Source organism: Vulpes vulpes, chromosome 5, assembly GCF_048418805.1.
Source record: "Vulpes vulpes isolate BD-2025 chromosome 5, VulVul3, whole genome shotgun sequence".
Classification (NCBI taxonomy): Eukaryota; Metazoa; Chordata; class Mammalia; order Carnivora; family Canidae; genus Vulpes; species Vulpes vulpes.
The window spans coordinates 126,428,035-126,500,123 of NC_132784.1; the positions used below are offsets into that span (position 1 = coordinate 126,428,035).

Below are 72,089 nucleotides of genomic sequence, written 5' to 3' on the forward strand. Positions count from 1 at the left end.
TAGATCACTTACTCATTCCTCTGCAGCTTGCACCCTTGTGATTACATCCAGTCGGAACTAGGTAAGCCAAAATTAAAAATGCTATAACCAAGATGTAATCCTGTCTGCAGCAAGGGTTTCTCTAGAGTCTTTTATTTTTTTCAAGCCCAGCTAGTATTCTAATGACTGTTGTTCTGAATTCTTATTCAGCTATATTACTATATCTGTTTTGAGCAAATCCCTGGCTGTGGGTTCTACTTGATCTTTCTTTTGGGGAGAATTCGTCTTCCACGCTGTGGCAGAGTTTCTTTTTTTCAGCTCTGGTTGTTCATTTTGATTTTCTCTATCCCTGCATTGATTTCTTGGGTATTCAAAATGATTTGATACTTATCTAGCTGTGTTCAAGGGAAGAGGCAAGGCTAAGGTCTCCCTACTCTACCATCTTAACTCCCAACTCCTTAATGCCTATCCTACTCACAGTTTCCTTTCTTTTTATTTATTTATTTATTATTTTATTATTTATTTATTATTATAATTAATATAATAATTATATATAATATAATTATTATTTATTTATTATTTATTTATTATTTATTTATTTTATTTATTTATTAGAGAGAGCGAGAGTAAAAAGAGCTGCAGGCAGAGGGAGAAGAAGAAGCAGACTCCCTGCTGAGCTGAGAGCCTGATGTGGGGCTCGAACCCAGAGCCCTGGGATCATGACCTGAGCTTAAAAGGCAGATACTTGGGGATCCCTGGGTGGCTCAGCGGTTGAGCTGAGGGATGTCTGCCTTCATCTCAGGGCGTGATCCTGGGATCTCGGATTGAGTCCCAAGTCGGGCTCCTTGCATGGAGCCCGCTTCTCCCTCTGCCTGTGTCTCTGCCACTCCTCTCTCTCTCTCTCTCTCTCTCTGAGTCTCTCATGAATAAATAAAAAAAAAATAAAGGGCGATACTTAACTGACTGATCCACTCAGGTGTCCTTACCTGCAGTTTTGACCTCCCAGGAATGAAACCTTTAACCACTCATTCTGAAATCACCTGGCCAGCACTAGTGAGGTATTCCACCTACTAGACCCTTCTCCTCCCGCTAGGAGGATGACTTTGCCTCAACATAGTGTATTCTTTGCTGATAATTTTTTTCTGCTCCATTTCTGCCTTTAAAAAATGTTGACTTTTCTAAAGCTCAGAGGAGCTCCTTTGTATTGGGATGCCGCCTGCTTTCCATGAACTGTTTGATCTTTAAATTTACTCATCTGATTTTTTTTTTTTGTTATTCAAAAACCCTTTGAGAGTTGAGTTAAAGTTATATTTATTTACTTTGCCTTTTACAAAAACAACTGAAGATGATTAAAATCTTAAAATTCCTAAGAGCACCACTAAAAGTTCAAAGAGAGCTAAGGACGTTTGTTAGAGCCTTGAATGCGAATCTCTGTTCTGTAACTAACCAGGGTTCTTAGTGTGAAGTCTGTGGAACAATGAGTTCTTCTAATGAGTTCTGTGCAAATTGTTTTATTTATTTGCAAATAAGAATTTTTCTGCCAAGAGCTTCCATGGCTTTAAGCAAATTCTCAGAAGTCTAAGACTCAAAGAAAATTAATAGCTAGTGAACTACATACAAAAAAATTGTCCTTTTGGTAACTGCATTTTTTAAAGTATATTTAATTTTTTTTAATTTTTGGCTTTAAATTTTTTTTAATCTTAATCCTAGTTAACATAGTGTTAAATTAATTTCAGGTGTACAATATAGTGATTTAACAATTCCATAGATCAATCGGTGCAAATCATGACAGGTGCACTGCTTTTTTCCCATCACTTTAACCCATTTCCCTCACCTCTCTTGTAACCATGTTTGTTCTCTATAGTAAAGAGTCTATTTCTTGAGTTATCTTTTTTCCCTTTGTTTTGTTTCTTAAATTCTACATGTTGAGTAAACTCATGGTTTACTCACCTGGTATCTTTCTCTGATTTATTTTGCTTAGTACTATACTATCTAGCTCCATTCATGTCATTGCAAATGGCAAGAATGCATTTTTGACTGCTGAGTAATAATATTCCATTATATGTATAACATACACACACACACACACACACACACACACACCACCACCACCACCACCACCACCACCACCATACTACCATTCTTTATTCATTCATCAATCAGTGGACACTTGAGCTGCTTCCAATATCTAGGCTATTATAAATAATGCCAGGAAAAATATAGGGGTGTATGTATCCCTTTAAATTAGTGTTCTTGTATTCTTTGGGTAAATACCCAGTAGTGTGATTACTGAATCATAGGGTAGCTGTATTTTTAACTTTTTGAGGGCTTTCCATACTGTTTTCCAGAGTGGCTGCACCAGTTTGCAGCCTGCTGTTCCCGTCAGCAGTGCATGAATATTCCTTTATCTCCACATCCTCACTAACACCTGTTAGTGTGTTTCTTGTGTTGCAGAGTTCAACAAGTCTGACAGGTGTGAGGTGATATCTCCTTGTGGTTTTGATTCCTGATGATCAGGAATCCTGATGATTCCTGATTTCCTGATGGTAAATGATGATGAACATCTTTTCATGTGTTTGTTGGCCATCTGTATATCTTCCTTGGAGAACTGTCTGTTCATGTCTTCTCATGTTTCAAATTGGATTATTTATTTTGTGGGTGTTGAGTTGTGTAAGTTCTTTATATGTCTTGGATACTAGGATATGTCATTTATGAATATCTTTTCCCATTCTTTTAGTTTTGTTGATTGTTACCCTCTGGTTACTGTGCTGTACAGAAGCTTTTTATTTATTGTAGTCCCCATAGTTTATTTTTGCTTTTGTTTCCTTTGCCTCAGACATATCTTAGAAAAAAGTTGCATTGGCTGATGTCAAAAAAGTTACTGCCTTTGTTCTGTTCTAGTATTTTTATGGTTTCAGGTCTCACGTTCAGGTCTTTAATCCATTTTGACTTTATTTTTGTGTATGGTTTAAGAGAGTGGTCCAACTTTTTCAGTATTATTGTTGAAGGACTGTTTTTCCCATTGGATATTCCTTCCTGCTTTGTCAAAGATTAATTGCCCATTATGTATATAGTGACTATATAGTTGTAGATCTATTCCGGGTTTTCTATTCTGTTCTATTGATCTATGTGTCTATTTTTGTGCCACTACCATACTGTTTTTTGACTGCTACAGCTTTGTAATATATCTTGAAGTCCAAAACTGTGATGCCTCCAAATCTGCTTTTTTCAAGATTGCTTTGGTTATTTGGGGTGGATTGTTCTAGTTCTGTGAAAAATGCAATGAGTATTTTGATAGGGATTTCATTAAATGTATAGATTGCCGTGGGTGGTATAGATATTTTAACTTATTTGTTCTTCTAATCCATTGGCATGGAATGTCTTTCCATTTCTTTGTATTGTCTTCAGTTTCTTTCACTAGTATTTTATAGTTTTCAGAGTACTGGTCTTTTATTACTTTGGTTAGGTTTATTCCTAGGTATCTTATTACTTTTGGTGCAATTGTAAATGGGATTGTTTTCTTAATTTCTCTTTCTGCTGCTTCATTATTGGTGTATAGAAATGCAACAGATTTCTGTACATTGGTTTTATATACTGTGACTTTACTGAATTTGCTTATAAGTTCTGGCAGTTTTTTGGTCTTCTGGGTTTTCTATATATAGTATCATGTCATCTGCAAGTAGCAAAAGTTTTACTTCTTCCTTATCACTTTGATGCCTTTTATTCCTTCTTCTTGTCTGATTGCTGTGCTTGTCTGATTGCTAGTACTTTGTTGAGTAAGAGTGGTGAGAGTGGACATCCTTGACTTGTTCCTGACCATAGGGAAAAAGCTCTCAGCTTTTCCCCACTGAGGATGTTTGCTTTGGATTTTCCATATTAGGCCTTTATTAAGTTGAGGCATGCTCCCTCTAAACCTACTTTATTGAAGGTTATTTTTTTTATCATGAATGGATATTGTTTTCTGTTAATATGCTTTTTCTGCATCTATTGATGATCATATGGTTCTTATCGTTTCTCTTCTTGATGTGATATAACATGTCGATTGATTTGTGAAGATGGAACCACCTCTGCAACTCAGGAATGAATCCCACTTGATGGTGAATCATTTGGTTAATGTACTGTTGGATTCAGTTTACTAGTATTTTATTGAGGATTTTGGCATCTATGTTTTTCAGGGATATTGGCCCGGAGTACTCTTTTTTAGTGGTATTTTTATCTGGTTTTGGTCTTAGAGTAATGCTGGCCTCATAGAATGAATATGAAAGTTTTGCTTCCTTTTCTATATTTTGGAATAATTTGAGAATAAATAATAACTCTTCTTTAAATGTTTGATAGAATTTGCCTCTAAAGCATCTGGTCCTAGACTTTTGTTAGGTTTTTGATTACTGACTCAATTTCTTTGCTGGTATTGGTCTATTCAACTTGTCTGTATCTTCCTGTTTCAGTTTTGTAGTTAATATGTTTCTAGGAAGTTGTATCTTCTAGGTTTTCCATTTTGTTGGCATATACTTTTTCATAATACTCTCATAATTGTATATCTGTGCTGTTGGTTGCCATTTGTACTCTCTCATTTGTGGCTTTATTTATTTAAATCACTTCTCTTTTTTCCTTGATGGGTCTGGCTGAAGGTTTACCAATTTTATTGATCTTTTCAAAGAACCAACTTTTGGTTTCATTGCTTTGTTCCATTGTTTTTTTTAGTTTCTGTATCATTTAATTCTGCTCTAACCTTTCTTTCCTTCTGCTGTTTTTGGATTTTGTTTGTTCTTTTTCTAGCTCCTTTCAGTTGTAAAATTAGATTGTTTGAGACTTTTCTTGCTTCTCAAATGAGGCCCATAGTTCTATAAACTTACCTCTTAGAACTGCTTTTGCTGCATCCCAAATGTTTTGGATCACTGTTTTCATTTTCATTTGTTTCCATGTATGTTTTAATTCTTTGATTTCCTCGTTGACCAATTCATTGTTTAGTAGCATGTTATTTAACTTCCATGTGTCATCTTTCTTGATTTTTTTTCTTGTGGTTGACTGCTAGCTTCATAGCACTATAGTCAGAAAAGATTCATGGTGTGACTTTGATCTTCTTGAATTTGTTGAGGCTTGTTTTGTGACCTAACATATGATCTATTCTAGAGAATGTTCTGTGTGCACTTGAAAAGGGTGTGTATTCTGCTGTCTTAGGATGAAACATTCTGAATATATCTATTAAATCCAGCTGTTCCACTGTGTCATTCAAAGCATTGTTTCTTTGTTGATTTTCTTTTAAAGATTTTATTTATTTATTCATGAGAGACAGAGAGAGACAGACAGACACAGGCAGAGGGAGAAGCAGGCTCCATGCAGGGAGCCTGATGTGGGACTGGAACCCGGGACCCTAGGATCACGCCCTAGCTGAAGGCAGGCTCTAAACCGCTGAGCCACCCAGGGATCCCTCTTTGTTAATCTTCTGTTTAGATGGTCTGTTCATTAATATAGGCGGATATTTATTACCTGTTTTATGCATTTGGGTGCTCCTATGTTGGGTGCATAAGTACTTAAAACTGTTTTATCTTCTTGTTGGATTGTCCCTTTTCTTATCATATAGTGTCTTTTCATTTCTCTTGTTATAGTTTTTGTTGTAAAGGCTATTTTTTCTGATAGAAGGATTGCTACTTCAGGTTTATTTTGCCATCCATTTAGAGAATGGATGTTTTTCCATCCCCTCCCTTTCAATGCCTTTAGATCTAGGAGTCTCTTGTAGGCAGGATATAGATGCATCTTGTTTTTTTATCCATCCCGTCACCATATGTCTTTTGATTGGGGTGTTCAGTCCATTTACTTTCAAAATAATTACTGATAGGTATTTATTGTTACTGTTTTTTTTTTTCCTGTGGTTGTTTCTGACGATTTTCTGTGATCTTTTGTCTTTCATGGTTTGCTGATTTTCTTAAATGATATGTTTGAATTTCTTTCTCTTCATTGCATATTAGTGATTTTTGATATATGGTTACCATTAGGTTTGCATATAACTTTTTTTGCATGTAGCAGTGGATATTACGTTGATGATTGTTTAAGTGAACCCCTTCTTTGTTCCTCCTGTGTTTTAGGTATATGTTGTCATGTTTTACATCCTTTTGTGAGTTCCTTTACTGATGCTTTATTTATTTATTTATTTATTTATTTATTTATTTATTTATTTTACTGATGTTTTAGAGATATATTCATTTTAACTCCTTTTGTGTTTCCTATCTTTATACTATTGTTTTTGGTCCTCCTTTTCACTCAGAATCCCCTTTAATAGTTCTTGGAGGGCTGGTTTAGTTGTCATGAACTCCTTTGTTTCTTTGTTGTCTAGAAAATTATCTCTTATTCTGAATGACGGCCTTGCTTGATAGAGTATTTTTGGCTGCAGATTTTTCTCATTCAGCACTTTGAATATATCATGTCACTTCTTTTTTGCTTGGTAAGTTTCTGCTGAAAAAGCCCCCTAGAGCCTTATGGGGTTTTCCTTGTAAGTTATTTTGTGTTGCTACTTTTAAAGCTTTTTATCACTAAATTTTGCTAATTTAATTACAATGTCTTTGTGTGGATATACTTTTGTTGATTTTTTTTGGGGGGCGGGTCCTCCGTGTCTCCCAGATCTGGATATGTTTCCTTCTGTAGATCAGGGAAGTTTTCAGCTATTATTTCTTCAAATAATTTTTTCCTCCTTTTCTTATTCTGGGACTCTTATGATATGAATGTTATTACATTTAATGGAGTCAGTGAGTTCCCTCTATTGTCATTCTGCCTAATTCTTTTTTCTCTTTTGTTCAGCTTGATTACTTCCCATTACTGTCTTCTAGCTTATGCATTTGTTCATCTTCTTCCAGTCTGCTGCTCATTCTATCAAGCCTTTTATCTCTGTTATTCCTCATGTGTGTTAGTGGTCTGATACTTTCCACTCTTTTCTCGAATCCAGTATGTTTATGAACAGTACTTTAAATTCTCTATCAGACATGTTACTCATATCTTTGCTTAGATCTCTGCCTGTGGCCTCATCCTTTTCTTTCACTGGGACAAGTTCCTCTGTCTTCTCATTTCTTCTAAGACTCTGTACCCATTTCTGTGTGTCAATAAAGTCAACAATGTCTCCTGTTCTTGAAGGCAATGACTTCATGAAGAAGAGGTCCTGTAGTGCCCTGCCATGTGGTATCCTGTTCCCCAGGGGCTGGCGCTTCTGGGAGTGTCTCCAATGTGTGCCTTGTGTGCTCTGCTGTGTCCTGGCTGCTTTATCCTTCAGGCCAGTCATGTGCAGGGTCTCCCCTTACCTGTTGTGGGCATTGCTTGGTTCTTGGCCTGAACGTGGCGTGTTTTAACTAGGTGTGCTCTGGTATGTTTGTGAAATGAGATCTGTCACCACCACTGCTGGGACTGAGGCTCTGCAAAATCCCCATATTGGCAGACACTGTGAGCAGGGATTTGGGCAAGTCTTCTGGTGGAGGAGGCCAACTGTCCTGGGACTGAAGGAAGCATGACTGGGAAGGGTGGTTCCACTGGAGCACTTGGTGGTAGGGCTGGGTGTAAGCAACCTAAGTAGGGAGAGTGGGGGCTGCATTGGTTTCCACCAGTGGCCCTGTGCTAATGCTGAGGGGTGGCAGAGGGAAATGGCCGTTCTTTTGTACCAGAAGATTCTCTCCACGAATTCTCTATGGCATGTGCTCCAAGATGAGCAGATAACGTCCCTACTGTGTGCCGCAGGTGCTCTTCAGATTAGTTTCCAAGCTTACATGCATGGGTTGTGTGCCTGCATTGTGTCTAGGAGCTGCACAGTGCCCTTGGGGTTCTGTATCAGCCAAGTCCACTGGCTTTTGAAACTCCAGGCTCTAAGTCCTGGCTATGGGGATTCACTTTTCTGTGCGCTCCCCCGTGTGTCCTGTCTCTAGCCTTTCTCCGCAACTGCAGCTCCCTCCCCCCCCTGGATGGGCCACAATCCATTTCTCTCCCAAACTACATCCCCCTACTTCCTACCTTCAGTGTGGCCTCTTCTCTGCCTTTAGTTGAGGAGTTTGTTCTGCCAGCCTTCAGGGCAGTTTCTGGGGTTTTTAGGATGATTTGATAGTTATCGCTTGTGTTCATGGGATGAGGCGAGCCCCCAGGGCCATCCTACTCCATGCCACTGCCAACCTCCAGGCTGTAATCCAGAGTTTGATGAAATACCTTATTTCATGAATGTACTGTAATGATTTTTTGCAAAGACAGTAATAGGTGGACATGCTGTGAAAGTTATCCATCTTTTTTTTTTTTTTTAAAGTAAGATGTTCTTTTTTTTTTTTTTAACACTTAGTAAAATGTTCAGGGTATTAGCATTACAGAGGTACCAAAACATTATAGAAGAGTGTTTATCATAATGACGTTTATTCAACAAACATTTGTAGGTCTACTACATGCTAAATGTAGCAAATAGGGATAAAACGCCACTGTACACAGCATGGGACATAGACCCATGGATGGCAAGTGCATTTTAGAAATACACTCAAGATTTGTGGAGCCCAGAGGAAGGGCCACTGGAATGAGGACGGCAGATGAGTGAGTTGTTGAATGTTCCCTTACCACCTAATCATCTAAAATGAGTTGGCCAAAGGAAGGCATTCCTGGCAGGAGCAAAGGCAGAGAAAACAGAAAAAAATAGTGTACTGTGAATATGTGTGCATGAGTCTGTGTAAGGTAGAGCAAGTCAGCGGTCCTGACACAGAACATGAAAAGCAAAATAAGGGGCTGTGTAGCATGGGCCAGATTAAGGGGGGAGGTTTGTGTCAGGCTGGATTCTGAGCATGAACCTGGAAGCTACAGGGAGCTTCAATTGTTTTAAGCAGGGGACTGGAACTGTTGGCTTTTGTTAATACTCTGGTGGTACAATGGGAGGGAGGGTGGCTGGGCTGGGCTGGGCAAACTAGTTAGCTACTTTTTGTATTGTTTCAGAAGAGATTTGCAAGTTTGAACTGAGGGGTGGAGGGATGACATCATAACAACAGGACTGTGTGGGTTCGATTACATGCGTGGGGTGGGAGATCTCACCCTCAAATGAGGTAGATCTTCAGGATGTTTGGACCTGCTGTATTGAGTAGGTATCTGGGTGGAAATGCATCATAGAAAAATTCAGAGGTCTGGGCTAGAAATATCAGTTCATGGAAGCTTTAGTAGATAGGTAATAGCTGAGACCATGACAATGGCTAAGATCAGCCAAGATGAATGTGGAGATAAATGGGACAGGACAGCATTTAAAAAGTTTAAGTGTGTGAAGAAGAGCCCAAGAGAGAAGGGACCCATCATATTACAAAATAGATAAAAAAGGAATAGTTTCAAGGAGTGAATTATTAGCAGTGGCAAAAGAAGAGAGATCTTCTGGTAAGATAAGAATTAAACACACTTGGCAATCAAGAGGTCACCATGTATGAGGGAGGAGAACCAGACAGGGATGAACACAGTGAGGCAGGAAATGTACACAGCCGGAGAACTCTGGATATGAATGGGAGAAGGGAGAGAAGAATTGGTGTTACCGAGTGATTTAGTTCTTTTTTAAAAGGATGAGAGAAATAGGAATATATTTGTTCCTGAAGAGGAAGGAATAGAAAGAAAGAAGTTGAAGATGAATTATATTTACCCCAAGCTCAGAAATCTGGTAGAAATCTTCAGGCTACTCAGAAAAACCTCATTAGAATTAAACTTGTACCCAATTAATTCATCAGGATTGCTCACAAGCACAAGAGCTAATCCATCTTAAGTTAAAACCATGTCTTTCCCAAGTTTAAGTCCAAGAAGTAAACAGCTCAGTAACAAGTTACAGAATAAAACAAGCAAAAAAAATAAAGTTGGTCAGGATAACTTTTTAAATTGAATTTTGCTGTCAACCAAAGAATGATGCTTCTTTTTTTCTGGGATGAATATAAATCATTGTAAACCAAAATTGTAATTTTCTGGAGGGACTATGCTATACATTGGTAGAAAGTCAATTGGCAGCTTCTACTGCTCACCAAGAGAGTGCCCTGAAAGGTGGTAAAAAGCCGCATGTCCCCTCTGAATACTAATTAGGTCACCCAGAGTCTTTTGTATCAATCAGGTGAAGGCTCAGTTGCCCGTGTGATAGTATACAGGCAAAAACCCGGATTATCAAGGATCCGCTTTGATGTTAGTTTAAAAATTTTTGGGGGGATCCCTGGGTGGCGCAGCGGTTTAGCGCCTGCCTTTGGCCCGGGGTGCAATCCTGGAGACCCGGGATCGAATCCCACGTCGGGCTCCTGGTGCATGGAGCCTGCTTCTCCCTCTGCCTGTGTCTCTGCCTCTCTCTCTCTCTCTCTCTCTCTCTCTCTCAATGTGTGACTATCATAAATAAATAAAAATTTAAAAAAAAAAAACTGTTACCTTTAAAAAATATATATATATATATTTTGGTTAAGTTGGTAATTTGATTCTAAAATTCCTTCCAAGAACATATTTCTCTTTGCTGGAATAACCTAAACAAGTATTTCATAGTCAGTTTTACCAGCACAAAGAACTGTGAACCAAATAAAGGTGGAGTTGTCTCTGGGGAACAGGTAACAAGTCGCGAAACCTCAAATAGAACAGAAATTTAAAACGGTGGGAAGAACCCGAATACACGAGAGGTGACCGGTTTTATCTGGCTGCTCTTTTTAGAACTACTAAACAAAATGTAAATCTTAAAACATTCAAAACAAACGAATTCAAAAATGTCTTTGAGGGCTTGAACCCTTGGGCCAGTGTCAGTGGAAGGGGTGTTTGTAGCACGCTAATAAAATCAAGAAATTTCTTATCTAGTGATTCCCTTCCCATTCAGGATGTCGACACAAACGTTGTGCTGGTAAAGGACATCAGGGCAAGACACAAGGTGCTGCGTATCGGCCTGTGCTTGGACGCTGCGACGAGGCGGCGCTTCTCCTCTTGCCGGCTGGCCTGGGTCAGGGGTCTCCACGGCCTGATCCCTTTGAGGCTCATCGTTGCGGCCTCCTGCTGACCTCCTGGTCCCTTGCCCGCCACAGCTTTCCTCTCCAACTCCAGCCTCTGCCATCTTCCTGGATGATTTTAATGTCCACCGCCCAACCCATCTGCCCTTTCAGGTTTCCTGATCTTGTTTTGTCTCATGATCTTCTTCACTTAGCCACTGCAAGGTCGACCTTGCAAGTGCTCCGTGGTCGTGCTCCTCCCCGCTCATGATCCACGCGTCCTTCCAGACCTGCCTGTTCCAGCGACTCCCGGGGGACAGAGCTGCTGTCACACTGTCCATCGGCTCCCAGCTACCTTCCCCGCGCTCTGCGTAGCCCTCATGTCCCTACCCATCCAGCTTAGATACGTAGGACCATTATTTCAGCAGTTATTCAATGAGTATCCCTTTGTTTTATCAAACTCATCTGGCAGAACACCAGGCATCTCCATCTTCTGCGTCTGGACCCAGGGGCGGGTGCTGAGGGGAACCCCACAATCCGGGTCGGCCAGCTCTCCCTGCACGTTCCCAGCCACCGTGTAGGTGGGGCCTCCACACGGTCTGTAGTCCTGCTAGGTCTCTTCATTCTCCACTCTTCTAAAACCTCCTGTTTCCAAAGCCCAATCCCCTCTGGCCGTGGCCTCACAGGAAGCCCAGGCCTGCACGTGCGCCTGCCAGCCTCTCCGCCGGGGCCCTGGACGCCACCGTCTGCCTCCCTCTTTACCCAACACCATCTCCGACTCCTTCTCTCTCAGCTTCAGCTTCTCCCTCTTTCCCGAGTCCTTTTTAGAAATAAAGCAGTAGCTAAAGCGGGGGTGGAAGACGTGCTGCTCCCTCATTTCTTGCCTCCTTTTCACACCCCAAATTCAGAGTTTCGTCGGGTAGCTGCCTTCGCCCGTGCTGCTCCAGTGCTGGGGGCGGGGGGTGCTGGTAGGCCACTGGTGGCTGTCCGGGGCTGTCCGGGTGACACCAGTGGTGGCTCGGAATCCGTTGCCCTGGTCTCAGCAGCCTTCTGCACCACGCACACCTCACTCCCTTCCCTCCTCTTCCCTTTCTCCTCCTGGTTTCCCTCGCATCTCTTCAGCTACCACTCCTCGGGCTTCTCTGCGGCTCAGCTTCTGCCGCTTGACTTTTCAGAGTTCCTCTGGGTTTGCCCTCACTCCTCTTTTCCCTGGAACTCTCCAGCAGAGATTGGCACATTTTGTCTTTAAAGGGCCATAAAGTAAATTATTTCAGGCTCTGCAGGCCTTAAGGTCTGTCGCAACTTCTCAGCTCTGCTGCTGTAGCAGGAAAGCAGCCACGGGCAATAATTAGACTAATGTGTGTGGCTTGTTCCAATCAGACTGTATTTACAAGAACAGATGGGCCTGTGGTTTGCCAAGGCCACAGCCTGTCTCCGCAGAGCAGAGCCCTTTCCTGTGTCTCTGATGACCAGCAAATTCATACCTGGAGCCCCTCCTGTCCCCAAGTCTGTACCTCCAACTACCAGTGTCTCTGTGGCAGTTCAGATCTTAAGCTAGGACCTTACCCTTTCCCATCAAATCTGTTCTCCCTCCAGTGTCCTTACCAAGAGGCCCTGCCATTCAGACGGCTGCACAAGGCAGAAAATGGAGGGGTCGTCCTGGATGCCTCCCTCTCGTTTTCTAATTCTTTGAATTGGTGGAACAGTTAAAAGAGGGTAAGTCTAGAAATGGCCAGTATTTGAAGCACACAAATTTAACATTTCTAGTAGAGCTAAACTTTATTTCCATGTTTATTACATGTTTATCTTTGATGTTGGATACATATTAGAATTAACATACAACTTGGGAGAAAAGCTGGACATCCTCCACTGAATGGGTTAAAAAGGAATGTAAAACTACAAAATACTTGTTTAAGTGTTGAATTTCTAAATTATGGCAAACAGAACAAGAATTACCTTGCCATGTTTCTCTTTCTAGTTTTCCAAGATGAATTTCATTAGAAAATATTTTCATAACAATTTATTTCAAGAAAGGAAATAAGGGATAATCATTAAAACCATTTGACTTTAATTATAGAGTACAAATAAAGAGTCTTAACACAGAACTCCTATCTTCTATTTAAAATACAAATACTTCATGATATTATGAATGGAGAAGGATTAACTGGTATCAACTGCAAATCTCTAATGACTTAAGCAGACCCATACATGCCATTTGCTTTTATTTGGAAGAGTTAGGTTGATTTAAAGGTGACAGCAGAATTCTATTTGATAACTATGTCAACTGTTTGCTACTGAGAATGGGGATGGCCAAATACTAAGTGCTTAGTCATAGAAATTCAGATTAATCAGTTCCAAGTGGCCGAGAGAATTAATCATTCCACCCCCTCTCCACTCTATGGCCACGTACAAATGTACAGATTTTAGCATTCACTGAAAGGTTTAAAATAAAACTCCTCTAGCTACTCTGAAACTGCTGAAATTCACAGTACACAAAGAATATTGTCTGTAGTGTGATTCCAATGTTTTAAACAAAATCAAAATTATGGGTGGTTATCAACGTTGTTATTTGGTAATAAATACGGTTTTAATTCTCTATAAGCCCCTTAGCACATTTTGTGAAGAAAGCGGTGTTTTTAATACTACTAATTTTTACTTAGATACGTTTAAAAGAATCAGCTTAGAATTATTTTCCAACAGGAATTACAGGATGAAAACTCATAATAAAAATGAATAATGCTTATTAGTCTCATTAAAGAAGTATTTAGAATTATCTGCAAAAACCATGTTCTTTTTAATGATGTTTATAAGACATTCTACTGATAAGTACGTTTCTCATGTAACTGTTTAGGACAGATGATTTATGGCTTTTCAATTTTTAAAATTTCACATTTAATGTCATGTTGTTAAAGCTTTCAAAATCAGTCTTCCAAGATCAGATTCTTAAATAAGAAAGGAAAAAAAGAGAGACAAACATAGCTTCCTCCCTTCCCTGGAAATCAACATTTCTCTTAAACTTCAAGGCACACTCCTTTTCTTAGACCCCGGGGGTCAACAGACTTTTTCTACAAAGGGCCAGATAATAAACATTTCAGGCTTTGTGGGTCATACGGTCACTACATAACTACTCGATTTCTGCACTGTCCTGAGAAAGCAGTCATAGACAATACGTATGTACAAAAAGGAGCGCAGTCTGAACTTGGCCTGTGGGCCAGAGTTGGCCAACTCCTGCCTTAGAATAGACCGTAAATAGAAAAGAAGCATTAAAACAAAACTGGTCTCTACTCAGATGTGATGACTGACTCAGTATCTACCATTTCATCACTCTAGAACATTTTGATGCTGAACACTTGGAATGAGGCCAACCTACTATTCTTGGTTAAGATTCTTCTATTCAGACTCATGTCATCATGCTTTTAATTTATCCTCATTTAAGAACTTGCTTGAGTATATATATTGAGGGATTCAGTTTAAAATTAATAAATGATGTCCATACAATTTAATATCCAATTTAATTTTTTAAAAACTTAATGAAAAATAGAACAGAATCAAAACATTTAAAATAAGTACACTCACTACCCATTCCAGTAATTCATTTAAGTCATATCAACTCTAGAATAGGAAAAATAAATTCAGAAGTGTAATTACTTTAAAATACACTACTTCCACTTTTGTTAATATTTTACATTTATGTATATATTCTATAGTGGAAGCAGAAATTCTCTCTAAAAACATCTCCTTAAAATCTTGAGGTGCATGTTAGAGCCACAGGCAATATCTGACATATAAAATTGCAGTACAGGCCTTCAGATTTGGCATTTCACCGGTACAATACAATGACCAACGTATATAATCACTGTACAGTGCCTCGACATTCCAGTAAGAACCATTATTTTCTTTAATGTAGAATGATTAATACATATTCTACAAGGGGCAGTGAGGTTAGTAATTCTATAGGGTATGTCCCGACATAATTTTCAAATTGTACAATAACACAAACAACTCTGTTAAGGCCATGTTTTATTTGCTGATTAATGGACAAAAGGCAATGTAATTTATTTTCAAGTATTTTCTTGAAAGTCTGTGCTCATAAAAATCATGAAAAGTTGGAAAGACTGTTAAATCACTGAAACTTTAAATATATCTTACACAATCTTGTTTGTACAAAAATACAAGTTAAATATAAACATAAAGCAATCAATGATAATTTTATGCAAATCTGTTTTATGTGATCTTCAGTTATATATAAAAGTTTCTGGGTTATTTGTGAAAAGATCAATACCAGATTGAATTACTACCTATTGGCAAAGGGCCCTAAAAAGCTTACTTTAGCATTAATCTTTTACATGGTTAAGTACATTTCCTAATTTGAGATCACCTAAACACTGGAAAAAAAAAAAGTGAAAGGGCAGTATGTCCATAAACCAACAAATAATTTGGCTGTAATGTATCATAAAACACAAAGAACCCCCCCCAACGTCTGTACAATAAACATTATTACATACTCACACGCAGGTGTGTACGTGCGTGCAGGCACATACACACACAACACACACGCAGGCGAGCACACACACCCAGTCATAAAGCCTAATGAGGTGCTACTTCCAGTTCAATATTCAGCTTTGCATTTTTTCTTATTTCATCAAATGAATAGCTTTTTGTCACCTTCCCATTCTTGAAGACGGTATGGAGAAGATCCTGTACAAACATAACAATACTAAAATGTAACGATTATATTAGACTATCAAGCAAAATAATTAATGCTTTGATGAATCAGATTGACTAGTCAAATACAGAGATGTTTGATGGTGTTCAAATTATGAAATAACTTTATCCACAATGCTGGCTGGTGGAACAGGTAGTGAGCATGGCAATATCTCAAATGGCTATGTAAAAATATTTAGCTTTAAAAGAAGCAATGATCTAAATATTCTTAGAAGTTTTCCTTGAAGGAAGAAAAAAAAAATCGCTGGCTGATCCATCTCTACTTTTTCAGGTGGAGGATGCTTGCTGCTTGGCTGCCCAGAAGAATTGTGGCTGTCGCTGATAATCATGACTGACCATGAGCAAGGAAAGCCTGCCAGACCTTCCCTGGTTCCTAGACAATGGACTTAACGCTGATTAAACTTGCCAAATTTCCTAGTCACTGAATTTTGGACTTGGAAAAAAAAAAAAACAAAACAACAACAACCCTATAAAAACAAGAAACCAAACCAGAAACAAAAATAAGTATTGATTTCTTGATGAATGCATAGTGAACTGATTTAAAAACTGTGTATATTCCAAAAGTTACTGATTCATGTAATACATTTGATCTATGCAAGGGTAACAACGATTGAGAATTAAAACTAAATCCCTTTTTGGGTCTGGTAAAGCCACTCGGTCTCCCTAAACTAAGGTCTGCCTGCCTTTAGTTTCTCTTTAAAAACACCCCAAGACATAATCTGTCATGTCTAAGTTTTCCATCAAGATTAAGGTTCATGACCTTTTCTTTCAAAAAGTTAAGTATCAAGAGTAGTGATTCCTACTCTTAAATCAAAATGCCATTTAGGATTACAACTGATTACTGCCTCAAACATTCCAGAGTATTATTTACATAAATCAGTGCCTTTTAAAAATCATAGTTAGGACCCTGTCTAAAGTGACTCTAGTCCATCTGGATACACTAATTCAGCCAACTTTTGGTAGCTACAAGAGTTAAGTGAAGGCTACTAAAAGCCCCGAACAACAGGCTAGCTCTAAAAGTTAGTTTAGAGACCAAATATTTTTCATTAAAGACAGAAAAAAATGGATTCTGGCTCAAAATCTTAAAAGAGTATCAGAGTAATATACTCTAAGCAGAATATCAGTATGGTATAAAGAATCCATAGTGATAAATTAATGTTTGGTATAAACTTTTTTCTGAGAATATGAATGTTTATGAGTAGTTTCCCTTTCCCTCTAAAAGGGAGTTTTCTCAATCTAGTGGCTTAAATAAATTTGTAACTTCTGAGTTCATTAATGTAAGTGTATTTTTGCATGTTGAAGACCATGAGATCATATGGACCATTTTAGCACACTGTAAGTTTTTCTAGTCTGGCCGATTTGAATCAGAAAACTGGGTTAAGTCACCAATTATTATTATGCAGTCAGAATCCAGTCATGACCTTTCACATCTTCGCACTAGATAATGTAATATATTTTTTTTAAGCCCAGAATTGCTGTGAGAATCACATGTAACTAAAGAAAACTCATCTCAATTGGATTTTGTTAAGTTTTGACAGAATTACCTAAGTTTTACTATAACATAACAAGCATCCTTTAGATATTCTTAGCTGTTCCTCTTCAGAAATAATTTGCTGCTAAATTGGCAGTAAGAGATCAAATACACAAAAGCTTGTTGAAGCTCATCAGTCACTATCCTGCTGGTCACTATGTGGAAGAACTTTGTTTTTTGAATGTTAGAAAGTTTTTCACCCACTGTATGTACAATCTCATTTATGATGTAGATTGCTTTTCATCTTATTTTGGTAGGCTCAGTCAGCATCTGTACACATTTTACAACAAAATTTGTTCCATTACTTTGTCATTCAAGAAAAGAATTATTCTGAAAATAATTTAAAAATATAACCTAAGAGCCCTTTTCTTAATTTGGAAAGCTAACCTACTGGTAAAAAAGAAAAAAAATATATCAGCATAGATAACATACATGACCATATTCCTCAAGGTCTCCTTTTCCTTCTTCAAGTGTAACAAAATTCCCTGCTGGTGTCCTATGTAAAGATAATCGACCCTTTTTGGATCTTTTGTTGGGATCAGCGACTGGGTCCTTGAAGACATTAATCTGGAAGAAAGAAATAGAAGACTAAGCAGAAATGTTCACTCAATTCCCGTTAAAGAAAAAAGTTTATACATAATTTATACATAAACTTAAGGTACTTCATCGGTATAACTAAACGAATCCACATCTGGCTTTTATCTTTTTTTTTTTTTTTTTTAATTTTTATTTATTTATGATAGTCACAGAGAGAGAGAGAGAGAGAGAGGCAGACACAGGCAGAGGGAGAAGCAGGCTCCATGCACCGGGAGCCTGACGTGGGATTGGGATTCGATCCCGGGTCTCCAGGATCGCGCCCTGGGCCAAAGGCAGGCGCCAAACCGCTGCGCCACCCAGGGATCCCCTTTTTTTTTTTTTTTTTTTTTTAATTTTTATTTATTTATGATAGTCACACAGAGAGAGAGAGAGAGAGAGAGGCAGAGACATAGGCAGAGGGAGAAGCAGGCTCCATGCACCGGGAGCCCGACGTGGGATTCGATCCAGGGTCTCCAGGATCGCGCCCTGGGCCAAAGGCAGGCGCTAAACCGCTGTGCCACCCAGGGATCCCCACATCTGGCTTTTAGAAGCATAGTTCTAGTCTGTGTTGGAGGACAGAGTCCTCTGTTAGGAAAAAAGATATGAACAAAATCCAAGTCTTGAGTATCCTGTCTTACCACGATAGACACCTAATACTCTAGTTGTAGGAAGTCTTTGAAGTTAATATATGTGACTATTAAGAGATCTCTTATATTTTGAAGTGCCTTTAACTGATTCAAGTATAGCACATTCATGCTATTAAAAAATCTGCATCAACTGTATTATATAATCTGTGGCAAGAGAACTAGGATTTTTGCTAAAGTAAAGACTTCCATTACATTACTTTATAACTTTGTTACTTTTTACTCTATTCCTTGTTACTGTGAAAAAACAAAGAAGACCTAGAGAACCTAAAGAGAACAGAAGGTTTGTTTAAAGATCAGCAAGGTCAGGGAGCCAATGTAATGGAAGCAAGAAGTATGATTGAACCCCAGAACCTTCCAAAGACAGAAATGAAGTAAAAGCAGGGAACCAACGTAGGGGTTCTGAGGAGTTCTTAGTATCCCACATCACCCCTCTGGATCCGGAGCTTCTCAAGAGTCTAAGAAGAGCCAGGGGGATTGCTGTGCAGCCGCCTAAAACGGGCAGTGTGGGGTCCCATTTTCAGGCTATCAGAACAGGATTCTGGTATCACAGCTCCAGTGTCATGCTCTGCCTCTCTCAGACACTGCCAGTGCTTTCATATTTGCTTATCTTTAATATGTGATGGCCATGTTAACTGACATTCCTACTCAAAATGGTCAGCGTTTTGACTGAAAGGTGTAATACGGAAGCAGTGGGAAATGAATGGCCTGCATCATTTCTCAAATATTATTTTTTTCTCCTTTCTCCAAGTCACATTATTTTATACCTAATGTTTCTTTTCTTTCCTTGTTTTGAGTCAAGGTCAGTGGTACCTGACAACACATTATGAATTTAGGACTTTATCCTTTGATTACTGCATTGAATAACTGCATCCTACTAGACACATAAGCAAAGTACTACCACAGCAGTACAAGTTGAAAGACTTACCCCAAGGCCATTGGTTACAACATAACTACACTTGAAGGAGCAATTCAAGAGATCTCTTGTTAACTTCTGTAGCAAAGCTCCACCAGAACCAAAGGCAATATTTTCAATACTCCATTTTTTTTGCTTCATGCCTTCTACAATCTAGAAGATCAAAAAACAGAAACTTAGTAACCTGAAAGAGGATTTTCCTGGGGCCATACTGATGAATAAAACATCCTAGAGCCATTTCATAACTCCATACAGGGTGAGGGAAGAGTAAGGCTTACAGAGTTATACTCCACATTTTCTCTTTTAAAATACCTACCTGCCTCAAAAAGGTATAGGTGTGAAGGGATAGGATTTCATTCAGAGCTCCTGAATTGGTGGTGTCACTGTGACTGTGGTTGGTTAGGGATGGGCGAATGAAAGCAATGAGGGAATAAGGAACTGGTGGTAAAACATTTAAAGTTTTGTGTCCAATACAAAAGAGATTTCTGCCTCTTTTTTCCTAAGTAGGTAGATTTGTTCCCGTACAAAAACCTAGAGCAGGGTTACACCATCACCTTCATGAGACGTGACAGCAAAGTTTAAGAGGAAGGCTGACAGTCAATGACAGAAGTCAGTTGTCTGAGATTAAACAGATTTTCTCATTTTGTCAAAGTTAATGCATCCAGTACATGTAAAAAGAAAACTGCTATAACCTTTTCATGGTTCTGAAAACTTATTTTAATCCCCCTCCAAGACGAAGAAAGCATGTATTATTACCCTTTAGGTGATGTAACACATGAATGCATCTGCATTAACTGTTCACCAAGGCCAACGAGGATCTGCCTCAATATTTAACTTGTTTGCAAAGTTAAAAAAAAGAAAGTCAAGTTTAAAGCTGATACTCAACTTAAAAAAAAATGCATGTACATCCTCAAAATTAAAAAAAAACAAAACAAAAATGAAAGCTGAAGAGTTTCAGTTTTTAAAGAGAAGCTCAAACCCCCAATTGAAGCACCTGCTGTCAAGAGCAGACTGGCGGGTTTGAGCACTGGGAAGAATGCTGCACTAATGGGTTCTCTGAAAATGGCATGGGCCCTGCCTGCCCATGATTCTGCATCCAAAAGAAGGGAGAAATGTGTGTGAGGGCACTTGCTAAGCTGGCTAAAATATAGGCATGGGTAACAGTTCTTTACTGATACCAAGGTAAGAAACCTTTAATTTAGCTGAACGAGGGAGATGATGGCAATTAAAAATGCCAGCTGAGATCTCTAGACCCAGGTCGTCCTCCTCACTGCAGACTTACTCTCACCTCACCACACTCTTGCAAATTTGGTAACTTGGTTTATACAAGTGGATACTATCTGAGATTGACAGACATTAAAATATCAGTGGTTTACCACAGTAGACTGTCTACATTATGTTATCAGTGGTGGTCTTAATTTTTGTGGAGTATTTTATGTATTAAAATGAAATTATAGTGCTTTAAAAGTTTATCTGGGGAAAAAGCAGAGGCACAGGCTTTAAGATTCTACAACACTGGCTACATCTAACAAGTGATGACAGTCAACACTTAAGTTAGAAGACGTGACAAACCATTCTACGGTTTTCAAGAAAGCACATATTAACACCATCCAGGTTCCTTAATTCCATTCCAATAAAACACACCTATTTAAGCAGTGTCAAGACTTTTTGTTTTACATACAAGGAGCTGATCCTTGACTGGCACTTTCTTGTTTCCCAGTGACATTTCTTTATAGACTCCACATCAGGGGTGCCCAGAGAGTAGTATGTGTGGTTTGGCTGATATGTCTAGACTTACATTTTTCTTTTCTCTAGCTTACTTTATTCTAGGAATGTAGTGTGTAACACACAGAGCAGACAAATATGTGTTGATTGACTGTTTGTTATTGTAAGGCTTCTGGCCAATAGCAGGCTCTTAGGAGTTAAGTTTTGGGGGAGTGAAGAATTATATATGATTTCTGAGTGCTGGGTGGAGGAGGTGTCGGCGCCCCTAACCCCTGCATTATTTAAGGGTCAACTGTGTTTATAAATTTTAAGCAATTAACAGAAAATATATTTACTATCATAAACATTTATAAGAATCATAACTATTTAAATTATTAATGTGCTATTTATAAACTGATAAGGAGCTTAAGTTAAGGATTGCTTTATTGAACTTTAATAGAAAACACATACCTCTTGTAAGGTATTAATATCTACTCCATCCCCTTGAATAACTCTAAGATAAGGTGGCAGCAACTTGTAGCCCTTTGAGTTCTCAGTAATAGGGAACTTCTTACCCAAAATATCCAAAACCTGTAGGGGAAAATAAACACCCAACACAAAATAACTAAAATTGGGGGAAAAAATGTAAAAACTTTCCACAGTTAAAAAAACGACTTTGCTTTGCTAGACAATCTTGAGAATATAAAAATTCATCAAATTACAAGAAAGCTCTATAACACTATGTACAAGCCTTCTAAAACTTAGTCTCAATTCTTTGATTATATTAGAAATAGGCATGTTATTTTTCTATGTCAATTTATACCATAAAGTCACTTAAAATACAAGTTTTTTCCTTCCTAGCTTTCAAATTATACAGATTTGAGAATAAAACCTTTAACGTTAGGAAATTAAAACAGCAAATATAAGTGAGCAGAGTGGCACAGCAGAAGTATGCTGGCCCCCTAGCCCAGAGGTGAATGAATGAAAAACAGTAAATATCCTCTTTCCAGTAGGTATATAAAAACGTTATTTGACAAACCTATAATTATGATTTGGATCTATTCTGTCTATGCCCAACAGTTTGTTTTGCTTATTTTTTTTAGGTTTGAGAGAATGAGAGCATGAGTAGGAGGGACAGAGGGAGAGGGAGAGAGTATCTCAAGCAGACTCTGCTGAGTGTGGAGCCTGATGCAGCCTGATCGCACGACCCTGAGATCATGACCTGAGCTGAAATCAACAAGAGTCAGAGGCTTAACCAACTGTGCCACACCCACGCTTATTTTATTTATTTATTCACGAGAGACACAAAGGGAGGCAGAGACACAGGCAGAGGGAGAAGCAGGCTCCATGCAGGGAGCCCGATGTGAGACTCGATCCCAGGACTCCTGGATCATGCCCTGAGCTGAAGGCTGGCACTAAACCACTGAGCTACCCGGGCTGCCCTGAAGTTCTCATTTACAGGTGATACTCATTTTTTTAAAAAGACAAATGGCATATTATGCAAATCATCCCACTCATTCATTGACTACTAAGATTTAGAACAGCTGAACTTCCTGAACAGTGATCTAAAATTTCTCAGAAAGCTTGGTCAGAGATACAAAAAGACCTACCAGACATAGATTTCTCTCCAATAACTCCCTTTTCCTAAATAAAGATTTTACCAATGAGAAAATTCCATATTGATGACTTGGTTTATTCTTAACTAGACCAACTGATATTCTTAACTAGATCAATACATTTTTATCAGGTAACAGGGAAAACATGAAACCTGTTAAGTTTGCTAAAATCAAGTTTGTTAATATTTCAGGCTAAGATCTTCAAAATGGCCTATTAATGAATATGATAGGAAAGACTTCTTGGTTCTATATCCCCCTTTTTCAAGGGTTAAGTAATTTACCATCTAATCATTAGCTGGGAAAGTGTGGTAAAGTGGAAAGGCAATAGAAAGATGTATGCTAAATACTTGGCATATTTTACGTGTTGTGTGACCTTCAAGTTATTTGAATCTCTCAAATAACTGTTGTTTTGTCTATAAAAAAGAGCTAGTAATATTTATCATAAGGTCTTCAAAGAGATTATATGACTTAGCTTTAAGTAAAGCACCTAACACAGTATTTTTCCAGTAGTAGGCATCAATAACCTGCTCTCACTAATGCTTTTTGAAGAAGGCAAACCAAGTACTGAACATTAAAAAGAAAATTTAAAAAGGGCAACAATGCTGCATTGAGGATCAACAGTATCTCCAAAGAGTTACTACCTGCAAAGTATTTTCGAATTCTTTTTATTCTTTTACTCACCTTGCACATATTTCTTCTTCAAAGATATAGCAAAGACTTGTGGTAAAGAAAAACAAACCACAAACTTGGTAACCAAATCACAGGATTAATATTATTAACTAATTTTCAAGGTAAGTAGAAAGTATCTGTTCAACATTAATACTTATTTGACAATATGTAAATAACACAGAACTGTGGGTATCCTGTTATTAATGTGTGGCCTTGGACGAACTTATTACTCTCTCTAGGCTGCAATTCTAAAATTAGAAGACTGGTCCAGATAGTTCTGAAATGGCATCTGCACAAATGAAATTAAAATAGTACTGATATAGCTCATCTACAGGCATTTTAATAATCAAGTTATGTATTAAAATTTACCTTTAATACAGTGTCCAGAGGATTTCCAGAATCAGGTCTGATTATCAGTGGTGCCTCTGTAGTTCTTGACAATATTAAATGTCTTAGATCTTCTCCCCATATTTTTTCACATGCGTTGTAAATGTCATAGCTATCACTGACCACAGATACAGGCACTGATGAAAACTGTGTTACTATATGTTCAAAAGCGTCTTTTTCACGGTCTTTCCCCCAGGCTGTTATGGTACTAGGAAACAAAGTGAAAACAGAGATTTACTTAGGCAGACACATTATCTATCTATTCCTGAATCATACCTCATGTACTATACTTACACCATCAACACCACAAAGAAGGTGAGTGATTTAGTTTAATGAATACACACTGTAAAGTTCATTGACTATTAGGGCCACGCCACCCCTAGGCTGATGTTTAAGACTGTAAGAAATCTTATTCCTGTCCCATAGTTATTTGAACTCTTAAAGTCATAGCCACCCAACGTTTTTGGTATTCCTGAACCTACTCATTTAAAATCAGTTCACTAGGGATTCCTGGCAGGCTCAGCTGGTAGAGCACGTGACTCCTGATCTCAGGGTTGAGTTTGAGCCCCGTGTTGTGTGTAGAATTTACTTAAAAAAAAAATCAAGTCAAATCAAATCAGTTAACTGAAAAAAGCACTCTGTAGATTATGCCAAGATGTCAGAAAGAATGACCACATATTCCTATTATTTTGCTAGGCAATGTAAGCACTTGGCTCCCTTCTGTAACTTTTCAAAACCATATACCAATAATAGCAGGGACCTATATTTGTCTTTTTTAACTTTAAAAATCTTATCCTTAAATGCAATTATTTGGGCAATTATTTGTACTGTACCATAAACACATATAGTCAACCAATAACCCTTTACTGGTTATATCTTCAAATGGCCAATAACAGGCAGCCATTTATTTCATCTAGAGTATCCACTACTAATTAATATATGCCCATGGAATGTAAGAATTTGAATACTTAGTTTGGGCAAAACATAATTAAGATGGGAAGTAAAATATAAGGGTTTCTATTAGGCAAAACTGTTAGAGTGATTTTTTTATCTCAAAACTGAAGAGTCCTACATACTAATTTATGTTTGAAACTGTCATTTCAACATGGGTTTTTTTTTTTTCGTTGTTGTTGTTGTTGTTGTTTTACCCTCCAAAGGACTGGAATAAAGTATTTATGCTGTCAGTGATATGCCAGTGCTAAAAGAGCATGTACACTTCAAGGTTATAAAGACTTAGCTACCCAGAGACTACTTTTGTCTGAAATGGAGAGACAGGATGTCTATTCACGTAAATCTCATTTTACAGTGAACACTCTCCTTGATAAATACAGAGGAAATCAACTCCCTACCTCATGCCAGCATCTGCAGGCTAAAGGTGCAATTAAACATGAATGAAGAGAAACCCCTTCTTCACATCACAAACTACTGGAGAGCTGTGCAATGAGAATAAACTCTTATAGGTAGGGCTGGTGGGCTATGGCGATATTTTCCCAGTGCTGTTACCAATACTGCCCCCAAACTCTGCTCTTAGTATCACGTAGCACACTTCGTTGCTCATTTTTAGTCTTTCATCTTGCTTTCTCTCTGGCACCTGAACTTTCCTGAAGCTTTCTTTCCCATGACTTCAGTGACCTCTCCCCCGTATTTATTTAATTATTTTTCTATTTCTGGTGGTTCCTCTGCAGTCTTCCTCCTTCGATCTAACCACAGGCTCTGACCGGGCAGTGTGCTTTCCTCCCTGTGTGAAAAACACTCAAAGCTTTTTAAAAAATCCTCTTGTGGTAAGGGTTTCCAAAATATTTACCTTAGTCCAGGTTTTTCTTCTGGACTCCTGATCCACTTGTTAGGTAGGAAGAGGATTATCTTTATTACGTCATCATCATGGAGACATTTCCTATAGCACCCTCTACATAATCCAGTTGTGACACCTATTCTTCTGATAGGCGTTTGGTATATGGAGCTCATATGTGTTCAGTGAATTCTACTAATACTATTATTCCAATTTCCAAGCATCAAATCAAATTGATAATTTTCCAAAGTTTGAGGGACAGGTTATATAGTAGCATGTTTTTCCTCCTTGATGTTCTATTGACTTATTTTTGCTTTACTTACATAGTTTAACATGGCAGTTTTGCATATTTTTGTTTTACTTACATAGTTTGACATGGCAGTTTTGCATAAGCTCAAAAAAGTAAGCATTTTCTTACCCACATGATGTACAATTTTAAATTGGGTTCCACATTAAATAATACTCTAATGCTCCTCTTACACTTTTTGGTCAGCCAAACTCTCTCCACATCTTTGGGTTCAGTGGGGTTTTTAAAGATGTGTTATCACTGGCTATAAGAAAGTGTCGCATGGCTTTGCACAATCTCAGAATAAGTAAATCAGGAATATGAAAATCATTATAGGAACAGAGAAAATAAGAATTTGAGTATGTATACTGGTAGTACATTGGGAAGAAAACAGAAGTCCTGTTAAACCAAAAGATAATAGCATATTTTAAGTCCAGATTCCTATATTCCTTAAGAAAATATAACAATAATGGCAATGCTCTTAATTTTAGAGTTCTCTTTTTTGGAGTTATTTTTAAATTTTTTTTAAAGATTTTATTTATTCATGAAAGACACACAGAGAGAGGCAGAGACACAGGCAGAGACAGAAGCAGGCTCCATGCAGGGAGCCAGATGTAAGACTTGATCCCGGGACTCCGGGATAACGCCCTGAGCCGAAGGCAGATGCTCAACCACTGAGCCACCCAGGCGTCCCTATTTTGAAGTTATTTTAGATGTTAGCTCATTTATCCATAATGATCTTCTGATGTTAGAGATCTAGAATTTTAGCTCCTCCTTTTGTTTGGTTGGATGGAGGAACTGAGGAAGTGAAAGATAAGCAACTTGCCCAAGGCCACCTAGAGTGTCAACTGTAAGGTTTACTGGGTCACTCAGATTTCCAAGCTTTCAGTCTAAAACTCCTTCTACTATACTATGCTATTATTTAAAAGCTTTTTCTATTTAAGAACATCTGAAATATTCTTATATATTTAGGAGTCAAACTTACAAATGTAGCAAATATTATGAGACTTTAAAATGGATTTCACGCTTTTAACATGAAAACCTAAGGAAGATACATCCTTATTCTCAGATTTCTAGAATCATACCTGTTATGTTACTACTGTGAAAATAAAACCATCAGTGAAAAGTCTAATATATGGATAGTACTTAAGTGTTGTTTTTTTTTTTTTTTTTAAGATTTATTTATTTGAGAGAGAGAGCACGACTGGGGGCAAGAGCAGAGAGAGGGACAAGCAGACTCTCTGCTGAGCCCAGAACCTGACACGGCTTGATCCCAGGACCCCGAGATCATAACCTGAGCCAAAACGAAGAGCCAGCTGCTCAACAGACTGAGCCACCCAGGCACCCCTAGATACTAAAGCTTTTAGAAGATGTGCATACATCTAAGTCCAAAATAGGAATACTATAATCATAAAACCTATATCTATTGATGACATTCCTGTGTTCTCACTTTGAGGAGTCCTGACTGAGAATATTCAACAAAGCCCTACTGATACAGGATTGCCCGGGAATGTTTGCAGAATCTACCCTCTATCAACCCCAATCCAAATCATCAAATTCTAGCAATTTCTTTTTTTCAGATTTTATTTAATTTGACAGTGAACACAGCAGTTGGAGTGGCAGGCAAAAGGGAGAGGGAGAAACAGGTTCCTTGCCTAGCAGGGAGCCTGATGTAGAACTCAATCCCAGGACCCTGGGATCATGACCTGAGTCAAAGGCAGACGCTTAACCAGCTGAGCCCCCAGGTGAACCGAGTTCTAGCAATTTCATCTCCCAAGCCACTGCTCATGTTTAGCCACTTTTTTCCATTCACAGCCACTTGGTTCTACACCTTGTCATCTCTCCAAACTGTTGCAACAGCTTCCTATTCAGCCTCCTAACTTCTTTTTCTGTCAATTCATAGGATATCCTGCTATAAAAACAATCTTCCTAAAATATTTCTCTGACGACAAAGCTGCTTAGGCTCAGAACTTCAATGCTCACTCCCATTTGAAAAATGGAATTAACCTAGCAAGAGGTGCACACAGTTAACATTCAATGTCAAATGAATTTGAGGTCCTTTACTAACCTGTCTTTTGAGTCCACCCTATGTTCCCAACAAAATGTCTATTATGTTTCAGCCCATATTCCCTAAACACATTCACTCTCCTCCTTCACTCTTGCTCTTTCAGACAATGCTTGATGTGTGGTAGGCATGCAATAAAGATTTACTCAGAGAATGATTGATCTCTCATGACTAGCATTAAATTTTACCATTCCTTCAAGAAGTGAAGATTTCACATACCGTCTCTACAAAACCTTTCTTGATCCTTCCAGTGAGATAACATCTTTCCTTTCTTTCCTTCCCTTGCACCACTAGAGCACTTTAACCTCTTTAAAAGTACTTATCAACAGAGCAGAACGTTGCTAGTATTTTATTTTTATACTGAAAATAGGGTAAATTTTTTAATCTTTCTGTCCCTTATAGCACCAGTAGATTGCCTCGGATAAAAGCTCAGCTTTATTCTAAAACTACACTACTGGTCTTAGTACCCTGCGATATCCAAGTATGAGTAGAACCTAATAACTTCCCCAAACTGATTACAGTAAATAATTTTTGTTATTAAGAACCAAAGATTAGGTTTAGCATACATTGTAAAAACTCCACTGCTTTACAATAAAGTTAACTCTAGGAGCAGAGCGGCTGCATTCTAGGTTATAACTGCTTTGTAGTTTAACTTGAGATGGTTTAGCAATATCAGATAAGGAAGCATAAAGGGAATCAGAACTCTTCCTTTCGTCAAAGGGCCTTACTTGCTTTTCTACAATTGAGGATACCGGGTCCAGGTGACAACTTGGTCATGTAGAAAGGAAAAGAGAAAAAGTGACCAAGTTTTATAGGGATGCTCCTAGATTTAACAAATAAAATGTATCTGCATATGGTAACAGAGCAGTTGAAAAAGTCATTAAAATAAGACTTACATGGTAATATAAGAGTTGAAAGAAAGCTCTTAAATTGTTTTTATTTGGATGGTTCAAAGGTCTTTACCTCCCTGATACTAATCCTTATACCTAGTATAAACACTGAATTTGTATTGCTTAAATTCATGAAGATTTACTGTAGTTCCTGGCTTGTAATTAAGCAAAACATCATGGAATTACCAATACAAGAGTAAAAAAAGTCATTTTAGAAAACAAATGTTTAGATAATAGGAGGATGAAAAGAGAAGTGTTACCTGTGTTCTGCTGCTGGAACAGAATAGCCTGGAACAGGATCTTTCGTTCCATAGTATTTTTTAACAAAAGCAATTCCTGCTACTGTATCTGTTCCTTTGAAGTTAACCAAATGAGCAGACGCTCCGATGCCAGCAGTCTGGAAAATCAACCACAAATCAAAATCCAAAAAAAGAAAAAGCCTGTACTTAGAGGTATAAAGCATCTCTCAATCTCTCAAAAGGATTATTGTCTTCAGCTATTCTTAGATATTTAACTATTATTAGAGATAACAGTTCCTATAACAAAGACCCACTTTTTCCTAAATATTTAAGGGCTCAACTGTTACTTCCTCAAAGAGACTTTTAGTGACTACCCCCTCATTTCCCACTAGCCTCTTTTCCCTTACTCTGCCCTGTGCTTTTCTGTAGCACATTGGCACCTGGTATATTTATAAGACATAACATTATCTGCCCATCCATCCATCTAATGTATAAAGGATACAGACATTTGTTGAAAACTTTATTCCATGGAGTCTGAACAGAGGCTAACACATTCTAGGTACTTAAATATATATTTATTGAGTGAATGTCTGAATTTCAAAATGTAGCCTACTCAGAAACAAGATCAGTATCAATAATTTCCCTCAAATTTATAATGGCAATCTAACCAACAGACCACTCTCCACTACATGGAAGTTCATTTCAGTTTCTTACCTCTTGGGAAGAGACTCCTCTGTAGCCAAAATCATGTAACTTGTATTCCAGGCCATCCAAATTACCAGATGTCTCCAGCAAATATTTGGCCAATATTTTCTTTTGCTCTCTAGAATTTGTGGCTACTGTGATTGGATACCAGGACTGAACAAGAATAGTCTGTAGTGACAAAATTAATAACAAATATTAAAACATAAAATACTAAGTTCTTTCTGAGGAGAATCCCTGCTTCCTTTGGTAGTAGGTCCTGGACCCCATACTACCAGGAATACCAGTTAGACATTTTGAACTGTATAGCAGGATGCCTTGGCTCAGGTCATGATCCCGGGGTCCTGAGACAGAGTCCTGCATTGGGCTTCCTGCGGGGAGCCTGCTTCTCTGTGTGTCTCTGCCTCTGTGTCTCTCATGAATAAGTGAAATCTTAAAGCAAAACAAAAAAACAAAAAAGGAAAACTACCTGGAACATTTCTGCATATGCTGTAAAACTGTGAGTCACGGTCCATTTTATAATTCTTTTTAACAGCAAAAAGGTTTGGTTTTGCTTTTGGGAAGAGATGGTTATGTTTAGTCCAATGTGTTCATTCCTCAGCCCCACTGTAAATGTGAGACATCTTGGCAGAACCCTTCGGCGCTTCTAAACATGTTTTGAAATTTGATTTGAGAACTTAAGGTTTCTTCTAGCACCAATACTGATATTGATAAAGCAATTCAATAATTTTAGTGTTTTTTAAAATTCAGGGTATGGTGAATAACAGTCAAAGAATATTAGTGGTAACTCTAAACATACAGTGGGAAAGGTCATTGGAAGGAATACTACTTAGTGCTATTTAAAATGTTTTAAATCAAGAACTGCCTGAAGAACATCTCTAAATTTGTAAGTAACGAGTTTGTTGGATTTGGTAACAGATTTCATTTACAAGGTGGTAAACTTGGGTTGGGGATGGAGAAGATTAAGATAAGCCTCCTCTTACCCTTGCAACAAAAACCCACAAAGGATGCAAAGTTACTATGAAGAAGTCTCTTCTGGATACTTGGTATTTAGAGTAAACAGTTTTTATGAAACATAGGATCTATCAGAAGCTATAATAGGGATGTGTCAGACCATAAAACCACTGTGGCTTAGATAAAAATAGCTACCAAGGACTGAAATTATATAAGATAATATATATTAACAGAATAGAAAGTAAATTTGATAGAAGTTCTATTTCAGGTTCTAAGCAAATAAAAACAAAGAACTATATGTACTTTTTTCCCTTCAAAAGCTAACAGTCTCATGTTGGATTTTACACTTAATCATTTTAAAATTAAAAATGGTATTTGTTAACAAACTACTGCTCTAAGATGTTTATATACAACATTTATAACTTTCTGGTTTTTAAGTGAAATACACCAAAATAATAATGATTATTAAAATAGAGTTTTTGTTGTTATTGTTTTTAAAGGCTAGATTTTTTGTTTTTACTTTCTGAAGAAGATAAAAACATACATGAAACAAGGTAAGCTGGGAATTAGTCCTCTATGTCCATATATACCTGCTTTATGGAAGTTCAATTAGACACAAGGGACAGTACTTACTGACTAAACCCTCAACCAGAAAATAAGGGAAAAAAAGGGAAAAAAGTTACCCATAGACAATGATTTTCAAAACAAGATTTATCTGTTTGGGATCTTTTGGCATTGAACATAAAAGGATAGATGGGTAACTCTTTCTCTTGTGTTTTTATGATACCATCCTCTTAATACCTAGCATTTCCCAGTACAAATACTGTAACAACTATACACAAACTAATAATGTTTTCTTTTACTTTGAGGTCATAGTTAATTCAAAGTTTTAAGTCATAGTAGTAAACTATTTAAAGTCTTTATTTTGATTAATTGTACATTTTTTTCTGGACCTATCAGTCTTCTGTAAGTTGATGTCCCATAAAGAGTCTTAAATAAGCAAGCTTTGAATTTTCTGTCAACTTAGAAAATGTATTTCAAACATAATCTTGGACCTCTTCATTCTTCTAAATTTTCCAGTCCTTATAAACAAAATCAATTGTATGATTTTACAATATGACAACAAATTAGTTTAATCAATTAACTATTAAGATAAAGAATTATTTCTAGGCACTGCGTAAAAACCTCTCAGATAGTAAGGTGGTATTTCTATAATCACTTTCTAGGGTATTTCCTCTAGTAGAGAAAAATCTAAAGCTGTTGAGAAGCTAAGTAGATTTTTTTTTTTTAATTTTTTTAAAAATTTTTATTTATTTACGATAGGCACACAGGGAGAGAGAGAGAGAGAGAGGCAGAGACACAGGCAGAGGGAGAAGCAGGCTCCATGCACCGGGAGCCCGACGTGGGATTCAATCCCGGGTCTCCAGGATCGCGCCCTGGGCCAAAGGCAGGCACTAAACCGCTGCGCCACCCAGGGATCCCCGCTAAGTAGATTATTAATATCAAAACTATGAGCATGTGAAAACAGGACTGCTTATGTAGAGATGAAAGAAAAACAAAGAGACTTGCGGTATAAACTCAGAGTCTCTAATGTATCCTCCTCCTTTTTGGGCTCAGATATTAAACGAAATAATCAGCAAGTCTTGAGAGTGTTTAGATGAGAAATATCAGGTGGTAAAGCATAGGCTCTAAACTGATTAGATAATTAAGAAAGCTGTTATTAAAAATCTGAACAAAATTGCTTTATTATAATTAGAACAGAACATCTACAAAATACCTTAAGTTACTAGAAATAAACCTATGCTATTTTTCTTAGTTTTCTCTATGATCATATACATTTAGGACTGCAACGAGCAGGATGGAAGCCAAGTGACTTTTAACAATAATAGTTCTTAACAATTTCACTTAAAGTCTCAGAACATTAGACTTCACTGGAAGGAACCTTAAAGATTATTTAATCCAACTGTCATTTTGTAACGGAGAAAACTGAGGCCTGGAAGGGTTTAGTAAATTATAGGAGATTACACAGGTTTATTAGTAAAATTTTAAAACTAGAATCCCAGTTGAATGCTTTTTGTATCTTTAACTGATGTTACATAATTAAAATAAATTCACCTCAATCCAATTTGTAAGCCAGTAACACTCTGGATCTGTGTTTTCCACTGTGAAGAGAACATTTCCTCGGGGAATGACATAGCCCTCAGGAACAGCTTTTATTTCTATTGGAAGGTGCCCATCATATTTCTGGTAACAGACAATAATGAATTTATTAATTCAACAGATGATATGTACTTACCTGTTTTAATAAGGTTCTTTACATCTTACAGAGCTAAACTTACTGTCATAGAAACTGCAATTGTACATGTTACTATACTGCTAGTAATGTAGTCAGAATATCCTTATTCTCTTAAAATAAAATTAGCTAAAATGATTAATAGTTTAGGCATTGATATTAATCTTTAAATTTTATATTAAAGTACTTCTAAGAACATTTCTCACTAGAAGATAATGTCAAACTCATCAAAAGTTTTTCCCATTCTTTCAAAAAAAGTTTATTCCAACATATTCCAAAAATATTCCAAGAATACCATCTTTCTTCTAAGTAGCCATTTCCATAAAAAAAAAGCTAAAGGCTAGAAGACAAAATAAGGGACTACTATTAGCAACATAAAATAATGACACAAACAAAAAAGAAATGAGAGAGCGCCTGAGTGGCTTGGTCAGTTAAACATCTGCCTTCCTCTCAGGTCATGATCTCAGGGTCCTGGGATCAAGCCCCACATCTTCAGGCTCCCTGCTCAGTGGGGAGCCGTCTTCTCCTTCTCCTCCCTGCTTGTGGTCTCTCTTGCTATTTCTGTCACTATTTTTGTCTCTCTCAACTAAATAAAATCTTAAAAAAAAAAAAAGAGGAAAAGAGAGAGATCCCTGCCAGTAGAAGAACCTTAAGTAGGTTTTCTCTTCATCCTGGTAGCAGACTGGAAACCAATTTAGTAGCAGACAGGACAACCATTAAGTGTACTTTCTAAAACTTTGGCAACCAATATTGGAGTTAACAATTCTCTCCAAACCTAGGCTGAAACATATTTGCTAGAGAGCATTATCGGGTACTTAATTATGCCTCCCTTCTTTTAAAGGTAAAAGCTGTAGCTATATTTTGGCTAGGAAGGCAAATTATTTCAGAAATCCTAATAGTTTTTATGGGATTTGAGGTAAGTACTAGGTAAAAGAAAAATCTGTTTAATGAGAAGCACTGGAAGGCCTCAAGATATAGCAGAAATACTGCCTTAGAAAAACTAGCACTGACTTGGATTCTGGGCAAGTCATTTAAACATTTCTAGGTCTCAGACTCTAATCTTAAAACAGGGTTAGAGAAGACTAGATCAGATCCCTAAGATTCTCTGAAAATCAAAAGATTTATCACCCTGGCTACTGGGAATTATATTAATAAGCTCAACACTGAACTTATCTATTACCGTTCTCTTCTCAATAAGCCAAATGGGGTAAGCGCAGGAGTTAGTCAGCAGATTTTACTGACCTTACTTAAGATATATGGCAAGTACAGCACAGAGTGCTTACCTGACTTCTTCAAAGACCAATAAGTAAAAAAAATAAACCTCAGTATTACGATATAGTCCTGAAAGTTAAAGTATTTCTAATTATTTTGTGTTTGATAGTCTACGATAGAAAAGACATTTGTTTTTACAACATAAAATTAACAGTTTACATGGCAAGATGCCAAAAGACCCCATTCCCACGCTATCTTTGTAGTAAAGGCCACCACCAGAGGACATTCACCCTCTTATTACTCAATTCCCAGGTATTTGGATGCTCAAAAGTTTAAGTAATTGATCCAAACATACTAGGTTATGACAGAGTATGACAAAGAATAAAAACTGACTTTATGGATCAACACAGAACCATTCCAATTATTCAGTTGGGGGAAATGTCCTAGAATTACTAGATAGTGTTAGACTTCCTGCATCGATTCCCTTAAATAATCTATAGCCAAGAAAATAGACTTAAATTTCAAAACTGCCAAATAACCATGCCCTTTCTTCATTATATAGTGTATTTTCAATGAAAAGATTAAATCACCTTTCTGAAAAATACTGATATAAATTATAATTCATTTATATTATAACCAATTACTTAGACCTGCTATAGATTCTATATAGTAATGATCTGTTACCAGAGAAAAAAATTAAATGTTACCCTTAACTTTTCACAAGATTGTCTAAAATAGCCATTATATTTGGGTCATAGACAGGAAAAAGTTGTAATTATAGTCTACTATTCAAATTCCTTTGTAAGACATTTTTAACTAAAAGCAAAACCAAAGTAGAGCAAAACATGAAAACCCTATTTTACCTCAAGAATGTAGTTCCATCCCTTTTCATTAAAGACATCATCCTGGAAATGCTCTCTATACACCTCTTTGGCTTCCTGGATCTTCTCTGCGGTCACTACTTTACCTGAAAAGACAAATTTCTCCTGTTTACATTTCTAAAGGCATTCTATAAATTGCTGAGATGCTGTAGGAATAATCTCTCTAGCTATTTTACCATTCTGTGTATAAAAAAACAAGAACTGAAGGGTTAAATGATCACCCAGAGTCAACAGCACAGCCAGAAAAGGAATTTACACTTCTGCTCACTCACCCTAAGCATATATGTTCTTATCTGAAAAGCAGATGTGCGGAAGAAATTACTATGCATGTGGTATTTAAAAAAAAAAATCACAATAAGTTAACTTTAAAGATGATATTTTTTCTATCATTATTAATTTATATATTCTTCAAATTGGATACAGATAATTTTCCAGATAAATCTTTTTACTTTATTCATAAAGGGGATCTTCAGGGCTACTAATCCAGTAATTTTCACAAGTACTAAGCTTTTGTTCCTCAAATACACCTTTAGTTATTGTTGGCTGTAAAATGAGGATAATAGTAGAAAACCTACTTACAGAATGACGGTGAGGACTAAGAGGGTTAAGACATGAAGCACTTAGCATAATGCTGGCCTCTATAATAGGCACTTAATTTTAGCTATAATTAATAATAAATAATAAAGATTTTTAGCTATAGAACTGAAGAATGGCATAAGTCTTTAGTGACTTTATATAAGGTCACTTAGTAAACTCATTTAAAATATCTTGGGAAGTCTTGCTGCAAAGTACTTTGGATACTCAAATAGGTTTTCAATGGTGAAACATATCTGAACTATCTTAAAATTGCCAAGATTATGGAAAAAGGCAATTATCTGTGTAAAATTCAACTAATCTGTATTCATTTTTGAGATTATTTTTATTTTATACGGCTTCAGAGATGAAATTTTAAGTTCACAAAATGTATAAAACCTTTGGGAACTGTTCTCCCCCTGGAAATACCATTATAAAACATACTAGAAGTGGACTTTCAAATAAAAGGGCAAATAAATTATTTTGGTTTTTTTTCCATCTTAAAATGCATCTGAGACTAAAGCCACAGTGTCAGGCAGTTCTGAAACATAGGCCTTTAAGATAAAATGGACTATGAAAAATATTTTTTATTTGCTACCATAATTCAAAATGAGTTCCCAGGTGAATAATGAATCCTTTACTGTGAACTGACTTCAATCTATTAACTTACCAGATTAGCCTCAGAAAATTATTGACTTTTCTAAATTTATTCCCAAATTTATTAGTTTCAGAAAAATCTTTCTCATATTTAGAACAAGCACATATACCAAATTATAAGATTTATGCATTCAAATGAACAGGTTTTCTACAATTCCAAAATAACCCTTAAAATAGTCAAAGTAATAAGTAATTAAACCATTCAAAGAGTTACTTCAATCACAGAATATAACAATATAGGAGAAAAACTGTGAAGCATTACATAAAAGCAGCATTTTAAATGTACTAGGAAAAATAATACCTTTTAAGTACTTATTAAGAATGTACTGCAACCCATAAAATACTGTTTCCTCGTATTTCACCTTCTTTATTTTGGAGTTTTCTGTCTTCTTCTCACGGCATTCAAAGTAGGAATAAACTTTACTTGTATTGGGTGGGTACTGTTTATAGTGAGTAACCTAAAGGGAAAAGAATTACTTGAGTTAGAGAACATCAGAATAGAATATAAATCATGACAGAAACGGCTTGAAATTATTTAAAACCAGAGAAATTACACTTATTTGCTATTGATCAGCTTCTTTTCCTAGCTGTAAAGAATACAAAAATAAGCATCAAATTTATTAGGATACTTTTAATAGTTTAGGATTTTTATTTCAAAACCAAAGGAGACTATTACATTTTATAAATCAAGAAACTGAACCTAAAGAGGTACATGCCCTCTAAGGGGTCAGACGGACACTTGAAATCAAAGTTTGAAGAAAGGTATCTCATTTCATCTTGGGGAATGGTCTTCATTCAGAGAAAGAGAGATGTAGCTAACTGGGATGGGGGTGGGGTAGGGGGCATATCTATGATATAAAAAATGAACTGGAAGCAGAATTTAGTAGTAACTATCCAAATGTGCTATGTTTGGTAAGTCACTAGTGAATGACTTCCCATGACTCTACTTCATCTGTTTAGGGAGGTAGTGAGAAGGACTCCTTTTGGTCTTCATAGTAACACTGTGAAAACCTTGATGTAAGCAACAGCAGCAGGAAAGAAATCCTGTTTTATAATATTACTTTTCTCAAATTCCCCCTGAATTGGGAAATAAATGCCTGTCCAATGCAACATCAAATCCTTAGGAGTTTAAAAAGCTGAATAAGTATTATCATACATTTCTCTCCCATGAATTTGGATTAAGAGTCACCATTGAAAGTTAATGTTTTTGTTTTAAGAAAAACATGTGTTCATTATAATATGAATTTTCTTATACTTTAATGTGGTTAACACATTTTACCAATAGAAAGTAACTGGAAAAATAATGTGTATGTGCTTTGCTCAAACAGTAGAAATGAAAGTGCCTTAAAGCTTAAGATAGAAGGCAGTAAAGCAGGTAACAGTGGAATGATTGTTGCAGAACAACTTCCAAGGATGACCACTGTGGACCATCCTTCCTGTTTAGCTCTGTTTCTAAGTTTCGGGAAATCCAATGCTTTCCTTGTCTGACTGCACAATCCCAATAAAACTTGGCTTTAACCTAAAATGCCTTTGTAGTTTAGCACAAAAATTCTACAATAAATATACTCTATATAGAGAACCCCCCCCCCCAAAAAAAACCACCATAAAAACCCTACGCAAACGTTTAATAAGTGTTTCTTCTCCAAAAGAAGCAACTTGCAACTGGGATCCCTGGGTGGCTCAGTGGTTTAGTGCCTGCCTTTGGCCCAGGGCCTGATCCTGGGGTCCCGGGATTGAGTCCCACGTTGGGTTCCCGCATGGAGCCTGCTTCTCCCTCTGCCTGTGTCTCTGCCTCTCTCTGTGTCTCTCATGCATGAATAAATAAAATCTTTAAAAAAAAAAAAAAGAAAGAAAGAAAGAAAGAAAGAAAGAAAAAGAAAACAGTGCCCTTATGCTGTTTGAAGGCAACCTGTGAGGTAAATCTTAAACCCAGAGATAGACACCAGAGTTTAGTTTGGGGTTTGGCTTTTTTAAGGTTAGAACCTTGACACTGATACCACGGGAAGCTGAAGTAGTAGCTCACTGAAATAGTTAAAACAAAACCCAGAGCAAAGACAACAAAATTTATATATGAATGACACCTTAGTGATAAATCATCACTACTTCAACTTAAGACACTAATTAGAAAAAATGTAGCAACGCCTAAAAACATACCTAAGATGTATATAAAAACTAAAATACCCAGTTTACAATCTAAACATCTCTAATTCCTTTAGTGGGAATAATCAGTGAAGCAGAAGAAAGTCAACCATGAAGTAAAAATCAAATAAAGGTCTGGATCACATCAGGCAAGTTTATAGAAGTCAGATTCAGAGTTGTGACTGTAGTTAGTCTGACCTTTCTGCAGTTCAGATACTTAAAGGTGTACCTTTTAAGTCTACCTTTTTTTATACCAGAATTTAAAAGTATGAGAAGGCAAATAAATTATTTTCATCTTCTGAGTGGACCAAAGAGTGAAAAGCTGAATGGAAATGTTTCTAAACTATTTAACTCCACTTTGGCCTACAAGTTTACTAAAACTTTTCAATCATACAAATACAATTCCAGTTCTAGACAGTAACTGAGTATGTTTATAATTTTAAAGCTTTACGTCTGCCATGTTATTTTATTATGTACTTAAAACTTCAGAATGCCTTCTCTAAAAACAAATGTCATTAAAAACACGAAACTGTCTAGGCTGCTTAATTAGAAATGAAGTGTAACTTCTCAAATCTTCTTTGGAGAACTTTAGAGAACTGTTGTAGAATTTAGCTGAAGAAGCTAATTCTCAGGCAATTAACCATCTGCCAATGAACACCTGATATATTTATGGAATAAAATAGTATGTTTGGATCTATTTATATTGTCTTGTACCATTGTTTTAATGGGAAAAAAACTTTTTATTTTTATTTTTTTAAAGATTTATTTATTTATTTATTTATTTATTTATTTATTTATTTATTTATGATAGACGTAGAGAGAGAGAGAGGCAGAGACACAGGAGGAGGGAGAAGCAGGCTCCATGCCAGGAGCCTGATGTGGGACTCGATCCCGGGACTCCAGGATCGCGCCCTGGGCCAAAGGCAGGCGCTAAACCGCTGAGCCACCCAGGGATCCCCCGGGGAAAAACTTTTTAAACAGAGCTCCTTAGTAAATAGTATTCTAAGAACACAGCCAATAGAGAATTAATGATTCTGGTTTTACTAGGTTTACTATTCTCTTCATTTTATTTTCTGCTAAACTGCTCTCTCTGAACCCCTTGGAACCTTCACTAGAAAATGAGATACAGCAAAAAGAAAAAAAAATCAATTGTTATTTTATAGTTTATTCACAAATATATACTGTGTATCCACTAGGTATCAGACAATGTTTCAAGTACTGAGGATGGGAAAGCAGAATGGATGGAGATGGCTTTTATTCTCAAAGGGCTAATGAGGGTTCGAAGGTCAGAGAAAAACATATAAATCAACAAAAGAACTTCAGATCAAGATATAGGTTTGAAAAATTAAAAGACAATGTGGGTGAAAAATTAAAAGACAATGAGGGGCTAGAGGAGCCTGATAACTGCTGTCCACAGGGAGCCAGGAAGGCTTCTCTGAGATGGTGACATGTGACAGGACTTAAACTACAGGGAGATAGGAAGTACATTGATTTAAGGGACAGAACACAACACCAGTGTGGCTGGTGCTTGCAGAGTAGGGAGGAGGAGGTAGATGGTAAGGTCATAGCAAGAGGCCGGGACAAGATCATGGAAGGCTTGTACGTTACCACAAGGAGCTTGAGTATTACATCAAGTGCAACAGAAAGCCATTAGTATGTTTTAAGCTGGAACAAATATGATCTGGTTCATATATTACAAGGATCAGCTTGACAGTGAGGTCGAGAATGGATTACAGGATGACTAAAGACGAAGCAGGACCATCAGGTAAGAGGCTAAAGACTAGCTTAGGTGAGAGAAGTGGCTCATTTGGAGGTAAAGGAGAATTAGGTTAATAGATTCTATTTGGGGGATAAAATGGGGAAGGAATTAAGAATGTTCTCTACAGTTTTGGCTTGAGCAACTGGGTGAATAATGGTGCCATTTAGTGAGAGGAGGAAGGAATAAATTTGGAACTCAAGAGCTCAGTTTTAAATATATCAAGTAATACAAACAAAGTTTCATAGTATTCAAAATTAAACAACTACAGAAAGGGAGCTCCTAAATCATATTGTTTGTTTGGTTTTTTTTTTTAGCACTACTTTGACTTCTATCAATAGATAAAATGGAAAAAAAATAGATAAAATGGTTCTACAATAAATTTAACATTATTTATATGATGAAAATAGCTAATTTCTATAATATTCTCAGCAAACTCTACCCCCAAAAATGTTTCCTAAACTGGAATGATTTTCCTACAGCTAACAGAGCACTATCAGTCACAAACACATGTAAAGAACATAGACACACAGGAAATTTTAGCTCTTTTAATAGAACTTAATTTCACACTCATGTGATTAACTTCATGACAAACTAAAAATTATAATCTTTAGGCTAAATATCCTTGTTCCAAGGGGTCCCTGTGTGGCTTAGTTGGCTAAGCTTCCAACTCTTGATTGCAGCTCAGGTCACGATCTCAGGGTCATGAGATTAAGCCCTGAGTTGGGCTCTGCGCTGGATACAGAATCTGCTTAAGAGTGTCTCTCTCTCTCCTTTTCCCTCTGCTCCTCATCCCCCTACCCCACCAAAAATAAAAAAATAGAGAAGAGAAATATTTAAGTTGCATAGAATCTTTGTGTGAGAGCAAACTCTAAGTTGTTCTGAAGCTTCTCCATATTTCCTATAAAATTGATTTGATGTTTTTTTTCAAGAGCTTTCCTCTCACAGTGAGATCACAAGATCAAAGGCAACCACTATTAACCTACTTTACCAGTTATAATTTTAACAGCTAAGAAATGATCATAAACGAAAATTTTAACAATACCATGTGTACATAAGAGCGCATGGATTAATATATACATAATGTCACAAATAAGTTATATTATCTATATAATTTGTAAGGGCACTAAGAAGAGAATCCACTTAGCCTCAGACTTTCTGCCTTGTCAATGCTCATGTGCTAGAAATAGCAAAATAATAATAATGATTCTCGCTTTTCTTCAACATTATTTAAGATTTCTCAAGCCCTGGAGATACTTCCATTGCTGCAGAAAGTAATTTTTTGTTATCTGGCTTCTGAAGCAATAATAACCTCAAAAATATGGCTTAATGATTTTTGGACTAAATTTTGGAGAAGAGAGGAAATTGTCAAATCACGATAATCATATTGCCCCTTCCCCTAAACCTCCTGGCACAGAGTTCTTGAAAATTTGTACTTTTTTTATATGTATATTTTTTATTGAACTACAATTTGCCAACATATAGTATAACACCCAGTGCTGTGCTCATCACCCAGTCACCCGATCCCTCTGCCCATCTCCCCTTCCACACTACCCTTTGTTCGTTTCAGTCAGCAGTCTCTCATGTCTTGTCACCCTAATTTTTCCCACTCATTTTCTCTCCTTTCCCTTATAATTCCTTTCTCTATTTGTTATATTCCCCATCTGAGTAAAACCATATAACGATTGTCCTTCTCTGATTTACTTACTTCACTCAGCATAATACCCTCCAGTTCCATCCACGTGGAAGCGAATGGTGGGTATTTGTTGTATCTAATGGCTGAGTAATATTCCATTGTATACATAGACCACATCTTCCGCATCCATTCATCTGTCGAAGACATTGAGGCTCCTTCCCCAGTTTGGCTATTGTGGACATTGCTGCTATAAACATTGGGGGGAAGGTATCCTCCCGGTTCACTGCATCTGTATCTTTGGGGTAAATCCCCAGCAGTGCAATTGCTGGGTCGTAGGGCAGGTCTATTTTTAACTCTTTGAGGAACCTCCACACAGTTTTCCAGAGTGGCTGCACCAGTTCACATTCCTACCAACAGTGCAGGGGGTTCCCTTTTCTCCACATCCTCTCCAACATTTGTGGTTTCCTGTCTTGTTAATTTTCCCCATTCTCGCTGGTGTGAGGTGGTATCCCATTGTGGTTTTGACTTGTAGTTCCCTGATGGCCACTGATGTGGAGCATTTTCGCATGTGCTTGTTGGCCATGTGTATGTCTTCCTGTGTGAGATTTCTATTCATGTCTTTTGCCCATTTCATGATTGGATTGTTTGTTTCTTTGCTGTTGAGTTTAGTAAGTTCTTCATAGATCTTAGATACTAGCCCTTTATCTGATATGTAATTTGCAAATATCTTCTCCTATTCTGTAGGTTGTCTTTTAGTTTTGTTGACTGTTTCTTTTGCAGTGCAGAAGCTTTTTATCTTGATGAAATCCCAATAGTTCATTTTTGCTTTGGTTTCCCTTGCCTTCATGGTTGTATCTTGCAAGAAGTTACGGTGGCCAAGTTCAAAAAGGGTGTTGCCTGTGTTCTCCTCTAGGATTTTGAGGGATTCTTGTTTCACATTTAGATCTTCCATCCATTTTGAGTTTATCTTTGTGTATGGTGTAAGAGAATGGTCTAGTTTCATTCTTCTGTATGTGGCTGTCCAATTTTCCCAGCACCATTTATTGAAGAGACTGTCCTTTTTCCAGTGGATATTCCTTCCTGCTTTGTCGAATTAGTTGACCACAGAGTTGAGGGCCCATTTCTGGATTCTGTTTCACTGATCTATGAGTCTGTTTTTGTGCCAGTACCACACTGTCTTGATGATCACAGCTTTGTAGTAAACTTGAAATATGGCACTGTGATGCCCCCGGCTCTGGTTTTCTTTTTCAATATTCCCCTGGCTATTAGGGGTCTTTTCTGATGCCACACAAATCTAAAGATGATTTGTTCCAATTCTCTGAAGAAAGACCATGGTATTTTATAGGGATTGTACTGAATGTGTAAATTGCCCTGGGTAGCATAGACATTTTCATAATATTAATTCTTCCAATCCATAAGCATGGAATATTTTCCCATCTCTTTGTGTCTTCCTCAATTTCTTTCAGAAGTGTTCTATAGTTTTTAGGGTATAGATCCTTTACCTCTTTGGTTAGGTTTATTCCTAGGTATCTTATTCTTTTGGGTGCAATTGTAAATGGGACTGACTCCTTAATTTCTCTTTCTTCAGTCCCATTGTTAGTGTATAGAAATGCCACTGATTTCTGGGCATTGATTTTGTATCCTGTCACATTGCCAAATTGCTAAGAATTCTAGCAATCTTGGGTGGAGTCTTTTGGGTTTTCTATGTATAGTATCATGTCATCTGCAAAGAGGGAGAGTTTAACTTCTTCTTTGCCAATTTGAATGCCTTTTCTTTCTTTTTGTTGCCTGATTGCTGAGGGCTAGGACTTCTAGTACTATGTTGAATAGCAGTGGTGAGAGTGGACATCCCTGTCCTGTTCCTGATCTTAGGGGAAAGGCTCTGTTTTTCCCCATTGAGAATGATATTCACTGTGGCCTTTTCATAAATGGCTTTTAAGATATTGAGGAATGTTCCCTCTATCCCTACACTCTCAAGAGTTTTATCAGGAATGGATGCTGTATTTTGTCAAATGCTTTCTCTGCATCTATTGAGAGGATCATATGGTTCTCGTTTTATCCCTTGTTGATATGATCTACCACGTTGTATTATTAAGACTGTTGAACAAACCTTGCATCCCAGGGATAAATCTCACTTGGTCATAGTGAATAATCTTCTTAATGTACTGTTGGATCTTACTGGCTAGTATCTTGTTGAGAATTTTTGCATCCATGTTCATCAGGGATACTGGTCTTTAATTCTCCTTTTTCATGGATACCTGTCTGGTTTTGGAATCGAGGTGATACTGGCCTCATAAAATGAGTTTGGAAGTATTCCATCCCTTTCTATCCTTCGGAACAGCTTTAGTAGCATAGGTATTATTTCCTCTTTAAATGTTTGATACAATTCCCCTGGGAAGCCATCTGGCCCTGGACTTTTGTGTCTTGGGAGGTTTTTGATGACTGCTTCAACTTCCTCGCTGGTTATTGGCCTGTTCAGGCTTTCTATTTCTTCTTGTTCCAGTTTTGGTAATTTGTTGTTGTCCAGAAATGCATCCATTTCTTCTAGATTGCCTAATTTGTTGGCTTATAGCTGCTCATAATATGTTTTTAAAATCGTTTGTATTTCCTTGGTATTGGTTGTGATCTCTCCTTTTTCATTCATGATTTTATTGTGTCTTTTCTCTTTTCCTTTTAATAAGGCTGGCCAATAGTTTACATATATTATTAATTTTTTCAAAGAACCAACTCCTGGTTCTGTTCATCTGTTCTACAGTTCTTCTGGTCTCTAGTTCATTGAGTTCTGCTCGAATCTTTATTAACTCTCTTCTGCTGGGTGTAGGTTTTACTTGCTGTTCTTTCTCCAATTCCTTTAGGTGCAAGGTTAGCTTGTGTATTTAGTTTTTTCCAATTTTTGGAGGGAGACTTGTATTGTGATGTATTTCCCCTCTTGGGACTGCTTTTACTGTATCCCAAACATTTTGAATGCTTGTATCTTCATTTTCATTAGTCCAAGAATCTTTTTAATTCTTCTCTAATTTCCTGGTCGACCCATTCATCTTTTAGCAGGATACTCTTTAACCTCCATGTGTTGGAGTTTCTTCCAATTTTTTTCCTGTGACTGAGTTCTAGTTTCAAAGCATTCTGGTCTGAAAATATGCAAGGGACAATCCCAATCCTTTAGTATCAGTTGAGACCTGATTCGTGACCCAGTATGTGATCTATTCTGGAGAAAGTTCCATGTGCACTTGAGAAAAATGTACTCAGTTGCATTTGGATGGAAAGTTCTGTATATATCTGTGAAATCCATCTGGTCCTGTGCATCATTTAAGGCCCTTGTTTCTTTGCTGATGTTGGGCTTAGAATATCTGTCATTTGCTGAAAGCGCCGTGTTGAAATCTCCTACAATTGGTTTATTATTATCTAAGTAAGTCTTTACTTTGGTTATTAATTGATTGATATACCTGGCAGCTCCCTCACCACATTAGGGGCATAAATATTCATGATTGTTTTTGTTGGATATACCCTTTAAGTATGATATAGTGTCCCTCTTCATCTCTTACTACAGTCTTTGGGATAAACTTTATCTGATATGAGGATTGCTACCCCAGCTTTCTTTTGAGGACCATTTGAATGGTAAATGGTTCTGCACTCTTTCATTTCCAGGCTGCATGTGTCCTTACGTCTAAAATGAGTCTCTTTATAGACAGCAAATAAATGGGTCTTGCTTTTTTTTATGCAGTCCAATACCCTGCGTCATTTGATGTGATCATTTAGCCCATTCATGTTCAGAGTAACTATTGAAAGATATGAATTTAGCATCATCATAATACCTATTCAGTCCCTATTTTTGTGGATTATTTCCTTTGGGCTCCCTCTTTCCCTCATATTCTTTCAGTTTCTGCCTATCTTGGAAGCTCTTTATCTCTCCTTCCATTCTGAAGAGAGCCTTGCTGGATAGAGTATTCTTGTCCGCATGTTCTTCTCATTTAGGAGCCTGAATATACCATGCCAGCCCTTTCTGGCCTGCCAGATCTCTGTGGAGAGGCCTGCTGTGAATCTGATATGTCTCTCCATGTAAGTTGAGAATCTCTTGTCTCTCACTATTTTAAGGATTTTCTCTTTATCTTTGGAACTTGCAAGTTTCGCTGTTAAATGTTGAGGTGTTGAACGGTTTTTATTGATTTTGGCGGGAACCTCTGTATCTCCTGGATCTGAATGCCTGCTTCTGTCCCAAATTAGGGAAGTTCTTAGCTATGATTTGTTCAAATATACTTTCTGGTCCATTCTCCCTCTTGGCGTCTTCTGGAACCCCAATTATATGTAGATTTTTCCTTCTCAGGCTATCATTTATTTCCCTAAGGCTTTCTTCATGGTCTCTTAATTTTGTTTTTCTCTTTTTTCCTCAGTTTCTGTTCTTACCATTAAGTTGTCTTCTATGTCACTCACTCTTTCTTACACCTCATTAACCCTAGCCTTTAGGACATTCAGTTTGGATTGCATCTCATTTATTTTTAATTTTGGCCTGATTAGATCTAAATTCTGCAGTAACGAAGTCTCTAGAGTCCTTTATGCTTTTTTTTCCAGAGCCACCAGTAGCTTTGTAATTATGCTTCTGAGTTGGCTTTCTAACATCGAATTGTAATCCAAATTCTGTAACTCTGTGGCAGACAGTACGGTTTCTGATTCTTTCTTTTGTGGTGAGTTCTTCTTTCTAGTGCAGAGTGGCTGTATGAGTGGGCTGAGTCAAAAATATCAACCACGACCTAAGTAAATTTCACCCTAGATGATTCTTGTTAGAAGCGAAAACTTAAACACGACCTAAGTAAATTTCACCCTAGATGATTCTTGTTAGAAGCGAAAACTTTTCTCTCTGTAGCATTCTGGCTGTTCTCTCTTTAAATCTCAGGTTGAATTCATAGGTGTTCAGGATGTTTTGAAAGTTAACTATGTAAGTTGGTGGGACTAGGTGAGTTGAGGACTCCTACTCTTCTGCCATCTTGCCCCGCCCTCAATTTTACTTTTTTGCCACAATTTTGAAAAAGATGTAGACAACTGACAAAGTCCACACCAGCTTCTGGTATCTTTCTTTTGCAAAATATTATTCAATTACAACTGACCTAAGTTATTCTTCCTATGAAGTGCATTTGTGATTTACATACAGGATTTTATTTCTGTTGCTTTATCTTTTCCTATAACTTTTAATATAAAACTCACTGGAAAATAGCACTGTATGAATGTACAGGTAATTTCTAACATATGAACTGCAACAGTACTCCACTCCTCACAAGGCTCAGGCTGCCATGAGAGTCACTGTGACTGTTCAGAATGAAAGAGAAGCAATTACGAAAACAGGAACAGCTCAGAGAAAGACAGCTCAGAGAAAGACACCTCAGAGAAAGTTCCACAGGACTAACTTGCCAATGAGGTCTGTCTCCAACTCTTTTTTCTAAAAAGCCCAAATCTTTAAAGTCTGTCAATTTCTCATTAATGAGGCTGCAAAATCGTTTTTAGAAAAGCTACTGGGTGCCTAATCATCATCATACATGAATTATACAATCTTCTGTTACTTCTCCAAAGACAACTTTCACCCATCCTGGATTTTAAGAGGTATCTTTGTCTTTTATAATACCTAGGAGATCTCCAATTTTTATTAAATGAATTAATGAAAATGGGCTGAGTTCTAGATAACCAGTTTACAAACGACCTTTTGAGAAGCAACCCACACTGGCTAGCACAATTCGTAACAATGGCTGATTTAACACACTTTTCATTAACAGTGTGTAATGTGTAAATTGCTTAGAGATGAGTATTGTACACTATATATATTTTTCAACTTAGTTGACAACATCTTCCATTTTAATCTGCTACTAGGTAAGATGTTCAGAAATGAAATTCTTCTCTGCTTTAGTTTGTTACTAACATTATCTACGTAAAAGTAAGGGAAAGGAACAAAGAATGGAAATGCACTTTTAACGGGCGAATTATTTGTAAACTAATCAATGGCCACTCCAGAGATAGGTGAGAAAAAAACAAACAAACAAAAATCTGACTTGTCCCCTTATGAAAAGTTCCAAATGCTTTTTAAATACTGCAGTGGCTAAAGCAGCCCAATGCATCTTTCCCTAGCTGGGTTAGCACAACATAAATACAACCCAGTAGATACTTTTACTTTATGCCATTTTGAAAATGCTTAAGCAAAAGCCCAGGATTAAAATGGAGAAACAATCACATTTACGTATTTCTCAGTTCCTTATTATGTAGAATACATAATGAAATTACAGAAACAAATATATATTTTCAATGCTCCTCCTTTGGTCCAAATTGTCTTGAACCCTCCAGAGAGGATATAAGTAAAGATAAAATAACCACATTGTTATGTGCTTGGACACTACCCTACTACTTGCAAAAAATCTTTCTGTAGTCTTTAGACAACCAACCATTTTTTCTTCAGTTTTAGAAAGAAGAAAACAATTATTCTCTCCTCCATCAACACGTCTAAAACCACTAGGTTCCCTACCTACTTTAACTGGCCACTAGTTTGTAAGTACTGATAAGAATATAATAGCCCTGTGTAATTGCCAAATAAAAATTTCATTATTTCTAATCTCAAGATTATCATTTCTATCTCTTCTTCATCTAAGAAGATAAAAAGGTAAAAATGGAATGGAATATAGGTTATAGGACGATAAAATATGTAGGGTAAACAAAACTTAAAAACTTCAGTGTAGAATACACCATCTACTTCAGTGTACTGTTGTAAAGGATTGGTATAAAATATCAACCTGACTGAATCCTCTTGAGGGATTTTTTTTGGGGAAAAATGAAAAAATCTTACTATGGTGAAAATCTTTTAAAAATGTTTTTTAAAAAGATTTTATTTTTTGAGAGATTGAAAGAGAGCGAGCATGAGCTGGAGGGAGGGATAGAGAAAGTGGGAGAAGTGAGCTCACCACTGAGCAGGGAGCCCAACAAAGGGCCCAAACCCAGGACCCCCAAAACATGACCTCTGTTGAAGGTAGATGCTTAACTAGCTGAGCCACCCAGGCACCCCAAGATGAAAATCTTAAAAGGTTTCATACTACACAAACTTGGAAGATGGTAGCAGAGTAGGAAGATGGTAGCAGAGTAGGAGAACACAAGACTTGCCTCATCCCACAACTAGGTAACTATCAAATCATCCTAAATACCCTAGAAACTGATCTATAAACTGGTAGTACAAACCCACAACTAAAGGTAGAGAAGACTCAACACAGAAGAAGGTAGGAAGTACGGAGATGAGGTTTGAGAGAAATGGATGGTGGCAGTGGAAGAGAAAAGTGCTAGAGACAGACTAAACAAAGGAGAGCACACCAGAATATGAATCCCCATAACAACTGGAAAGAGAAAGGAGCTGAATTTCATGAGTTCTTGCAACCAGTTGGGTTAAAGACCCAAGTTTTGAAGGTCAGCAGGCTTGGCTGGGTTAAAGCCCAGAGGGCACTGAACTGCTCTTGGAGAGAAGCCCATGAACATAGTGTGGAAACAGTGATCTGAAGAGCACCTGGGGGGCACACAGTGGGGATGTTACCTGCTCATCTTGGCCAATGTCCCAGAGGGGCAGCACTCATGGAGAGACCCTTCAAGGAACAAAGGAACTGGCAGGAGCCATTTCCCTTCCCTGCCCCTCAGCATAAGCACAGGGCTACTTATGGGAACCAGTGCAGCATCCACACTCCTTACCTAACTTGCTTACACCAAGCCTCCCTGCCCTGTGCTTGGATAGAACTGCCCCTCCCAGTCATGTTTGCCTCAGTCCTAGCACTGTGGGCTCCCTCACCCAGAAGTCTGGCCCAAATCCTTGCTCACTCAGTGCCCCTGGAGGCGGGAGATTTGCAGGGCCTCGGTTCCAGTGGTGGTGGTGACAAACTTCATTCCACAAGCACACCTAGTTAATGTGCTACATTCAGACCAGGGACCAAACACTGACAAATACAAGCAAAGATAGGCTCCACAGATGACTGGCCTGAAGGATAAAGGGGTCAGGACACAACAGCTGAGCACATGCAGCACACACTGGAGATACTCCCAGAAGTGCCAGGCCCTGGGGAACAGGAGACACTACATGGCACAGCACTACATGACCTCTTCTTCATTACCCTCAAAATTGGAGATATAGCTGATTTTCCTAATACACAGAAGCATGCACAGAGACTAAGACAAAATGAGAAGACTGATGAACTTGTCCCAAATGAAAGAACAGGACAAGGGCATGGGCAGAGATCTAAGTAAAACAGATATATGTAACATGCCAGATAGAGAATTTAAAGTAATGACCATAAAACTATTCACTGAACTTGAGAAAAGAGTGAAAGGCATCAGTAAGACCATTAACACAGAGATAAAGAATATCAAAGCCAATAAAAAGGGCTCAATAAATAAAATAAGAAATAAGCTTGATGGAATGAACAGTAGGCTGGAAGCAGCAGAGAAACAAATTAATGACCTAGAAGACAGTAGTGGAAAAAGTAATCAAGAACAAGAGAGAAATAATAATCATGAAAAATGAGAATATGTATAGGGAACTCAGTGACACCATCAAATGTATTAATATTCATAGTCTAGGAGTCCCAGAAGAAAAAGACAGAAAAAAGGGGGAAGAAAATTTATTTGAAGAAATAATACCTGAGAACTTCCCTCAACTTGGGGAAGGAAATAGACATCCAGATCCAAGAGACACAGAGAACCCACACACACACACACACACACCACCAAAATAAAAAAATTAGATCCACAGAAAGACTTAAAGTAATTAAACTGGCAAAATACAGTGATAAAGAAAAAATTTTAAAAGCAGCAGGCAAAGGAATATAGTCACATACAAAGGGAAACTCCATCAGGCTATCAGTGGATCATTCAGCAGAAACTTTTCAAGCCAGAAGAGCATGGTATATTCAAAGTGCGCGAATGGGAAAAATCTGCAGCCAAGAATACGCTATCCAAGCAGGGCTACCATTCAGAATAGAAGGAGAGATTAAGAGTTTCCCAAAGACTAAGGGAGTTCATTCACTAAACCAGCTCTGCAACAAATATACATATAATTTTAAAGGGGAAATCTCTGAGTGGAACACAGAGACCAAAAATGACAGTATAAGAGTAGGAAAATACAAAAGCACTGAAAATGAATAGATCTGTAAAAAAATCAGTCAAGAAACTCCCTAAATAAAAGGATGTAAAATATGACAACATATACTTAAAATATAGTGAGAAAAGGAATAAAGAACGGGCTCAAACTTAAATGACCATCAATGTAATATAGACTGCTAAATGCCAAAGAGATTATGTACAAACCTAATGGTAAACACAAACATAAAGCGATTAATATGCAAATAAAGACAAACAAATCCAAATACATCACTAAAGAAAACCAGCACACCACAGAAGAGAGAAAAACAGGAATGGATCAGAGAAAATAATCAGAAACCATCAAAAAAATTAAATAAATAAAATGAATAAAATAAATAAAATGGCAATAAATACATATCTACCAATAAATAACTGCTTTGAATGTAAATGGGCTAAGCACTCCAATCAAAATTCATGAGGGATAAAAAAACAAGATCCATCCATATCCTGCCTACAAGAGACTCCTTTTAAACCTAAAGACACCTGCAGACTGAAAATGAGGGGGAGAAACATCTATCATGCAAATAGAGGTCAAAAGAAAGTCAGAGTAGCAATACTTTTATTGGGCAAATTAGACTTTAAAACAAAGACTGTAACAAGAGACAAAGAAGAACACTATATAATAATAAAGGGGACAATCCAACAAGAAGATATAACAATTCTAAGTATTTATGCACCCAACATAAGAGCACCAAATACATAAAAGTTAATAACAAATATAGAGGAACTAATGGATAATAATACAATAATAGGGGACTTTACACCCACATACATCAGTGTACTGATCATCTAAAAAGAAAAGCAATAAAGAAACAATGGCTTTGAATAACAGATGGATTTAACAGATAAATTCATAACATTCCATCCTAAGTCAGCAGAATACACATTCTTTTCAAGTGCACACAGAACATTTTCCAGAATAGATTACATATTAGGCCACAAAACAAGCCTCAACAAATTTAAGAAGATTGAAGTCACAGCATACATCTTTTCTGACCAAAACACTATGAAACTAGCAGACAACCACAAGAAAATATCTGGCACGATGACAAATACATGGAAGTTAAATAACATGCTACTCAACAATGAATGGATCAACCAGGACATAAAAAAATAAATTAAAAAGTACATGGAAACAAATGAAAACACAATGGTCCAAAACCTTTGGGATGCAACAGAAACAGTTTTAAAACTGCTTTATAACAATACAAGGCTATCTCCAAAAGCAAGAAAAATCTCAAACATCTTAAAGGAGCTAGAAAAAGAACAAAACCTAAAACCAGTAGAAAAAAGGAGTAATAAAGATTACAGCAGAAGTATATGATATAGAAACTTAAAAAACAATGGAACACAGCAATAAAACAAGGAGTTGGTTCTTTGAAATATTCAATAAAATTGACAAACATCTAGTAAGACTCAAGAAAAAAAGAAAAAGGATTCAAATAAAATCACAAATGAGGAAGAAGAAATAATAAGCAACATCACAAAAATGCAATTATAAGAGAATATTACAAAAAACTATATGCTAACAAACCGGACAACCTAGAAGAAACAGCTAAATTCCTAGAAACATATAAACTATAAAACTGAAGAAGAAACGGAAAATTAGAACAGATGATTACCAGCAAAGATATTGAGTCAGTAATCAAAAAAACTCCCAAGAAACAAAAGTCCAAGACCAGACAGCTTCCCAGGAAAATTCTACTAATTAATGAAGAGCTAATATTTATTCTTCTCAAACTATTCCAAGAAATAGAAAAGGGAGAAAAACTTCCAAATCCATTCTATGAGGCCAGCAAAACCAGATAAAGACACCATTAAAAAAGAGAACCACATGCCAATATCTCTGCTGAACATCATTAGAAAAATCGTCAACAAAATACTAGCAAACTGAATCCAAGAATACATTAGAAAGATTATTCACCACAATCGAGTTGGATTATTCCTGGGTTGCAAGGGTGGTTGAATATTTGCAAATCAATCAATGTGATATATCACATCAATCAGAGAAAGGTAAGAAAAAGCATTTGACAAAGAACAACATCCATTCATAAAAACCCGCAACGAAGTAGGTGTAGAGGGAACACAGCTGAACATAGTAAAAGCCACATATGAAAAACTCACAGCGAACATCATCCTCAATGGGGAAGAGTTCTCAGTTCCTAAGGTGAGGAACAAGACAAGGATGTCCACTCTCACCACTCTTACTCAACATAGTACTAGCAATCAGACAAACACAGCAATCAGACAAGAAGAAGGAATAAAAGGCTTCCAAAGTGTTAAGGAAGAAGTAAAACTTTCACTTCTCGCAGATGATATGACACCATATATAGAAAATCCAAAAGACTCCACCAAAATACTGCCAGACTGATAAATGAATTAAGTGAAGTCACAGGATACGAAAATCAATGTATGGAAATCTTGCATTTCTATACACCAATACTCAAGCAGCAGCAAGAGAAATTAAGAAAACAATCTCATTTACATTTGCACCAAAAATAATAAGATATCTATCTAGGAATAAATCTAACCGAAGAGGTAAAAGACCTGTATTCTGAAAACTATAAAACACTGATGAAAGAAATTGAAGATGACACAAAGAAATGCAAAGACATTCCATACTCATGGACTAGAAAAACAAATATTTTTTAAATGTCTAAAATACCCAATGCAATTCACACAGTTAATGCAATCACTATCAAAATACCAACAGCATTTTTCACAGAAGCAGAACAATCAATCATAAAATTTGTATAGAACCACAAAAGACCCCCAGACCCACCTGAATAGCCAAAGCAATCTTAAAAAGAAAAGCAAAGCCGGAGATATCACAATTCTGGAGTGCAAGATATATTACAAAACTGTACTAATCAAAACAGTATTGTACTGGTACAGAAACAGATACATAGATCAACGGAACAGAATAGAAAGCCCAGAAATAAACCGGTAACTACAAGGTCAATTAATCTTCAACAAAGTAGGAAAGAATATACAATGGGAATAAGACATTCTCTTCACCAAATGGTGCTGGGAAAACTGGACAGCTGCGTGCAAAGAATGAACCTGGACCACATTCCTTTACCACAAACAAAAATAAATTAAAAATGGATTAAAGACCTAAATGTGAGACGTGAAACCATAAAAATCCTAGAAGAGAACACAGGAAGTAACTTTGACACCAGCCGATGCAACTTCTTTCTAGGCATGTCTCCTGAGGCAAGGGAAACAAGCAAAAGTAAACTACTGGGATTACATCTAAATAAAAAGCTTCTGTACAGCGAAGGAAACAATCAACAAAACCAGAAGGCAGCCCACTGAATGGGAGAATGTCATTTGCAAATGACATGTCCTATGAAGGGTTTGTGTCCAAAATATATAAAAAACTTTTACAACTCAACACCAACCCATTTGAAAAATGGGCAGAAGATGTGAATGGACAGTTCTCCAACGAAGACATACGGATGGCCAAAAAACACATGAAAAGATCCTCAGCATCACTTATCATCGGGGAAATGCAAATCAAAACTATAATGAGTTATCACCTCACACCTGTCAAAATGGCTAAAATCAACAACATAAGGAACAACAGGTGTTGGCGAGGATGTGGAGAAAAAGGAACCCTCTTGCACTGTTGGTGGGGATGGAACCTAGTGCAGCCAATCTGGAAAACAGAATGGAGATTCCTCAAAAAGTTAGACATACAACTCCCCTACAATCCAGTAATTTTTACTGCTGGATACTTACCCCCAAAACACAAAAACACTAAGTCAAAGAGATACATGCACCCCTATGTTTATAGCATTATTTGCAATAGCCAAGATATGGAAGCAGCCCAAGTGGCCTTGATTGATGAATAAAGAGGGGTGGTATAAATACAAAAAAGGCTTACTGAGCCATGAAAAAAGAATGAAATCTTGCCATTTGCAAGGACATATGGATGGAGCGAGAGAGAGTATAATGCTAACTGAAATACATCAGTTAAAGACAAAACTGTAGGATTTCACTCCTATGTGGGATTTAAGAAACAAATGGGCAAAGGGGAAAAAATGAGAGAGGCAAACCAAGAAACAGTCTCTTAATCATGGAGAACAAACACAGTTACCAAAGCGGAGGAAGGTGGAGGGATGGGTTAAATGGGCAATGGGGATTGAAAAGTGTACCTGTCCAGATGAGCACAGGGTGATAGTATACAAGTGCTGACTCAGTATATTGTGCTCCTGAAATAAATACTACACTGTATTTTACCTAACTGCAATTAAAACGAAAACTTAAAACCACATATAAGAAAAAGTTTCATATGAGAAAGAGAATACATTGGTCTAATTTGAAAATGGACAGAAATAGACTTTACTAAATAGATGCAAATTCTAATAGTGCATTAAGTATGTCCTGTTAGATTAGAAAACTTTAAGGTAATTCATTCTTCTAATTAAAAGCATCCCAGAGTATTATGCTGAGTGAAAGAAGTCAATCAGAGAAGGACAAACATTATATGGTCTCATTCATTTGGGGAATATAAAAAATAGTGAAAAGGAATAAAGGGGAAAGGAGAAAAAATGAGTGGGAGATATCAGAAAGGGAGACAGAACATGAGAGACTCCTAATTCTGGGAGAGGAACAGGGGAGGTGGGCAGGGGGTGGGGGTGACTGGGTGATTGGCACTGAGGGGGGCACTTGAGATGAGCACTGGGTGTTATGCTGTATGTTGGCAAATTGAACACCAATAAAAAATAAATCTATAAAAAAAATTTAAAAAATAAAAAATAAAAGCATCCCAGAAAACTGATGTTAAGGGAATTTTACACTCCTCATGTATAACTGCTACAGGAGCTACAAACTAAAGGAATTTGTACTTGTTTTGTTTTTTAAAAGTTAGTCCAATGAATCGGTTTACATTTTCTATTTCCAATGAAATCATTAATTGCTACATTATGAAAACTTCTGGAAATCATTTTAAAGATTTATAAAGCCAGGAAAGAAAGTTCAGTCATGAAAAAATTATCAATGAAATCATTCTAATCACTACTGAAGACACTCAAAACACTAGGAACTAAGACAAGACAAAGTTTTAAGGCCAAGTAAGCCAGACTTGATAATACTCTGATCTTGCAATGAATGGTGCGGATTTCCACTTTGAAAAACACATTTCTAAATACTACATGATAACGAAGCTTGGCTCTATTTTACCTAAGTATCCGTCTAAATGATCACAAATAGAATTTCAAGCGACTGGGAAGAAAAACGGCAACTTAAGGAACACGGGATTCTCCGAAACACTTCCTCCGAGTATTTAAGGAACGAAACCAAAAAGAAAAAAAAAAAAAAAATCACAACAAGAACCAAAGATGCGAGAGCATCATGCGTTCCCTCCCACTCCAAATCACCGTGTCGCTAGGTAAACACCAAATTTCATTTTGTGCAAGTAGAGGGTGTCTGGTCTGACATTTCATCTTTGGAGTGTGTGGGCCAACAAAGCTTAGCAAAGTGTAGTTCAGTTTACTGCACGTAATTTGCAAACTAGGGGAAAGGACATTTGCCAGATTTTCCTCTTAATCATGCTTTCCTTGACTCGTTTGTGTTGAGTTTCAAACAAAAACGAATGGGGGCGGCAATACAGTCCAGTGTCGGAGAGGCGTGTGCCGGCTGCCCCGCGGCTCCGCGGAGTTCTCCAAGGTGAAGGCTGCAATTCCTCTAACTCGTGTTCCGTTCTCCTCCGCACAGGGATCCCGTAGCGGCCCCGACGGGGACGGGGGCAGCCGGCCGGCCTCCCCGCAGGGGATGCGGAGTCCGCGTGATCCCCGGGAGCCGAGGAGCTGGAAACGCAGCCGGCGCGGCGGGTCGGCGGAGCGCGCGGGCGCCCAGGGCGGGCAGGGCGGGCAGGGCGGGCAGGGCAGCGTCCTCCTCCCCGCCGCCGCCGCCGCCGCCGCCTCCTCGGGGAGCGCGTACCTGCCCAGCGACGGGCGGCGGGGGGGGGACCCCGCTCCTCGGCGGCCGGGCCAGCCCCGGGGCCGTTACCTAAGCGACCCGCTCCGCCCGCAGCCGCGGCCCAGGCCGGCCCGAGGCCAGGAGGCCGCGCTGCCGGGCGAGGCGTGCGCTCGGCCCCGCGCCCCGGCCTCCCGGCCCGCAGCCCCGCGCCCCGCGCCCCGCGGCCCCGCCTCCCGCCGTCCATCCCTCCATCCTCCCCACTGCGGCGCCAGCCTCACCTGCCCCGCGCCCCGCGCCCGTCCCGACGCGGCCCCCGCCCCCGCCGCCGCCCCGCGCGCCCCCGCCCCGCGCCTCTACCTTGTAGGAGTCGGTGGCCAGGAGGATGTTGAACTCGGCGTCCGCCGCAGCGTTCATCTCGGGCGGGACTGCGCGGGCCACGCGCCGCGAGCTGCCCGGCGCGGCGGCGACCAAGGGGAAAAATGGGCTTCGCCGCGCTCCGTTGCTTAAGTCACCGCTCGGCCGGAGGGGCGGGGGCAGGGGAGGTGGCAGCGCGGCGGGGAGGAGGGGCCGCGGGAGGGCGGGCCGCGAGCCGTGACGCGGCGGGGGGCTGGCGGCGCCCGCGGCTCTCGCGCTCCAGCCCGGGGACTCCGGCCGACCGCTCGCCTCGGCTCCCCGCCCCCCGCGCCGTCGCCGTCGCCGTCGCCGACGCGGTCGCCGCGGAGGGGACGCGGGGGGCGGGGCGAACGGGGCGGGGCGGGGCCGCGCGTGCGCAGCGCGCGGGGGGCGGGGCGGCCGTGGGGCACGCGCGCTGGCTGCGGGAAGCCGGGGGCTGCGGGCCGTCCCGGGCGTGCGAGGGGCCTGGCTTCCCGGCACGGCGGGGAGGGGGATTCCCGGCCCGGCCCCGCCCCGGCCGCCCCCTTCCCGGCCGCCCCTGGCTCGCTTTCCCGCCCCCCGGGTCAGGCCACGCGGCTCGCGCCGAGGAGCGTCCCTGCCTGGGGCTCCGCATCCCCGAGGCGCGGCGGCTCACCTTTGTCTCGGGCTGCGCTGGGCCGGCCCCTTGCCCGCCCCTTGCCCGCCCCTGCCGGCCTCCCCGGGTCCGCGCGCCTCGGCCCGCTCCGCTTCCCCGCACCTGTGCGCTCGAGCTCCCGGCCGGGCCCGGGGACGCTGCGGCTCTCGCGGGGGAAGCGGCCCGCGCGCGGGCGGGGGTTGACCTCGGGCCGCACGGGTCACGCCAGGGCCGGGCCCCCCCGAATCCAGGAGCGCCGCGGGGGCAGCGGCCGCGGGCCAGGGCCTGACGCGGTGCAGAAGCCACATCTCGTCATTCTCCGCGATCGTTACATCTTGGAAACGGTTTGGTAACTTGCACCCTAAGACGGGAAGCGACGTCGGATGACTTCACAGAAGTGCAGGCCGTCCACTTGCGTAATTCTCCTACGTGGTTGCATATTTTTTTTTTGCGTAAAAACTAAATTTCCTTTGTCCACGTGGTCAGTGGCTGCTGTTGCTGCTGCTGCTTTTTTTTTTTCAATTCTAGGATTTAGGTTTTACGAGATACGAGTAGCCAGGAAAAAGCAGTTCAATGAAAACGGGTTCAGCGGAGATCCCCTTTGATCTGTGGGGTGGGTTGAGACGGGGAGGGGGACGCTGCGAAGGGAGAGAGTCCTCACAACCAAACGGAGGCCTCATTGATGAGAAGCAACTTAAGTCCAAAACTGTGGTCTTGGAGTAAGTATAGATTCTTGACAGTCGCCTCCTTTCTGTAGAGTCCATGCAGCAAAGGTCACCGGAGTGTAATTAATAATGCGCTCAGGTCGTAAACAATACGTTTAGGATAATAGAATAAGGGTATTTTCAACAAAAATGTTGAAAAGAGACTTTTTTTGTTTGTTTGAGCCTTGTGTTTACAAGGGGAAATTATTTTTTAAAACCTTTAAGCAAGTTATTTAGATTTTTTCTTTTATTATTTTGGCAAATTTTATTAAGTCAAGCAGTGCGACCCCAAGAAAGATGATGATCCTTTAGGAGTCTCTTGATTTGGTACTTTTTCCTTCATGTAAAATTTTTCATGACCTACCTTACTTAAATGACAAATTCTTTTGGCTTAGCTTCCTGGAATCCTTGTGTGTATAACTGACCATTGTTCTACGCTGCCTTATGCAGGAAAAAAAAAATTGGGTTCTGATTACAAAATAGGCTTTGTTTATGGAGGCATTTTTTTTTAATTTTAATTTTTATTATTTTGGCTTTTTTTTTTGTAAAGCAAAATAAAACTTGATCTTGCAGTCTTTGAGTTAAATTTGCATTTTTAAGGTGAAAAAGTTTAATATCGGTACAAGCAAAAATGTTAATATGGCATTCACATTGTTAGGCGGAAGAGTCACAAGGCCTGCATACATAATAGTGACTTAAACCCTCACAGCAGTCTCCAGAAGAAAAGCAGTATGTAAGCAATAGAAAGTCATTTGCGGGGGATCCCTGAGTGGCTCGGTGGTTTGGCACCTGTCTTCCACCCAGGGCACACTCTTGCGAGTCCTGGGATCGAGTCCCGCATCGGGCTCCCTGCGTGGAGCCTGCTTCTCCCTCTGCCTGTGTCTCTGCCTCTCTGTCTCTCTGTGTCTCTCATGAATAAATAAATTAAAAAGAAAGAAAGAAAGAAAGTCATTTGCCTGGGCAGCCCAGGTGGCTCAGTGGTTTAGAGCCGCTTTCAGCTCAGGGCCTGATCCTGGAGACCCGGGATCAAGTCCCACGTCAGGTTCCCTGCGTGGAGCCTGCTTCTCCCTCTGCCTGTGTTTCTGCCTCTCTCTCTCTCTCTCTCTCTCTCTCTCTCTGTGTCTGTCTCTCTCATGAATAAATAAAATCTTTTTAAAAAAATCATTTGCCTAAAAATCAGGCATACTTTGTATGTTTAGTAGCATGTAAAAGTTTCTGAGAAGCTGTTTCTTGTGGTTATTACACATGACAAATAATGTCAATACAAAGACTCATTTGGGTCCCCTCACTTTATTCAAAGACCTGGATTAATCTACCATTCCTACCAAACAGCCAGTCAAGCAGGGTAAATTGGACATCTAGCTCATTTAAGTCCCTCAGAGTGTTATGAAAGCTTGTCACTTGTATATTTGATCAGGAAAAGTGGGTGTTACTGCACCACTTTCCACACAGACTTCCCGACAGACTTTGGTACACTTATGTATTTCAAAGTTGCCTCAGATATTCCAGTCTGACCTGATTTCATTTCAGTAAGGAACACTGTTAAAAAAAATTTTTTTTAAATAAAGAAAAATGGGAAAACCCCTAGAGAAGCAAATGTGGGATTCACCCATCTGCAATTCCTGACAATGGTCCTGCCCATCACCTTTATAACTTCCTCTAGTTTTACCTAGCATCAACAACTGTCACAAAGACAACTGTAAAGGAACTTTTTAATTAGGCTTAGACCTTCTTAAATTCAAACTTCCTTAGCACTTGGGGACCTCTCAGAGTTGTAATTCCTTGGGAATTACTCATCTAGAGAAATACATGGGTCTTCATAGATCTGATTGTCAGCACTGCCCACCCTTGAAGTACTCTTTTTTTTTTTTAAGCACTCTTTAATGACTCAGTCTGCTGGGTCCTCTGCAACCACACACAAACACACAGAGAACTGCTGAGTCTTCTGGAAGAGAAGCAGAAGTGATAGCGTAAGTGTAACCCACAAATAGGAAGGATTAGCACATGTACTTGGATTGTTCACAGTCATTGCATTGCGTATGTCCTTGTAGTCTGACTGCTACACCCATCGTATACCTGGACAATGCTGGGCTCATCATCCGTCTGATGTTTTAAACCCTCTTCAAATTGTACATCCTACAGGAAATCTTCCCAATTTTCCCATCGTTATTAGTTGTGTTGTTTCCTATTGTACCCAAACAAATTTTTCTAATTCCAACCATATAAGGTGGAAACTAATGGTGGAGAGAAAAAAGAGGAAGATTTGAGTTCGCTTTTAAAAGTAAGGCAAATGTGCACGTTAAGATGCTGTGTGTGAGGATTTGAGTATCATAATTATTTATGCATTTTCTCGATGGTGACCTTAAGACTCCATGGCCAAAGCCAGTGACTGAGAGAATGAGACCGCTAGAGCTGTAAAAACTGTCAGGGGTTTTTAATGCAGTGTTTTTTTTTTTGAGTGTGGCTTGCTTATCACTGATGGTATATGAGAGGGGTGTCAGTGGTACTCAGATAAGCATTTCTCATTTCGATAATGACATATTTATTTCTAATGGATTTTAGAGAAATATACCTAACCTAATATACCTAGTCTTATATAAGGTATATATAGGTATATTATATATAAATTACTATTATAAAATAATAGTATATAAATTATTATTATATAATAAATTTATATTATATATAAATTATAGGTATATTATATATAAATATACCTAACCTAATATACCTAGTCTTATATAAGACTCGATTTTTCTTGGGAATTGATACTGAGGATGAAGCCCAAGTAGATGGACATTCAGACTGGTGAAACTATCTTCCTGGCCTTTCCTAACTTATAACTGAGGATTTTCATATCATCGATATAAGACTGGTTTTCTTGAAGAAAGCTAACCATGAAAGGCTACGTATCACATAATTTTATTTGTATGAAATTCTAGAAAGGCAAAACAACAGTTAAAGCAGATCAGTGATTGTCAGAGGCTGGTGTTAAGGGAGGCAGCTTGACTCTAAAAAGGCAGATTTGAGGAAACTTTTTGGGGGGATGGAAATGATAAATGGGGTAGTGATTATACAATTGTATACATTTGTCAAAATTCATTAAATTCTATACTTAAAATTGGTGAATTTTATCGTAGATAAATTGTATCTCAAACTGAATTTTAAAAAAGGCTGATTTTCTTGAAACCATTTTAAACATTTTCCTGTTCTGTTTTCTTATGTTTCTATTTACATGTTTTATTGTTTCCATCTTCCTTTACATGATTTGGAGATGATCACCTTTATACCCACCTCAGAGAGAGAGGATAGTATTGAAGCTGGCGATCATGTATAGAACCCGGATATCAAAAGTGAATTTCCTGCCATTGAGTAGGAAGCAGGAAAAGGAATTAATCCCAATGTGATTCGATTTAGTAGGAATGTATAAACACATCCGAAGCAGCATTGGTGGACTTCAACAAGAAATGTCATATTTATCCTCGGTTCTTTTCCAAAGCAGCCATGAAATCCCTGGGATCTGGTGTGAAGGGAGACAAAAAAAAAATTTTGGTAGTTACTTCTTTTTCCCAACAAATTCAGCATGGGATGCTGAGATCAATATAGAGTTGCCTGTGGACATAACCCTTAACTGTAGGGACTACTGCAGAGCAAGACCTGAAAAAAGGCCTACCAGCGCCACCCACGTCCATGCCCTGGGATGTTTCTGTACCAAGAAAGGCTCTACCTGTGAAACCTTCAGTTGCAGGCTTGCATTCTGAGTCAATACACCTGCCTTTCTGGTTCACTCACTGTCCTCCTGAACCTAGCTCTCAAGACCCAGCACCTGCCCAAATGACTTTCCTTTACTGCTTATTGATACCTCGCCTAGACCCCATTTCTTCATGTTATCCACATCATCCCTGTCTCCATCATCACCCCCCTGGTCCAAAACCCTTACCTTTTCTGCTATGAGAGTATCTGTGCTACTGAGCATTGATAGGATACATCACACAGCCATGAGTGTGCATCCTCAGCAGGACGTGTAGGGCTGTCTGGAGGTCCATTTTCATTCCCTCCATTCAGCTTTCTCTCCCATTTAACTCAGAGGTTATTTGAAATGTTTACCCCTCTCCTTAAACCCATTACCTGCACACAACTCACTTCTTCTCAGCAGATTGTGGAGTCCTCTCTGTCAGTCAGGAACAGCAAGTCCATCAGTGGGAGCCTTGTCAGTGATCCTAGCTATGGCAGCAGATCTGTCTTATTCGGAGAGCCCAGTGTAGCACCAGGCACATAGTAGGGGCTTAGCAAGTGTTTATTGAATGAATGAAGGAGCAACTTCTCTCGTCAAGAAAAGCAGGCTGGGCCTTGTAGCAGGTTGTATTGTTCACCCCAAATCACAGTCCTCTTTCTGGGTGCCTGTAGTGGTGAGCTCTGACGTGATCACGGAGTTGCTTTAGCCATGAAATGTGCATGGAGGGGATGAGCATCCCTCCTAGGAGCAGCTGTAAGAGCTCAGGCATGGCTTGTCATTCTCTTTTCCTTCTGCCCCAAAGCCTGCAGTGTTCCACAGAGGGGCTGCTCTATGTGCCTAAATCCTGAAGTGCAGGTAGCAGAGAACCAAATCAGAGCCAACTGGCACCGGACACGTAGTGGGAGTGAGAAATAAACCTTTTCTTTTGCGAGCCATGGAGATTTTAGAGGTTGCTACCACAGTATAACCAGGTTTATCCTGAAGGAAACACACTGTGTTTTCTCTCTTCTCCAGGCTCAGGGAAAGAGGAGTCCCTCCTTCTACTCCAGATGAATCTCTCTCATCTGTGCTCTAGGTGCACCTCTCCCTACCCACCCCCACTCCATCTCCTCCAGCTGCTCAAGTGGACATCAACCCTTCTCTCTTCTGAAACCTTTAAACACTCCCCTTCCTGTTGACTTATTTTGGCACACAGATATATTTGGATTTCTCTCATCTTAAAGAACAAAACTGAAAGAGCCAACTTCCTTTTCCAGTGACCACAATATCACTCTACTTTTCCAGAGAAAGAGGTCTCTGCCTCCCATCTCTGCTCTCTTTCCTTCTCTTACCTACCTCAATCTGTGTGGCACTGACACTTTTGGCCAAACAAGCTTGGCAGACTCAATGCGTATACTTCATAGATATTGGCTAGTAACACTAATAAAAAGAAAAAAAAAAACCTTTATTTTCTTCATTGAACCATTATCCCTCTCATTTTTCCTCTGACACCAGAGTGACAGCATTTTCTCCAAAGGAAGTCTGAACCTATTATTATACATTTGCCATGGAACTTCACTACAGGTCTCAGCAGTAACCACCTGTTATCTACCTCAGAATTTACCTGGGACTGGACCAGATGCCTCTTTCTTTCCTGGAGGTGAATTTTCTGCTCACCTATTGCATCTGTTAATTAGAAGCAAGGGAGCATTTTTGATCCCATCTTTATCCAGGGGTGTTAATCATACTATCCTGGGGCCAACTTCAGTCCTGAAGAGCTTTTTCCTGTTTTTCAAAGGAGGCTAAGGGGCTCCTCATGCACTAGAATCCCTGTGACTTTCTCTGAAATTCAGAATTCTGAGTTGGGCACATAGACTGGATTTCCCACAGATAATTAATGCTCTAAGCTGCAAAGACAGCTATTAATCTCTTCAAATTCATCCAGACTCAATAAGAATGAACATGGCCACCACCCTGAAAACTGAACAGTATGTCTGTATATACTAGTCAATTAAAATAATCCAACTTAATTAAAGTTCATGGTGCTTGCCAAGGCTTTTTAAATGTTCTGTTCTCCTGAACCACACCTATGATACTATAGACACTCACATGATAGATTGTTCTAGATTTTCTTTTGTTTCTCAAGGTCTCATCAACCTTATGGGATAATCAAGAATGTGTGAAACAAACAACATGATTTAGGACTTAGAGTCTTCCCTTCCAAATTGCCCCGGATCCTCCCTTCTCAAGGCTTCAAAGAGACTCACTTCAATGCACTGGATTTTGGGGTCACTGTCTCTGCTCTCTGCTGGGGTTGATGGTGGGCTCTTCTAGCCCACTTGTTATCCTTCTGCAGCCACATGTCTTGCACTTGTGCTCATATGGTGGCTTTATACTTCTGCAAATTGTAGTGCTGGGTAAGACCCTTGGACCACCAGTGATTATAGCTCATAGTATAGCCTTAAAAATAATCCTGGCTTTTGTAGCTCTCTCATCTCAGATACTTAGGACAGTTTTTCAAGGGCTTACTTACCTAGAGGATATTTGAATGGTGCTACCATCCTGTCTTAAGATGACGGTCTCCCTCACTTTTCTTGGACAGAATACTTTTGATTCCAGGTAATACAACTACTATTAAAAGTGGCTTAAGGAATAGGGTTTCATTACATCCACAACAGGAAGCCTTTTTTTTTTTTTAAAGACTTTATTTATTTATTCATGTGGGACACAGAAACAGAGGCAGAGGGAGAAGCAGGCCCCCTGCGGGGAGCCTGATGCGGGGACTCAATCCCAGGATCCCAGGATCACGACCTGAGCCAGAGGCAGATGCTCAACCACTGAACCACCCAGGTGCCCCTACAACAGGAAGTCTTAAGGTAGGTTTTACTAGGGGGATCGCAGTACATCAACAGTATCAAGATTCCAGGCTCTTCTCCATTTTCTCCCCATTATTACCTTCAATGTACTAAAGATGTGTCTTTGTCACACACGTCACAAGATGATTGCCACAGCTCTATCATGACCTCACATAGGAACACACAGAAGCAAGAAGAGAAAGTAAGGTTTTGTTTTGAACGCATCTCTCTCTTTATTAGATGCAAAAACCTTTCCCAAGAGGTGCCCGCAAACATCCCTTTTGCCTTACCGGCCAGATCTGGATGTATGCCCATGCTGTGGCTGTGAGGGAGGATGAAAAAGTGAGAATGCTATTCAGTTTGTAGAATGGGAGGAATGCTCCACCTGCAAGAAGGAAGAGGGTTAGGAATGTCTGTTGCATGGATAACAACAGTAATCATATCACTACCAGCTGGGAGCCAAGAAGCCTCAGAGGTCTTCTGTCTCTGAGTGAATTAATTCTCTGTCTACATGAAGGAATCTGCCCCTACACTTGGCCTCTTCGGTCTCCTTGTTACAGGATAATAATCTCACCATTCCCAAGGTGGTCTTAGTGCAGATATAATACCTAGAGCGTTCCTGGTACTCCAGAATCAACCTGAGTAGAATGTGTAGAATGAATCCTACCTCTGTAACTTATTCTCCCATCTTGCTTGGTCCCTGTCCCTGGTTTTGCTATAGTAAAGCAACAGAAGGCCATGTTTACTTTTATGCAGTCTCAGAGAAATGTGTGTGGGCAAGCAAAAATGTGTACACTTTTTTCTAGTGTGATCATCAAAATCTCTGAGGATTCCATACAAAATAATGACTTATTCTCATCTTTACTCAACTAGTTTCATTGTAATCTTGCATCATGTGCCCAGTGTATCATTATGCTAAATCTAACACAGTAATGGCTCCCATAGTGTCAATAGTAGTTTCTAGGTACCATCTAGATACCCTTTCATGTATTAATGCTTAGGCTTTCAAAAAATTCATGTGAGCTTCTGTTCAATAAATTGTTATCTCTAGCATCCCAAAGCATTTATTAAGCACTGTATTCCATATAGTACTATTCTATCTAGTTGGTATATAAACAAAACAATGCAACAGATTTTACACAGAGGTTTAGTACTAAACGTAGGAAAGTAATTGATTTAGTTAAAAATTCATAATTTTCGCTGACCAAGAGAAGGACAAGCTCAGGTTGGGCTCAAAAGGATGGCTGCCTCTCAGAAAGGCCTTTATTGAATTCCATTGTTTCATGAGCAGCTACTATGCTCAAGATCTTGTTGGACCTACAAGGATTTATATGATAGAAACTCTGCCTACTGAGGGCAAATAATCTTACAGGGAAACCCAATAATCAGTTTTCCCTTCTTCATGTTCCTTCAGAAATGGTGTATTACCTTTGCTCTGCTGACGTCCCACTTCAAATCACTGCTTACTTGCTGCTCCTAGAGCCTGGGATGCACAGACTGCAGCCTTCTTCTATGTTATGGGGCCTGTCAGCAAGGGCCACCACAGAAGGCAGAGAAACATGGGATAGGCTTTACCTCTTTTAAAGCATGTCCCATGTTAGAGCACACTATTCCATTCAGAGTCTGTATTTGGATGCAACTACACTTAGTTGGTTGTACCAGAAACCAAAAAAAAAAAAAAAAAAAAAAAAAAAAAAAAAAACCAAAACAAAACAAAAGATACAAAAGAAAAAAAACAAACAAAACCTCCCACAAAACCCAATGCCTAAAATAAGATTAAAATTTACTTCTTTTTCTGAGAATAAGCAATGCAGAAATTATATAATGCTTTGGGAATTCATGCTCTTTCTCTGTCCTCCTGCTTTGCTATCTGCAACTCAAGGCTTTGGATCCTGTGGTCTGAATTGGCTGCTCCAACTATGGTCATCAACTTGGCATCAACACAGCTGCTGTATGCAGATGGTATTAAAGGGTTAGGAGTTTAAGTGTGGAAACCAACTAAGTGACCAGTGCAGTCCATATGAGAGATGAGTGACTTGGACTAAGATGGCAGCAGTGGAAGAAGACACAAAGAGATGGAACAATGTTCCATGCTCATGGATTGGAAGAATAAGTATTGTGTAAATGTCTATGCTACCCAGAGCAATTTACACATTCAATGCAATCCCTATAAAATACCATGGTCTTTCTTCACAGATTGGAACAAATACTCCTAAGATTTGTATGAAACCAGAAAAGACCCCGAATAGACAGGGAAATATTGAAAAAGAAAACCAGAGCTGGGGGCATTACAATGCCAGATTTCAGGTTGTACTACAAAGCTGTGATCATCAAGACAGTGTGGTACTGGCACAAACACAATAGACACATAGATCAATGGAACAGAATAGAGAATCTAGAAATGGACTCTCAACTCTATGGTCAACTAATATTCAACAAAGTAGGAAGGAATATCCACTGGAAAAAGGACAGTCTCTTCAATAAATAGTGCTGGGAAAATTGGACAGCCATGTGCAGAAGAATGAAACTAGACCATTCTCTTACACCATACAAAAGGTAAACTCAAAATGGATGAAAGATCTAAATGTGAGACAAGAATCCGTCAAAATCCTAGAGGAGAACACAGGCAACAATCTTTTTGAACTTGGCCACAGCAACTTCTTGCAAGACACATCTATGAAGGCAAAGGAAACAAAAGCAATAATGAACTGTTGGGACTACATCTAAATAAAAACTTCTGCACAGCAAAGGAGACAGTCAAAAAAACTAAAAGAATCTCAAGAATGGGAGAAGATATTTGCAAGTGACATATCAGATAAAGGGCTAGTATCCAAGATCTATAAAGAACTTACCAAACTCAAGACCCCAAAAAACCAAATACTCTAGTCAAGAAATGGGCAGAAAACATGAACAGACATTTCTCCAAAGAAGACCTACACATGGCCAACAGACACATGAAAAAATGCTCCATATCACCTGGCATCAGGGAAACACAAATCAAAACCATAATGAGATACCACCTTACACCAGTTAGAATGGCTAAAAGTAACAAGACAGTAAACAACAAATGTTGGCAAGGCTACACAGAAAGGGCAACTACTCCCATTGTTGGTGGGAATGCAAGCTGGTATAGCCACTCTGGAAAATGGTTTGGAGGATCCTTAAGAATTTTAAAATAGAGCTGCCCTATGACCCAGCAATTGCACTACTGGGTATTTACCTCAAAGATACAGATGTAGTAATCTGAAGGGCCACTTGCACCCTATGTCCACAATAACCAAACTGTAGAAGAGCTGAGTTATCCATCAATAGATGAATGGATAAAGAAAATTTAGTATATATTTAGACAATGGAATATTACTCAGCCATCAGAAAGAATCAATATTCACCATTTACATTGTTGTGGACGGAGCTGGAGAGCATTATGCTGAGTGAAACATGTCAATCAGAGAAAGACAATTATCATATGGTCTCACTCATATGTGGAATATAAGAAATAGTGAAAGGGACCATGAGGAAAGGGGGGGAACTGAGTAGGGAAAAATTATAGAAGAAGATAGAGTCTCTCCTAACTCTGGGAAACAAACAAAAGTTTGCAGAAGGGGAGGTGGGTGGGGGTTTGGGGTAACTAGGTGACGTGCATTAAGGAGGACACATGATGGGATGAGCACTGGATGTTAAAATATATATTGGCAAATTGGAATTTAAATAAAATTGTTTTTTAAAAGATAGCAGCAGTGGAAAGAGAGAAAGGGAGCGGATTTGAGATATTTGGAAATAGAACTAACAGGAATTGCTGATAATAAGAATTGTGTGGGAGAGTAGGAGAAGATTTATGAATGAGAACTATATGGAGAAGAGAGAAATCAATGATTATTCTTGTTTTGGCTTTAACTACAGGGTGGTTTTATTAAATGAGTTGTGGACAACTTCAGAAAGAGTTTTAGGGGATCAAATTAGAAGCTCAATTTGGGCTTTATGCTTGATATTTATATTAGATAATTATAAGATTACCTGCTTGCTTACTGAGTTTCTGACTAGTTGGATTTCTCCTTCCTATGTCCTGATGCTTAAATGGATACCTGGTCCCAAAGGCTTCCATAATTAGGAATAAATTTGTGTCCTTATTCATTCAACAGTTTTTTTCTTGGACTTTCTTGGCCCCTTGTTTTCAGACCAGTCTTTGTTGTTCTCACTTTTCTGAGCTCTATCCTGCCTGACACTGGTTTTCTGTCCCCAGAGTGAGCTCTGTGCCTGTGATTCTGTAGTCACAGAATACTTTGGGGACTTCACAAATCAAGTCCACACAGATGAGACTGTTGGGAATAGACAAATAATTTTTTCAAATGGAACAAGATCATGGAAATTTTTGTCTTGTGTAATTTTCTTTTTTGTCCATTCCATGGGCGTAAGCAAGGAAATAAAATATATTTTTAGAAAATTGCCAAATACTAAATAAATATTAGTAAGTTGGGTATTTATTATTGATATTTTCTTATTTTGAAAATAAATACCTATTGCAAATGAAGAAAGACACACCAGAGAAGCCATTATGTTCTTCATATAAAAAATATCTGAAGGGTATCTGGACTATCCTAGAGCTGGTCCAGAATAGTTCTATCAATTGCTTGTTCAAAGATAATAAACTACGAAGACTGTGAAACACTAACTAAGCTCATAAGTAACTTCAAGGTTGGTCATTTCAAGAGAAAATTTAATAAATCGCAATGTGAAAGAAACTTGACTTTACAATGGGATTCTGTTATCTATATAGCAGTTTCCCTCTGAAAATGAGTGTACATACTAGTAATTTGGCTGGCAGACACAGAGTAAGACAGAGTATTAGATGCTCTCAAAGGATATCTTCATTAAGTCATTTAAGTCTGATAAATTAGCTTTATTTAGGCAATGGGGTCAAGGTTAGGGCTGTTGGTCTTCTGGAATCAAAGTACCTCCTAGATAGTATCAGATCAGAAAACAGTGCAAATCCCACCGGTACCATTTCAGTATGCCAGGCAAATTACAATGTAATTGGAGTGGGGAAACAGTTTTATTTTACATCAGAGACATATGAACCATGTCTTCTTGACACAGGAATCAACCATTTTCCAAATCAAGTAACACATTTGTAAACCATTTCTTCAGCTTTTGGTGTTACGATTACATTGCTTTCTGTTTTCGCTTTCAGATAATCTTTTCCCTTAGGCTATCCCCATATTCTGGATATTCTTGTATATTCCTTCATGTGCCAACAATATTCAAGTTTTAAGAATGATTTTAGAAGCTCTGTGCCAGATTGCATTTACTAAAAATTCACAAGTTTCTCCATGATGAAATTATACAAAGTAATTATTGATGTTATGAATCTGATGAAATGTGAGGACTTACATAATTTGAGAAGGCATAAATAGGCAGAAATATTCCATGAGTCCCAAATTCTAATTGGTATATGGATATGTGTTAATCAAAGAGGAATTAAATTTATACAGATTATATTTACTCATCCTGATTATTTTTACACACTTAGAAATTTGTATTATTTTTGATCACATAATAAATGCTAGGCTGACAAAGATATAAAAGCAGTGAACTGGAAAATTATGCAATAAATTCGATCAGTATAACTTATTGATCATTTATGCATTATTTGTTAATGTTTTTCATTAAACACTATTGCAGAAAATCAATAGGGCAACAGTGGCTTCGAACAACACATTAGATAAGATGGACTTAACATATATATAGAACATTTCATCCAAAAACAGAAGAATCTGCATTCTTTATGAGTACATGTGGAACATTCTCCATTAAAGGTAACATATTAGGCCACAAAACAAGTCTCAATAAATTTAAAAAGACTGAAATCTTATCAACATCTTTTCTGATCACAGGGATAGAAGACTAAACATCAATTACAAGAAAAAAAGTAAAAAACCTCACAAACGCAGAGAGGCTAAACAACAAATGGGTCAATGAAGAAATAAAAAATAAAAAAGAAATAAAATATACCTGAAGACAAATGAAAATGACAACACAACACATTGCTCCAAAATCTTTGGGATGCAGCAGAAGTGATTTTTTTTTTTTTAAGATTTTATTTATTCATGAGAGACACACGAGAGAGGCAGAGACACAGGCAGAGGGAGGAGCAGGCTCCATGCAGGGAGCCGGATGTGGGACTTGATCCCGGGTCTCCAGGGTCACGCTGTGGGCCAAAGACAGGCGATAAACTGCTGAGCCACCTGGACTGCCCTGCAGAAGTGATTTTAAGAAGAAAGTTTATATTGACCCAGGCCTACCTCAGGAAACAAAAAAAAATCTCAAATACACATATTTTATATCGGGGAAAAAAAAAAAGAATAAGCCCAAAGTTAGTAGAAGGAAAGAAATACTAATCAGAGTGAAAATAAATGAAATGGAGACTCAAAAAAAAAATCAATGAAACTAAGAGATGGTTCTTTGGAAAGGTAAATGAAATTGACAGATCTTTAGTCAGATTCATCAAGAAAAAAAAGAGAAAGAACTTAAGTAAAATCAAAAAGAGGGAAGGTACGATTCACATAAAAAAATACAAAGGTTTAAGAGACTGCTATGAAAAACTATATGCCAACAAATTGGACAACCTAGAAGAAATGCATAAAGTCCTAGAAAGTCAATCTCCCAGATTGAATCAGGAAAATAGAAAATCTGAACTGACGGATAACTTATAATGAAATTGAATTGGTAATCAAAATACTACCAACAAACAAAAGTCCAATACCAAGATGGCTTCACCAGAAAACTCTACCAAATATTTAAAAAACTTAATACTTATCCTTCTCAAACTCCTTCCCCCAAAAAATGAAGAGGAAAGGGTGCTTTCAAATCTATTCTATGAGGCCAGTATCAGTCCTGTTGCCAAAACAGACAGATAGCACAAAATGAGAAAACGACAGGCTAATATCCTTGATGAAAACAGATGCAAAAGTACTCAATATTTAAAATATTGGGAAACCAAATTCAACA

The 72,089-nt window shown here is 38.5% G+C and overlaps 1 protein-coding gene across 1 annotated transcript; it reads right to left on the reverse strand.

Moving 5' to 3' along the window:
• Positions 1-12,648: 12,648 nt before the first annotated feature.
• NAMPT (nicotinamide phosphoribosyltransferase) lies at positions 12,649-57,815 on the reverse strand. Its single transcript, XM_072759948.1, has 11 exons — positions 57,162-57,815; positions 36,506-36,662; positions 34,957-35,060; positions 32,704-32,832; positions 29,647-29,805; positions 28,954-29,090; positions 23,646-23,871; positions 21,463-21,582; positions 19,300-19,440; positions 17,584-17,718; positions 12,649-15,593 (listed from the first exon to the last, which is right to left on the reverse strand). The coding sequence occupies exons 1-11, from the start codon at positions 57,216-57,218 to the stop codon at positions 15,483-15,485; spliced, it is 1,476 nt and encodes a 491-aa protein (XP_072616049.1). The 5' UTR covers positions 57,219-57,815; the 3' UTR covers positions 12,649-15,482.
• Positions 57,816-72,089: the final 14,274 nt, after the last annotated feature.

What these genes read in the sequence shown, in the direction of transcription:
- NAMPT (XM_072759948.1), bottom strand. Translation starts at nt 57,218, where the DNA reads ATGAACGCTGCGGCGGACGCCGAGTTCAACATCCTCCTGGCCACCGAC. An exon ending in GATGGAACTACATTCTTGAG is followed by an intron (nt 32,833 to 34,956) that starts GTAAAATAGGGT and finishes GTCTGTTACCAG; the next exon opens with AAATATGATGGGCACCTTCC. An exon ending in ATATTAATACCTTACAAGAG is followed by an intron (nt 19,441 to 21,462) that starts GTATGTGTTTTC and finishes TTGATCTTCTAG; the next exon opens with ATTGTAGAAGGCATGAAGCA.